The sequence below is a fragment of the Nomascus leucogenys genome, chromosome 22a (assembly GCF_006542625.1).
Source record: "Nomascus leucogenys isolate Asia chromosome 22a, Asia_NLE_v1, whole genome shotgun sequence".
Classification (NCBI taxonomy): Eukaryota; Metazoa; Chordata; class Mammalia; order Primates; family Hylobatidae; genus Nomascus; species Nomascus leucogenys.
The window spans coordinates 42310666-42382754 of NC_044402.1; the positions used below are offsets into that span (position 1 = coordinate 42310666).

General features: G+C 43.6%; 1 protein-coding gene across 1 annotated transcript; it reads right to left on the reverse strand.

Moving 5' to 3' along the window:
* Positions 1-45832: 45832 nt before the first annotated feature.
* On the reverse strand, positions 45833-49193 carry LOC100590600 (putative protein FAM47D). The gene has a single exon (XM_030803847.1). The coding sequence runs from the start codon at positions 48941-48943 to the stop codon at positions 47060-47062; it is 1884 nt and encodes a 627-aa protein (XP_030659707.1). The 5' UTR covers positions 48944-49193; the 3' UTR covers positions 45833-47059.
* Between the last annotated feature and the right edge of the window lie 22896 nt (positions 49194-72089).

The following is a 72089-nucleotide window of genomic DNA, read 5'->3' on the forward strand; positions in this document are numbered from 1 at the left end:
AATTAGCTTCATTGTTATGATTATCTCACAATGCTTTTGTAAAGCAAAACATCAACTTGTACATCTTAAATATATACAAGTTTTATTTATCTATTATACCTCAAAGCTGTAAAAAATGAGAAGAGTGTATCTGTAATCAGTATAAACTTCCAAGAAAACCTGCTGGGCCAGAGTAGTGAAATGGGAAGAAAGAAAAGAGAGAGGGGCCAGGTGTGGTGGCTCACCCCTGTAATCCCAGTACTTTGGGAGGCCGAGGGGGGCAGATCACTTCAGATCAGGAGTTTGAGACTTGCCTGGCCAGCATGCTAAAACTCCATCTCTACTAAAAATACAAAAATTATCTGGGAGTGGTGGCAGGTGCCTGTAATCTCAGCTACTCGGGAGACTGAGGCAGGAGAATCGCTTGAACTTGGGAGATGGAGGTTGCAGTGAGTCAGGATTTCACCAGTGCCCTCTAGCTTGGGTGAGAGGCGAGACTCCATCTCAAAAAAAGAAAAAGAAAAGAAAAGAGAGAGTGATATGGAGATGAATGTATAAGAGGGAAGGAGGATGTGGTGAAGTGAGTTGCTCAGATGGGTCCTTAGAGGAGCGAAGAGAGATCAAGACAAATGTGAGAAGTACTGAAGTCTGGGATATGATTAAGAGGAGAACACCATCATCACTGACCATCAGAGAAATGCAAATCAAAACCACAATGAGATACCATCTCACAGCAGTTAGAATGGCGATCATTAAAAAGTCAGGAAACAACAGGTGCTGGAGAGGATGTGGAGAAATAGGAACACTTTTACACTGTTGGTGGGACTGTAAACTAGTTCAACCATTGTGGAAGACAGTATGGCGATTCCTCAAGGATCTAGAACTAGAAATACCATTTGACTCAGTGATCCCATTACTGGGTATATACCCAAAGGATTATAAATCATGCTGCTATAAAGACATATGCACACGTATGTTTATTGCGGCACTATTCACAATAGCAAAGACTTGGAACCAACCCAAATGTCCATCAGTGATAGATGGATTAAGAAAATGTGGCACATATACACCATGGAATACTATGCAGCCATAAAAAAGGATGAGTTCATGTCCTCTGTAGGGACATGGATGAAGCTGGAAATCATCATTCTCAGCAAACTATCACAAGGACAGAAAACCAAACACTGCATGTTCTCACTCATAGGTGGGAATTGAACAAAGAGAACACTTGGACACAGGGCGGGAACACCACACACTGGGGCCTGTCATGGGGTGGGAGTGTGGGGGAGGGATAGCATTAGGAGAAATACCTAATGTAAATGATGAGTTAATGGGTGCAGTAAACCAACACGGCACATGTATACATATGTAACAAACCTGCACGTTGTGCACATGTACCCTAGAACTTAAAGTATAATAACAAATAATAATAGTAATAATTAAAATTTAAAAAAAGAGAACAGTATCTCCAGGCACTGAGACACAGATGCCCTACTCTCTTTCTCTTTATTCCCTCCACTGAGATGAAAACGTCTCGGATGTGGACCCTTTTCCAACAGGTAAAGGAGGTTGAGACTTGCCTGGCCAGCATGCTAAAACTCCATCTCTACTAAATGTGTCCTGGATCATAGGGTCCTTCTGCCTTCTGCGGGACATTCTGTGCCTTTCTTCTCAATGGGCTCCTTCGAAGGGTATTAGGGACGATACCCTGGTGGGAAACCGCTTCCTTTAGGGAAACAAATCGCTGTGGCTCCCGAGGTGTCACCGGAAAAAGCCGTTTCTGGAGAAGCTGGAGGAGCGTGGGCAACTCAGCCTGCCCAGAGCCTTCGTGGTCTCCCCGTTCCCGTGGCCATCTTATTGGTCGGCAGGGGGCGCCGCGCCACAAGCTTCCTGCAGGCCAAGAGTCCAAAACTTCTTTCTTGGTTTCCTTTGAGATAGGCTGCAAGTTTCTTGGCTGCTGACACGGGTAGATGATAATAGGTGAATAAACAAAATCCAGCCAGCATAAATACAGTCTAACTGTTGAAGAACAGATTTCTGAGTTTACCATAACTTTCATGCACTGCATCACTGTAACGTTGAACCTGCCACGTTCAGATGCACACTGCAGCACCTCGGGTAAGAAGGAAAGGAAGTGAATATGCACAGAAGACCTACTTGTGTTATGAGCTTTACAGTTTAGCTGCGCTGGAGAAGAGTTTCTTTCTTTCTTGGAATCCATTACATCACCGATCCCCTTCTTTTTTTTTTTTTTTGAGACGGAGTCTTGCTCTGTCGCCCAGGCTGGAGTGCAGTGGCGCGATCTCGGCTCACTGCAAGCTCCGCCTCCCGGGTTCACGCCATTCTCCTGCCTCAGCCTCTCCGAGTAGCTGGGACTACAGGCGTCTGCCACCACGCCCGGCTAATTTTTTGTATTTTTTAGTAGAGACGGGGTTTCACCGTGGTCTCGATCTCCTGACCTCGTAATCCGCCCGCCTCGGCCTCCCAAAGTGCTGGGATTACAAGCGTGAGCCACCGCGCCCGGCCCACCGATCCCCTTCTGAAGGAGGTTATTTTATCCACAAGAGGAAGCATCCAAAGGTGTTCATATTCTCTAGCCTGTGACTCCACCAAAATGGTGACAAGGTTTTGAAGCGAAGGACGGCACTTGACTCTAGGGCAGCCGCCCATTAACTGACTAGCCAGGTGCCCATGGAGCAGAGTTGCATGGGGATTTTACCCTTTTGGAATAATCCAGTGACAAAACTGGATACTGTTACTTTCATTCCTTCCCCCAATGCCAGGAGGTATAGCTGTTTTGCCTTTGTTTTTGACATTCAGCACTTAGCCTAATGCTCACTATAAAAGTGCCTTCAAGAAATCTTTAATGGGCCATTTTGGTAGGTCTGGTTCTTGCTGTGGATCTTTTCTAGATGCCCATTTTTAGATTAGAAAAGTTTCTTCCCTTCTGCTCCTGCTTATCTCTCTTGAATGGACTGGGAATTTCATTGAATGATGGGATTATACAGCATATTTCTTTAATCAGTTAATGGGGTGAATTAGATTAGTTGATTTTAGAATACTAAACCAACCTTGTATTCCTGGGATAAACCCATTTTGGTTATGTGATATAATCTTTTTTATATGTGACTAAATTTAATTTGCTAATATTTTGTTAAATTTTTTTTTGCATTTATGCTCACGAATGAGATTGGTCTGTAATTTTTTTGTACTGCCTTGTTTAATTTTGGCATCTAGGTTATATGTTAGCCTCCAGAAATGAATTGGGGAGTGGTCCTTGTTTATTTTGTAACTGGAAGTATATGTTATTTTAATGCTTGGTAGAACTCACATGTAAGGCTGTTTGGTCCTGATATTTTATTTTCTTTGAGACTGCCTTTTCTTTTTTTCTTTTCCTTTTTTTTTTTTTTGGAGATGGGTCTTCCTATGTTGCCCAGGCTAGGGTGCAGTGGCTATTCACAGGTGCAATCACAGAGCATACCTCAAACTACTGTTCTCAACTGATCCTTGAACACTTGGTCTCAGGTGCCTCAAACTCTTGGGATTGAACTCCTGATCTTGAATAATCCTGCTGCCTCAGCCTCCAGAGTAGCTGGGTCTACAGGTGCACACCACCAGGCTTAGCCTCAAACTATTTTAAACTTCTGTTTCAATTTCCTTAATGGTTAAAGAGATGCTAGCTTTTCCATTTCTTCTTGAGAAAGCTTTGGTAGATTGTTTTTTTCCCAGGTAGGAATTTATCCATTTCATCTAAAGTTTCCAAATATATTAGCACAAAGTTTTTCATAATCTGTTTAATATTTATAGCATTGATTTTATGTCCTATTTTTATTCTGACTTTTTTTTGTACCTTTTTTATTGATAAAACTTTTGAGGTGTGTCTCTCTTATTAGACAGAGATTTTTTCAGACATGCAGAAGCAAGTACTTATAAACTCATGTAGAAACTTTTTTAGAATGGGTCTGCCTCTTTTTTTTTTTTTTTTGAGATGGAGTGTCACTCTGTCACCCAGGCTGGAGTGCAGTGCCGCAACCTTGGCTCACTGCAACCTTTGCTTCCTGGGTTCAAGCAATTCTCCTTCCTCAGCCTCCTGAGTAGCTGGGATTACAGTCATGTGCTGCCACACCCAGCTAATTTTTGTATTTTTAGTAGAGATGGGGTTTCACCATGTTGGCCAAGCTGGTCTTGAATTCCTTACCTCAGGTGATCTGCCCTCCTCGGCCTCCCAAAGTGCTGGGATTACAGGCGTGAGCCACCGCGCCTGGCCAGGTCCACCTCTTGAGTCACACGGATCCATTTCCCCAGACAGATTCAAGAGACAACTCCTCCAGGCTTCCTACCAGTCTCTGTTCCTGAAGGGAAACTTAAGAGGAAGTTTTCATGGACAAACAAACTGTAGTCACTGTCAATGCTGCAGATCTTGGGGCTGCAACTAGCACCCATCCACTCCTTCCTTTACTATGTATTCTAACCTCCCTTTACCCTCAGGTCTTACTTGCTTATTCTTATTTACCCTGTCACCAATTCTGAGAGGTTAAGCCCTTGGTAATCATATTTTTCTCAGGCTGAGGTGGCTACACATACATTCACAGTTAAAATGGAGCATGGGAGTACCAGAAAGTGCCCAAGGAGATTACCTGGGTTCTACATAAATTCTTTTCTGCCTCTACTGGGTAAAAGCAGCCCTACCTCCCTCCTGCTAATCAGGGTTACTTAGCCTCAACAATACGGCAACTCCTCTTCACATCTGCTGGTCCCTAGACACAAGAAATCCAAAGTGTCCTGGGAAAAGCTGTAGCTTGCAGTTCAATGAGACCTTTCTGTGTAACTTGGCAAGGGTGCATCTTCTTTGGGGACCTGGACCTTTGACCCTGCAGAGCCCAGAGTTACAGAAATGAAAGCACAACATATCTGAGTGAGTCAATCCGAGAGATGGTAAGTGGAGCTACTCCTGCTTCTACTCCTTGGTTCCTGGATCCGTGTATTCTTCCTTTTGGGAACACAGTATGCTTTACAGGCCTCTGATTTAATAAATACACTGCATCCTGAGGAATGATATCCCATACTTTCATAATGTTACCTCTTAGCTGCTGCTTCAGCTGTATCTTTGGAAAGTCAGTTTCTCTTCTTTCCTCCCTCCCTCCTTTCTTTCTTCTACCCTCCTTTCTTCCTCTCTCTCTTTTCCCTTCCTTCCTTTCCCCATTTCTCTTTCTTTTTCTCTTTCTTCCTCCCTCCCTCCCTTCCTTTCTTTCCTTGAGCTGGAATGGCTTGCACCTTCCTTTTCCCACGTAAACACCAATGGACTCTTCCCATTAGTCCTCTAGTTTCTTCCAGAGGTAGGTGAAATTATTGAAGAGACTTCAGCAGAAATTAGGGAAGATCTTCTGAACTGTGATTAAATGGAGTGTGGTTATTTACCTAATTATCCTTGGTTATCACCTTCTGTGATCGTGATTTTACTTATTAAGCAGCAGAGCCATCTGGTGAAGATCTGCATTACTTTTTAATCTTATGTTTGCCTTTTGTCTTTCCCAGATTTGATAAATGGTTTGTCCTCATGATCCACTGATGCAGACTACATGGGAAGTCCCAATGTCCTGGTGCCCAAAGGCAAGATCATTTTCCCCCTGCAGTGTTTCTGTTTATCATGGTGATATGAGTGGGCTCTTATTGGGGGTGTCTAACGCTGCAATAAAGAAAGGGTTTTCTTGGCCTGGCGCAGTGGCTCATGCCTGTAATCCCAACACTTTTGGAGGCCGAGGCAGGCAGATCACGAGGTCAACAGATCAAGACCATCCTGGCCAACATGGTGAAACACTGTCGCTACTAAAAATACAAAAATTAGCTAGGCATGGTGGCATGCACCTGTTGTCCCAGCTACTTGGGAGGCTGAGGCAGAAGAATTGCTTGAACCCGGGAAGCAGAGGTTACAGTGAGCTGAGACCGCACCACTGCACTCCAGCCTGGTGACAGAGTGAGACTCCGTCTCAAAGAAGAAAAAAAAAAAAGAAAAGATTTTATCTTCTGAATTAAGCTGTATCCCTCTGAGCTAGTCAGGGAAATAGGCAATCTTTGTTTCTATGGCTCATAGATACTGGCATCACTGCTTATCACTTGTGATAAGTAAGCAACATCCTTCCTTCATAGATTTATAGCTCAGTGTTTGGCACATGCCCTACAATTATTATCATAGGCAAGGTGTGCAGAGGCACAGTTTTCTAGGATACAAGCACCTGTCTGTTTTGTTCACCTCTCCCTATATGGCACTTAGCATAGTGCTTGTCATATCAAAGGCACTCAGAAATGTTAATTAAATAAATATTAGTGATAGAAGAATGTCTTTCTATTGTCTTCACATATGAATAAAAAGTTGGCCGGGGCGGTGGCTCACGCCTGTAATCCCAGCACTTTGAGAGGGTGAGGTGAGTGGATCACTTTTGTTCAGGAATTTGGGACCAGTCTGGGCAACATGGTGAAACTCCATCTCTACAAAAAATACAAAAATTAGCCAGGCGTGGTGGCACATGCCTGTAGTCCCGACTACTCAGGAGGCTGAGGTGGGACATCACTTGAGCCTAGGAGGTGGAGGTTGCAGTGAGCCAAGGTTGGGCTGCTGCACTCCAGCCTGGGAGACAGCGCCAGACCCTGTCTCAAAAAAAAAAAAAAAAAAGTTAACTAGATAAAACATCCTTTGTTTCTGGATGTCCAAAGAGTTGTTTTTATTGTTTCACTGAAATGTCATGGATTAATATAGTCTGTATTCCTGTATTAGTAGCCTGCTACTACTGCATAAAAACATTCAGAATGCCTTCTCTTTTGTTGTATTTTAGACATTTTTCAAAAGCCTGGGTTTTTGTGTTGCTTTTGCTTATGCTGAGTCTCTGTGATCTCCACCTGTTTCTAAAACCAGCTCCCTATCTCTGCTGAAGAATGTTCCTTTTGTTCTTTGACTTTTGATTCTGTGTCTTGTGTTTTAATATTCAGTTTAGGAATCTCAGTATATTTTAGGTTGATTCCCTGGAATTCAAGTGAGATGCATTTTTTTTTCTTTTTTTGAGAGATTAACAATTTATTCTAATGTGTGGATGTTTAAGTTCCTGGCATTTGACTGAGCTTTGTAATGTGTACTTTCTACACTGTGGAAAGAAGGAGTTATAAACATACATATATAGCCAGGTGCAGTGGCTCACACCTCTAATCCCAGCACTTTGGGAGACCGAGGTGGGTGGATCATTTGAGGTCAAGGGTTTGAGACCAGCCTGGCCAACATGGTGAAACCCTGTCTGTACTAAAAATACAAAAATAAGCCAGGCATGGTGGCAGATGCCTGTAATCCCAGCTACTCGGGAGGCTGAGGCAGGAGAATCCCTTGAACCCAGGAGGTAGAGGTTGCAGTGACCTGAGACTGTGCCATTGCATTCCAGCCTGGGCAACAAGAGCAAAACTCCATCTCAAAAAGCAAAAATATATATATTCTCAAAAAGAAAATCTATCTATCTATATATACATATAGATAGATTTCAAAATAGGAATTTTTTACCTATCAAGATAGAAGATCCTGTTAATAAATTTGGAGAACAATTAGATATTCAACAAGTAGACATTGTGCATTTCTACTTAATGGACATCTGTATTGCCAGAATGCCATTGAACATGATCCTGGTTTTAAAGTAGTGGTTGTCCAAGAAAGGAGTATGAGGCTGAGAAAATTCTCTTAGAGTGACAGAATTGCTAGATTGAACAAGTTGATTTAGAATAGGTTGCTCTACATCTCTCTTATGGTTTTCAAGGATTCAGCAGGCCATTGTGGACAAGATCTACAAGAAAATGTATATGTTTCATTTTGAGTGAATACCCAAGGTTAAACCCAAAACTCTTAGGTTCAGGATTTCAAAGTATAGGCCATACTAAGAGAAAATATTTATGACACATATACACTTGATTAATGCAATATTTACATTTGTTTCTGTCAATAAGCTAGCAGGGAGCAAGCTAATGTGTAGGGTAATAGGGACAGACATACACCAGCTTAAGAGGAACAATCAGTGTCTTACTGTCAGGCTGCCACTGATGCTCAGCTAGTGCATCATTGACCCCCACCTACAAGATTTTCTTCCTCATTTCTGCATACGGAGGCTAAAGTTACCTCAAAAGCTGGTGATTATGGTCTGCAGAAAACTCAGCTTAGCATTCCCCTTTAGAGACACGGGGATACTGATGCTCAATGTTCAGTGACAGCATAGCTGCCTGGACTTTATGCCAAAACTCTCACTAGAGATTGAAGTTTATAGGAGCCTTAGCCTACATTCTCGTTAGTTCTTCCACAGACTTTCTCTCAAAAACAAGCAACACGTTTATATTACCCACTTTTCATATATAAGCATGTTTTTCACTTTTAAATAAATTCTCTCAAAAATAACATTTAAAACCACATTTTACATCAACATAGTTATGAAATTTCTTATATTTGTAATTTGACCAAGTGGAGTGAAAACCCTCTATCAAAACAAATGCACTTTAGTGGGGAACGAGGCATCCTTTATAAATACATAAACGAATCATACACAGCACAATATCTGTGCAATATTGGTTAGCTTCCCTCTAATTCATCTCCACATGTCTCAGAACTATAAGCAATCTCCCATCATAACTCAATCTTCCCCACAGCTGAGGCCCACAGCCTGAGCTGGCCAGATTCCTTTGAGGGAACTGAGTTTCCATCTCTCACTCCCTGTCATCAGCCTACTAGAAACCGAGGTGAAGGAGTGTGAATGACTTGGAGCAGTGCCTCACTGACAGGAGAAGAGCGCAAGGAATATTCCCTTCCAAGAGGGCCTGCAACATCTCTACACCAGAGGGCACCACTTCCCAAGTCAAGCTTTGCTGGCATTTTTGAAATCTGGAGGAAGGTGAAAAATGACTATTTTCATAAAGTAGGTAAAGGAAAATTCTGGAACAGTACATCCATTTTCTTATGCTCACCTGGAGAAGATTTGTAGGAGAACAAAATTATAAGTATCTGAAGTCAAGCAAGCACACCATGGGTCTGAGGTGGTTCTTGCTCCCTCCTGCACTTTGACTTCTTCATCTATAGAATGTCAATAGCCCTGTAGGCTGATGTAGATATCTTTCAGTGGGTTAGTAAATAAGGGTCTTTGGTTCGAATTGCATGTAGTGTCGTTTTGCCAGCAGTGACATATGTTTTTAACACTCTAAACTGAAACAAAGAACAAGAACTTCAACAAGAACAAGCTCCCACCCTGGTAGTCACAGGCACTCAAAACAGCTCTTTGGAAGAGGCCACTACCACCGAGGGCAAAATTCCAAACAGTTAATCAGCCCCCAGGCTGTTTTCTTGAGTAGGAAAAATAATTGAAATACTCAGCAATAAGAGAAAAGCCAAACAGGGATGGCACATCTTTAGGATGCAAAACTATGCTGCCATCATAAATGCACTCTAGGAGAATATGTATGGCAATGGGAAAGCATTCCCTTTATATTGCTAAGCAAAAAAAAAAAAAAAAAAAAAAAAAAAAAGAGAGAGAGAGAGAGAGCAGCCATAAAATAGTACCCACATTTTAGTTTTTAATATAATCAGCAAAAAACCTGGCTGGAAACTTGTAAATATGAAGAGTGTTTATCTTTGGTTGGTGAGATTATAGCTGACTAGTTTTTTTAAATTTTGTTTTTAGATTTATGACTTTTCCAAATTTCCTAACATTTCTGTGTTTGAAATGTGTTACTTCTCTAATCAGAAAAAAAATTTAAAGTGTTATTTAAAATATTGACTCCTCAAATCAGACATTCTGAGGTCCTCTCCAGCACTGCAAATCCCCTCTTCTTACTACAGTGGAGGTGGCACATTCACCTAGAATTTTGGGCTCCTCTTCTGAGTAGTAGGTGATACTAATAGAGGAATATTTGGAATTCCAGAATTTGCTCAGAGAACTCTTGGCTAATTTTTAGGGATGAATCCACTTCTTTCTCCCAGAGTATCCTCCTCAAGAAAAATGCTTCACCTGCTGGATAACTAGAATTTCCTCTTTGTTGTCTTTCAGAAGGCTGCTTGGTAACACACACTAGTCAGGAAACCACTACTTTTGAAACAACATTTTTCTCCAAGAATTATTATCATTGACTCTTCCCTTTGTCTTCTGTCATTCATTCTTAAGAAGGCAAAGCTAGGTTTTAGGAGGAAAGCTTGGGCATTGTCTGAAAACAGAGATATCATTAAAAGTCCTGTGGGACCTAAGCAAGGTGCCTGTCCCATCTGAGCCACTAGGAAGCAATACTGTGGCCTGTATTAGCTGCAGAAAGGCCCTGAAAAATAAGGCAGTCAATACCAGAAAAGGCAAAGGAATTTATTAAGCTGCCACTGCAAGCAAATGACAGAACAGAAACCCAATCCAGGGTGCTCTGCCTGACTAGTCCCATGACTGTATGGGAAATAGAGCCACATATACAAAATCACATGGTGTGATGGAGATAACACTATAGCTGTGAAAAAGCTAGCATGACATTAGCCTTTTTAGGTAACAAGGCTAAGCTTATTGCCAGACCTGATGCATTTTCACCCTTTGATGCATACAAAAAATATGAACTTCTTTTCTACAGGATTAGGGGATAGAGAGAGGTAACTACAGAGTATGCCCATTATTCTATGGAGAATATTTCCTCTTTACATTTGCTGTGTCCAGAGTCTTAGCTTTAATTTAATTAAGAGATCACCAGGAGAAAGATACACACATATTCATCCATGTCTCCCTAGCACCTGGATCTGCATTTGACATGAGGCGGGCTTCTGGGTTTATTATTCCCCATCTTCCTATCCAGCTAGAAAGTGGGTCTTACCTCTGTGTGTAAACCAAGATCCATCCCTCACAAACCACATGTACACACACACACACACACACACACACAAATGAACTGAGTGCCCACAGGAAAGATACTTATTGGTCAGTCATCCTTACCCAGGACACTGGACACTTGGATTTAAGTAAGTTCATGATGATGGAGAAAATGGAGAAAGTGAATTGAATTATTTGTAAGTCCATGCTTATGGAAAAATGAGGAAAGAAATCGAATTATTTAGTCTGAAGCTCCGAAAGTAAGGGAAGACTTTAAATCATACTTACCATGCTTACAATGGTGATTGTAAGGTACAATATAATGAAAAAGAATACATCTTTAAGACAGGGACAGATAGTGTTTGAACATGTTATTTAGGTCAAGAGATCTCCGTCTTCATTATAGACTAAAGGAGAAGAGATGAATGTAAACTAGGGAGGCTTAGACAAACCTAGGAAGTTTCCAGGGAATCTGCTGTCTCCAGACTTGACAAAGGGGCAAAAAACACCTCTGTCTTTACTCTTCTGATTCTTTGTATCCTTTGGAGGTGGAAGGTAGACTGTGTCACTGAAGATCTTTCATCTCTGAGTCACAGTAAACATCCCAGTAAAGCAGTCCAAAATGATATCCTGAGAAGTCTACTTGATGTCAAGGAAAATAATAATTAATGTATACAGCTATATCCTAGGCTTAATCTCAAACCTGTGTAGCGAAATGGGAGAGTTAAGAGAAGGGAGAAAAGGTGAAAATCATACTGTGTTAGCATCCGGCCACCAAATAGAGGCAAATAAAGGAGGTACTTGCTTTTTAATCCTGGTGCCAAGGTCTCTGGATAGAAAAGGCTGGTGTAAGTCAGGTGCTATGGGAGGAATTTGCCCCTGAGGGATGGACAGATCAGGCAGCAGATGTGTGCCGATGCTGGCGAAGCCTTTCTGCTTACAAGAGACAGTCAAAGAAACCTGAAGTAATGAAGAGAATGCAGAGGGTGGAGCCTCCAGCAAGCACGAGTTGAGTAGTAGTCTGTGGTTGTGAAGATGGGCATTTTTACAAAAGCAACCACATTTGAATTTGTATCTTTGATGAGAATTTTTGCACACGGAGTCTTGATGTCCTCAGAAAAGAAAATACAATAGTAGAGCGCCCCCTGCTGGCACGCTGTGAGCTAGACATCTCTACCTCTGAGCCTGATTGACCTGGCTCCCCTTCCTCGGTTTAGAAGGTGCCCAGAAACCTTAACTGAGCTGCTTCTGTTTCTTTCATGAGGCCGTGGGGGTTTTCATGGCTGTGCGGATCATCTGTGCCTGGAGTCAGCCTAGGTTCACCATGCTGCCTCTCCTCTGCATTTTTCCTCCCCTCCAACTTCGCCCTCAGTCTCTCTCCAATCTCAACTTTCCCACACTTTTCAAGAGGCAATTTATTTTCACCAAATTTCGGGGTTCTCAAAAGACAGTAAGATTAAGTTTGGCTTCATACCCTTCCTCCTTTTCATTCTGCAGATATCCCAGGGAATTGCAAAAGGGTCTGGCTCCCTGCTTGGACCTAGAGGCATGAGGAAAATACAAAGAGAAGAAAGAAAAAGTAGTATCTCAGCAAACTATCCTGCCTCACATATATTCTTTAATTTTCTTGCTGGAAAATCTCTGGGCCCTGTCTCTATGCTCTTTCCATCTCAGGGTCCAGAATAGGGAGAATACGAAATTATATCCATATGGGTGTAATATCAAATTTACCTTGAACCCCAGTGTTAGATCCTGACTTGCAAAGACAGTCTCTGAAAAGGTAAAGGGGTCTGTATGTTGGGCGCCTCAGTTGCTCTTTCCTGGCCTAACTTAAAGAAGGGCTTTGAAGTGTGTGCGGCGTGTGTGTGTGTGTGTGTGTGTGTGTGTGTCTGTGTGAGAGAGAGAGAGAGAGAGAACCTTAACTGGGAAAGGGGCTGGTTTGCTTGATGATTATCTCTTCCTCAATCTCAGTGGGGATGCGGAAGTTTCCACTGTTTGGTAGCATTCCTGAGAACCACCCTTTCTACTCATTGCCAAAAGTTAGAAGTTATTGTTGTACAGATTTTTGTTAGTTGGGAAACAAGATAATTCTATAAAAATGTGGAATATTTCTATGAGAATCATTTAAAAAACAAATGCCCTTAGACTGTGTCTTTTTGCTCTCACTACTATGTATGATCATGAATTCACAAACACTCCTGATTTTTCTGAAATAGTGGTCTACAAACTCTAACATAAACCAGGATCTCCTGGATTAGCATTCTCTAATAAGCTGAAAGTTTGTTAGGTAAAAGCACAAAAATATGTGAGGCCTACTACTAATAATACAAGCCAGAGTATCTCCAGATTATTGACCCTGGGATGTCCAAGTCAGTACGCATCGTTGAAGACAGAAACACACTTGTGCTACAATAAAATGTGAGCCATGTAATACAATAGATTAGGGGCCAGCCTGGCCAACATGGCGAAACCCCATCTCTACTAAAAATACAAAAAAGTAGCCGGGTGTGGTGGTGCATGCCTGTAATCCCAGCTACTCGGGAGGCTGAGGCAGAAGAATCGCTTAAACCTGGGAGGCCAAGGTTGCAGTGAGCCGAGATCGCACCACTGCACTCTAGCCTGGGTGACAGAGCGAGACTCCATCTCAAAAAAAAAAAAAAAATAGATTAGGGGATATGAAATATCTGAAAGGAAGAAAAGGAGCCAAGAAAAGGAAAGGAGGAAAGAAGAATACAAGGGGATACAAACGATAAGCCCATGAGAAGATGAAGTTTCCAGTGTGACAGATACTCTCTTCCTTCCCTAATGCCTGGAATCTGGCTGTGTGTGGAGGAAGATGAAAGACTGTCTAGTGAGTCCACTGAACTAGAAGCTCCCTGGGACCAGGTTATGTGTTTTGCATCTCCAGTACCTAGCGGTCTGCCTGGCACAGAGTCTATGCTCAGAAAGTGTTTCATTGATGAATGGTGAGACAGGTAATACATTAGCATGCTGAGTTTGCCAAAAGTCATTAAATGTATAAATTAGAATGTTCTACCAATTATATGTTATACTACCCTCTGTTCTGTATCTCAGTGATCATCTGTCTGAATCTCCCGCTTTGAACACTAGATGTCCTCTGGGACTGACACCATGACCAGACCCTAGAGATTCAAACCTCTCACCAGCGCTCTCCTGCTGAGGGCTGGGTCCTATTTCCCATACCCTTCAGAACTTCTGTCAGTGGACTGCTCACTGAAACATTACCCTGGCTCCCACACATGACTTACAGCGTTAGCCAGTGCTTGAAACCTACTCCCCCACTCGGTCAGTTCTTCTAGAATTCTGATATTAGCCACAATCAACTGGGCATTTTACTTTGGACTGCTGACCATCCACCTTGGGAATGAGCTCTTTAGCCAGTTCAGTCAATCCTGCCAAGAACTGGCTTCTTCCTTTACTCAGTGACCTATCTCGGGGTTTCCACGTGACCAAGAGTCATGGGCATGACAGAGGGAGCGTTGGAAGATGCATTTGTATCTTCAGTATCCTAATGAATCCTCTGGAAATTGGTGGTGTGATGGAATGTTTGATTCTAATTCATACTAATCTACGGCTACGATAGTTACAATGCCTTTACAAAAGGCAACTGAAAAGTCACTAGGACCTTCTAAGAGAGTTAAAATGGAGCCATTTCTCTCGCTTGGTTCGTGCTTCTTTTCCTCTCCTGAATAGTGAATTTCAAAGTTCTTTCATTCCTCTTTACTTTAGAAGACAAATTTGTAGGACCCCTAATCCCACAAGGTGCTGTAAAGAGGGAGAAAGGGGTCAAGTAAGTTTACTGATTAACATTAGTCAATAGTTACCACCTTATGAGGCTTTAAAAAGAATAACCAAAATAGTCACTGAAACCATTCTGAGGAGGTAAAAGTAAATAAAGCCGTCTCCCCTGTGACCTTCATTTCATTTCCATTTTGTTCTCCTGATAGTGATTTTTAAGGGTCTCTAATCCTCTTGCATCATGGAGGGCCAATACTACAGGAACACTGATACTGCTGGATGCTCTGTTGAGGAGAAAGAGTGATTCTTCTATAAGACCCATTCAAATACATTTAGGAAATCTGCTTCCCGTAGTTAGTTCTTAGATATTTACAATGCATCTTAGAACATGAAAAGCTCTGTAATAAATTCTATTTATGTTAACTTTTTTCTTTATTTACCAATGTTTAGGCCCTGGAAGACCTTTCCCTATAACTCCTGATAAACTTTGGGAAATGCTCTTGAAGTATTTCATGATCCCCTTTGGAGGCTGCAATTCTTTACCTCCTCATGTTTGCCGTTCAGTCCAGTGTAATCTTGGTGTCACACTGGGTAGTGAACCTGAACATTACACACACTTCTGAATGGAATTTATGATGCCAGTAGGTCACGAGAGCCATGACAGCTGAAAGCTTTCAAATGCCAGTTGAAAGCTGGTGCCATTTACTTTCACAGCACAAAGACCCACAAAGATAACAGGAAAATTTCTTTTCTTTTTTTTTTTTTGAGACAGGGCCTCACTCTGTCATCCAGACTGATGCAGTGGCACGGTCTTGGCTCACCGCAACCTCCACCTCTTGGGCCCTAGGGATCCTTTCACTTCAGCATCTCAAGTAGCTGGGACTACAGGTGTGCACCACCACACCTGCTAATTTTTGTATTTTTAGTGGAGATGGGGTTTCCCTATGTTGCCCAGGCTGGTCTTGAACTCCTGGACTCAAGTGATCCTCCCACCTCAGCCTCCCTAAGTGCTGGGATTATAAGCGTGAGCCACTGCGCCTGGCAAAAAATAACATGAAAAATTATTCTAGTTCTCTTTCACTCAGACAAGCATGAAAGCTGATTACTTCTCTTCTTCTGATAAAGGTCTCTATGCTTCCTCCAAGAGAGAGATTTCGGAACAATGGGAAGAGTCGGAATTGGGTCTTTCTGTCCTCTATCATGACCTGAGCCATCTGTTCACATCGAGAGCACACCTCTTGGGGTGCATGGGCACCGTGTGAAGACTGCCTAACCATGTGAGAGCTTGTTCTCCGGATGGGTTAAGTGAACCCTCTCAACCTCACAGACTGTGCACATGTCCCTAATTAGTAGCAAGGATTCCTTCTCCATTCTCCACCCTTGGAGAACCCTGAAACTGCCCCTACCCCACTCTAACTCCTCTTGTCTACAGCAATGGCTTTAATCTCCTGACAGCACCCATCATTACCTTCCCTGAATGTACATTCCAGTCACAGATATGGGATAGGGTGAGGCGTGTGGCTCTCATGCAAAAAGCCCACAGGTACAGACAAAGACAGACCTGCAGAAGTCTTTCTTCTGACACCTACATTCTCTCAGTCGTGTAACATATTAGGACCTTGCCAACAGTTCTCTGTCACCTGGTGAATGCCTACTCATATTTATGTTCCTTGCACATTTAAAACTTGTTATTTATAGTTTGGTTCCCCACACAGAACTGTAAGTCCCTTGAGGACAGGGACCACGTCTTATTTATCTTTGTATACTGACAGTGTGTTGTAGGTGATAATAAATAATTGTCAAATAAATGAATTACAGTGGACATCTATCGTAGGAAGGTCTACAAGGTAAAAAGAAGCATAAAGCAAAATTCCCTTTACCAGTTTGCTTTCGGTTTAGGTAGAGAGATATGATATGTTTATAGAGAGAGACAACTGAGTGTGCAAGGCTGTAAAAGCACAAAGTCAGCAGTGTAGAAACAGGTTCTGTGAGTTCAGAGAAGGACTAGATCACCCAGGGCTGAAATGTTTGGGCAAGTCTTCTGGGTGGTCATGAGTGGTTAGGTGAAATTTGGAGGTGGGGAGGACTTGCATAGGTGGGAAAGGGCACCCCAGGCAGTGGGAATGGCAAATGTGATTCAAAAGGAAAATTCAGACGATGGTAAATAGACAAATTTGGCTAGAGTGTTACATTTAACATTGATGTAATAATTTTATCAAATGTACTGTTTGTGTTCACATTTGTTAGTTGACCCACAATCTTTTTTGTAGTGTACTTTCTCTCCCCAGTGCAGGCTCCAGGCTAGTGTCAGGATGCAGTTAGCTGCCAAAACTCTTTAGCTACCTTTAACCTGAATCATTTCCACAGCCTTTCTGCGTCTTTTTGGTCTTCAACATTTTTAAAGAAATCACAAAAGAGAAGACCTTTTTACCCCACTTTTTTGAGAGATTTTATCTTTTAGAGTAGTTTTAGGTTCACAGCCCCCCAACAAGCACAGCCTCCCCCATTATCGACATCCCCAAACCAGGGTGATACAGTTGTTACAACTGAGAAGCCTACATTGAAACAGTATCATCACCCAAAGTCTGTGGTTTACATTAGGGCTCACTCTTGGTCATGTACATTCTGTAGGTTTTGGCAAATGTATAATGACATGCATCCACCATTATAATATCATGCAGAATAATTTCACTGCTCAAAAATGTTCTGTGTTTGCCTATTTGTCTCTCACTTCCCCCTTAACCCCTGGCAACTACTGATCTATTTACCATTTTCATAGTTTTGCCTTTTCCAGAATGTCATATAGTTGGAATCATACAGTACATACAGTATGTAGTAGTAGCTACATACAGTAGTAGCCTTTTCAGAATAGGCTCTTTCACTTAATAATATTCATTTAAGGTTCCTCTGTGTCTTATCATGACTTGAGAGCTCCTTTCGTTTTAGTGCTGAATAATATTCCATTATTTGGATGTACCAAAGTAATTTATCTATTCAGCTCCTGAGGGACACCTTGGTTGCTTCTAAACTTTGACAGTTATGCATAAAGCTGTCATGAACATCCATGTGCAGGTTTTTGTGTGGACGTAAGTTTTCAACTCATTTGTGTAAATACCAAGGAGACTGACAGCTGGATTATGTGTTAAGAGTGTGTTTAGTTATTTTATTTTTTATTTTTTTTGAGATGGAGTTTTGCTCTTGTTGCCCAGGCTGGGGTGTAATGGCACAACCTGAGCTCACTGCAACCTCTACCTCCTTTAAATATAAAAAATATTTTTTTGTATTTAGTAGAGACGGGGTTTCACCATGTTGATCGGGCTGGTCTTGAACTCCTGACCTCAGGTGATCCAGCTGCCTCAGCCTCCCAAAGTACTGGGATTACAGGCATGAGCCACCGCGCCTGGCCTGAGTGTGTTTAGTTTTATAAGACACCTCCTTTTTTAACATGCTTCATTTTGGGTTTGTCTGATGTTTCCTTGTGATTAAATTCAAGTTATGCATTCTATTTCAGAATACTGCATAGGTGATGTTGTGTCCTCAGGGCAACAAGCCTGGAGGCATGAAACATCCATGTGTCCTGCAATGGTGATGTCAATTGTGATCACCCAGGGAAGATGCTGTCAGTTATCTTCATTATATAATTGCTATTTTTTTCTCCATTTCTACTAATAAAGTTTGTGGGGGGGGATACATTAAGGTCTTGCAAACATCCTGTTTCTTTTCAAAATTTCCCCTAGATTGGCTGGGCGCAGTGGTTCATGCCTGTTATCCCCACACTTTGGGAGGCCGAGGTGGGCAGATCCCTTGAGGTCAGGAGTTTGAGACCAGCCTGGCCAACATAGTGAAACCCTGTCTCTACTAAAAAATGCAAAAATTACCCGGGTGAGGTGGTGCATGTCTGTAGTCCCAGCTACTCGGGAGGCTTGAGGCAGGACAATCTCTTGAACCTGGGAGGCGGAGGTTGCAGTGAGCCGAGATTGCACCACTGCACTCCAGCCTGAGTGACAGAGCAAGACACCATCTCAAAAAAAAAAAAAAAAAAAATTCCCCTAGATTTAGCATGCATTGATAATTCTTGCTTAATCCACTTTTTGCTATGGTAGTGACAAAATGATAACTTTTAAGTTTCTGCATGCCACATTTAACAGCTGGCTTTCAGCTTTCTACTGTAAGCAAAACGCTATCTTCTTCACATTGGTTTATTTCTGTTTATATTTATTGCCAGTGGGACTCACAAATTTTTATTTTTTCAATGGCTTATAGTTCATTATTGTAGTTAATATTTTGGTGCCCAAATAGTCCCAGTATTGGCTACTGAGATCCCTTTCAAGCTGCCTTCTGTGTCTCTGTGATATGCTATCCTTTCTGCTTTCTCAGGACTTCCATTATTTTTTTGGCATAGCAATATGTTCCAGCCTCATCTTGCACCTGCTCCACCTCAGTCATTTTCCTAAGGTGCCCTGATTTTTTAGTGGGGGATGGTGTTAGAGACCAAGATATTGGCAGGTGTGTTCTTTGCTGCTGAAGTGTCTTCATCTCGAGGCTTCTTTAGTGAACAGAGTTAAGAAATGTATGCCCGCATATATGCATATATCCACAAATGAATGTACACATACATAAATATGTATGCATATGTACATATACATAAATATGTATGCATATGTACATATACATATTTAAAAAATTATTAGTTTACAGAGATACGTTTAATTCAATCCATCCCCACAGGGTTCTTCGTTGCATTCCTCCCTTCCATAATTGCACGTCCTTTCTTCCATAGTGTGATGAACAACATTAACCCTTGTACTTATTTGCTCACTCTTATAATAAATCAAAAGTAGTTTGAGAATGCTTTGCTCATACCACTATAATAAACAAAATTGCTAAGAAATGGTTCAGCATATGAACTTTTTTTCCACTCCCACCCCACTCACCCTGGTTAAGACTGAAGGTTTATACCTAAATAATAAAATCAGGAGAATTAGTAAAAGTATTGTTTAGTAAGGCCGGGTGAGGTGGCTCGCGCCTGTAGTCTCAGCACTTTGGGAAGCTGAGGCAGGTGGATCACTTGAAGTCAGGAGTTTGAGACCAGCCTAGCTAACATAGAAAACCCTGTCTCTACTAAAAATACAAAAATTAGCTGGGCATGATGGCATGCACCTGTAGTCCCAGCTACTCAGGAGGCTGAGGCAGGAGAACAGCTTGAACCCAGGAGGCAGAGGTTGCAGTGAGCTGAGATCATGCCACTGCACTCTAGCCTGGGCGACAGAGGGAGATTGCATCTAAAAAAAAAAAAATACTGTTTGGTAAGTGTGTTATGCAATAACAGATAACCAAAATGATGTTATTAGCTTTAGGTTATGCAGTGGCACTGGGGCTGAAATTCATGCCTAAATTGTGGCCAATTTCCCTAAAGCCCATGCCTTTTTTCGTTATGTTATGTTCCACAAAGTCACAGTTGACAAGTTAAGTGGGCATAGAATCAGGAGCAGCAGGAAGTGGTTTAGAGACTGAGATGATAACGGACAGACAGACAGCCAGGCAGGTAGTTTTGGCCATCATGGAGAGAGCACTCTATTTTCTCCCCTTAGGCTGGCCATTGGGCATGATGGACAGATGACAAGGAGCATGCCCTGAGGAGCTGAAAGGTCAGCGAAAGTTCACTGCAAACCCAGGACCTCCCCCACAATAGCACTATTCCACCTACTCTTGCTCTCAATCCAATTTTAAATACTTTTCTTTGGAAGGGGACATTTTTTGGAACTTAAGCAGCAGCTCAGAAATGTGAAACAAATACCCCACTGTTTGCTGAGAACTTAAGTCAATAATGATTTTATTATTCAGGCAAATAAGAGCTGCAACTCCGGTCATCTGAGCTGGCTGACCAGCTTCCAGCTCTGAAATAGCAATTTCAATGGTCTGTTTTTCTGGGGACAGGGCAAACTGGGGAGATTTGAGGCTGCCCAGTGAGGCTCCTCCAGGAGCCTGACAGGGATTAAGGGTTCGAGAAAGAGCTCAGAAGAAAGGGCACCACAGGGGAGCACAGGCAAGACTGCTGCTGCTGTCTCTCGGTAGTTTCCTTCCTCTTCCCGGCCGCCCTCTCTCTACCACACAGAAGGTTAGTACCCAAAGACAACCTTCCAGGGCAAGAAAAGCTGCATTGTTTAAACACTCGTTCCTCTAGCTTTCATCCGTCTCCTTTCCACAAATTTCCGTGTTCAGTTTTTCCTCTGGAAGATTCAGGCACTGCTGTGGCTCCCAGGGTCGTCCATGTGGAGAGATGATTAATTGTACACAGTGTCCCAAGTCTCTCTCAGAACCACCACTTTGAACTTCTCCCTATCTGCTGCACCTTCCCCCAGTGTGACTCTCAGTGTGTCTGCAGTGACTCATAACCTTTGGCAGATGCCTCAAAGCAGGCTCTGCCCGCCTGGTATTCCTTAGCATGTCCCCCTCCTTCTGTGCTGCTCTCCAGTTCTACATAAAGATAGAATGAGGGAACTGTCAGTCTATCCTTCCCGCCCAATCAAAAACTTCAATCATTGTCACTCCTACTACTTCAGAATGTAAACTTAACTGTTTTTTTTTTTTGAAACAGAGTCTTGCTCTGTCACCCAGACTGGAGTGCAGTGACTCAATCTCGGCTCATCGCAGCCTCTACCTCCCAGGTTCAAGCGATTCTCCTGCCTCAGCCTCCCAAGTAGGTGGGATTACAGGCACACACCACCACACCCGATTAATTTTTGTATTTTTAGTAGAGATGAGGTTTCACTATGTTGGCCAGGCTGGTCTCGAACTCCTGACCTCACGTGATCCACCTGCCTTGGCCTCCCAAAGTGCTGGGATTACAGGCATGAGCCGCCGTGCCAGCCAAACTTAACTGTTAATTGTGACCTTTTCAGAAGCTATATTAAACTGGTAATAATAACAATATAATGATATCTGTGGAGGGCTTACTATGTGCTCTGAATATGGTGCCCATCTAACTTACTGTCTGAATTGTGATACTTTTGAGAGTCAGAAGGAATGCTACTAGTAATTAAGCCAGGACAGCAGCGTACATAGGGAAGGTCCTTGGCAAACTGGGACATATGGTTTCACAGCTGGGAACTTAAATGAATAATGATTTCATTATTCAGGCAAATAAGGCTGCAACTCTGGTCATTGTGCTGGCTGAACTGTTCTAGATGCCTTACCTGGATTATTTTATTTAGTTCCCACAATAACCCTTTGAGTAAGGTGCTTTAATTTACAGATAAAGAAACAAATTCCAGAAGATCAAAAATCAGTTATCTTTAAAATACTAAATCAGGACTTTTGTGTGTAAATCTGTACTCATCCAGAAAAATATCAGTCAGTATTACAGGAGTGATTAAAAAGTTGAACCAACTCCACACCCCTCTTTAAGTCCACCCCCAATATACATATGCTTTTCAGTTATTCTTTATTATTGTTGTGTGAGTTATCCAGCCTGTCTGTTTTACAGATCATGGAGCTGGGGTCAGGTGCAGTGGCTCACGCCTTTAATCCCCGCACTTTGGGAGGTCGAGGCAGGCGGATTGCCTGAGCTCAGGAGTTTGAGACCAGCCTGGGCAACACAGTAAAACTCTGTCTCTACTAAAATACAAAAAATCAGTTGGGCATGGCAACGTACGCCTGTAGCCCCAGCTACTCCAGAGGCTGAGGCAGGAGAATTACTTGAACCCGGGAGGCAGAGGTTGCGGCGAGCCGAGATCACGCCACTGCACTCAAGCCTGGGCAACAGAGCGAGACTCCATCTCAAAAAAAAAAAAAAAAAAAGAAAGAAATTACAGTTGTGATATACGTTGAATTACTTAAGAAATATTCTGAAAGACGAATGTCACATTTTAATATGTGTAATGAATCTAAATATAGTAGCTGTGATTTAATGCACAGGAAGTGAGCCCTCTCAGTAACAGGTCACAGGTCATTCCATACCAGTTATCTTTCCCCATGAACCAGACAACAGAGGTGATGTGCACATTCTCAGAACCCTGTTTCAGAACAAGTTTAAGGCAAAGGGGAATAGTGACTTAAGTCCCAGTTGTAGAGGTAGGTTCCGTTGCTGAAAAGACCTTCCTCTTCTGTTCATATTCTTAGTCGACTTCCTTGTTTTTTGGATGCATCCCTTTCCATTTTGGTACCTACTTCCCTTCCTTTCCACCATTCTTTTTTTTTTTTTTAAAGAGACAGTGTCTCACTCTGTCGCCCAGGCTGGAATGCAGTGGCATGATCTCAGCTCACCGCAACCTTCACCTCCTGGGTTCAAGCAATTCTCCTGCCTCAGCTTCCCGAGTAGCTGGGATTACAGCTGCCTGCCACCACACTGGGCTAATTTTTGTATTTTTAGTAGAGACGGGGTTTCACTGTGTTGGCCAGGCTGGTCTTAAACTCCTGACCTCGGGCGATCTGCCCACCTTGGCCTCCTAAAGTGCTGGGATTACAGGTGTGAGCCACTGTGCCTGGCCTCAACCATTCTTATAGGTAGGACATTCTCCTCTACCTTTGCCTGCGAGCTGGATCCCATCTTTGCCCAGTTCCTGAGACTGTGCTGTATCTCTGCCCTGTATTTCCAGTGTCTTTTTCTATACTGACTCCTTAGGATATGCACAATCTCATGTCAGCTTCTACCCAGCCTTCCCAAGCTACTTACCTGTTGGCTCCCTCTCTTCATTGCCAAGCTCCTTGTTGACTCTGTTCCTTTAGCTCTAATATTCTCTTCAACTGGAAAAAGGACGCTCTGAAACTACTCTAGCAAAGAATCCAGGGACCTCCTGATTTTCACATCTAATCATCTAACAAAATCTTTACTTCTTAAGCATTTTTAAAAAATTATAAGGTACATTATAACACACACACACACACAGTCACACACACACGTATCAGAGTGCCAAAATCATACATGTAGGCAAAGTTTAAAGAATATCTATGAGGCAGACAACTTTTTGACTTCTGCCAAGGTCAGAAACAGAACAATGGAAGTATTTCTGAACAATGGCAGTATTTCTGAACAATGGCAGTATTTATTTCTGTACAATGGCGGTATTTCTGAACAATGGCAGTATTTCTGAACAATGGAAGTATTTATTTCTGAAGCTCTCAACCATGTGCTCTTTCCTGACCACAGCACTTTCTTTCCCTCCAGAAAAAAAAATTATGCTTGAGATAACAATTTCCTTTCTTCTTTTTATAATTATATCACTTATGTATCCATCTCTAAACATTACAGTTTAATTTCACCTGTTCTTGAATGTTATATAAATAGAATCTCATTGTATATATATTTTTTGTGACTGAACTACCTTATGTTTATTCAATCCATTTATGTTGCTACGAGTGGATATATTTTGTTCAATTTTATTGCTCTAAAGGATTCTAAAGCATGGCTATGCTGCAATTTTTATCGTTTCTATCTTTTCATTCTCCAGTGTTCTGAATTCTTACATTTTTGAGGTATTTCTTGTAAACGTAATAGAGTTAGATTTTCCTCCATCAGTGCTGTGTTTTAACTGGACCATTTATTGCAATTATTCGACTCCATCTTCCTCAGTGTATATCTATCATCTATTTAGTCTTTTCTATTTGTCTCATTTGTTTGGTATTTCTTTTTCCTCTCCTGTTTTCCTTTCTTTTGGATTAGTTGTGTATTTGTATATAACTCCATAAAAGCCATTAAGGCTAATCACAGATGTTTAGTTCTCTTGTTCCAGGCACTTAGAAGGATCCCACTTCTTTGTCCCTTGTACTTAGATTTGACTATGTGACTTTCTCTGGTCAATGATGTGTGAGTAGAAGTCATGTAGGTTCCCTTCTTGCAGCAGGATCAAGAGCCGGCCTGCAGGTTACCATACTTTCTTCCCTTTGCCTCTGTTATTGCAGAATTGTGTGTCAGGCTGAAGCCTGGGTCAGCCTGTGTTCCTAAGTGACTATGGTAGGGAGAACCCCTTTGCTGGACCGTGATGGACATGTAGGAGAAATGAGTAATAAATCTTATGCCACTGACATTCTGAGGTTGTTTGTTACTGCAGCACAACTAAGCCTATTCTAACTGATTCACATTTCGCTTATTCTCTCTGCTAGTTTGGAATGTATACACGGTGTCTCTATTCCTTTAATTGTTTATCCTAGAAATTCTGACATGCATACTAAACATATAAAAATCTAAAGTTAATTAATATTTTAAGTCATCTCTTGTACTTGACTCGATTTTTTTTCTTTTTCTTTTTCTTTGTCTTTTTTTTTTTTGAGAGACAGGATCTTACTCTGTCACCTAGGCCAGAGTGCAATGAAGTGATCGTGGCTCACTGCAGCCTCTAACTCCAGGGCTCAAGTGATCCTCCTGCCTTGGCCTCCCAAGTGCTGGGACTACAGTATGAGCCACTGCACCTGGCCCACTTTACTCAATTTATAACATTCTCAAATTGTTACTGCTGCTGTATATTTAATTTTAATTTTATGTTTTTAATTCTATAAGACATTATTGCTTTGTGGAGTAAAAAAAATTATATTTGCTCACATATTTATTTGTTTATTTATTTATTTTTTTTAGATGGAGTTTCACTCTGTTGCTCACATATTTACTTGTTCTTTATTTTTATTTATTTTTTTAGATGGAGTTTCCCTCTGTTGCCCAGGCTGGAGTGCAGTGGCACAATCTCAGCTCACTGCAACCTCTGACTCCTAGGTTCAAGTGATTCTCCTGCCTCAGCCTCCCAAGTAGCTGAGATTACAGGTGTGCACCAGCACGCTTGGCTAATTTTTTGTATTTTTTAGTAAAGATGGGGTTTCACCGTGTTGGCCAGGCTGGTCTCAAACTCCTGACCTCAAGTGATTCACCCACCTCAGCCTCCCAAAGTGCTGGGATTACAGGCATGAGCCATTGCGCCCAGCTGCTCACATATTTATTTCTCATGCTTTGTTTTCTTGTTTTTGTTTTTGTTTCCTTAGAAGACAGGGTCTTGCTAATTTCCCCAGTTGGCTTTGAACTCCTGGGCTCAAGTAATCCTCCGATTTGGCCTCTTGAGAAGCTGGGATTGCAGACACATACCACCACACCCAGCTCTGTCATGCTTTCTGTGTTTCCTTCTTTCCTGAACTTCAGATTTCCATCGAGTAGCTTTTCTCTTCAGCCTGAAATACATCCTTTGAAATTTCCTTTAGTGAAGGTCTACTAGTTATAAACTCTATTAGGTTTTTTTTGGTCTGAAAAAGTTTTATTTTACCTTCATTTTAAAGTGACATTTTTGCAGGTTAGATAATTTTAAGTTGGCTGTACTTTTCTTTCAGTCGTTTATTTATTTATTTTTTGAGACAGAGTCTCGCTCTGTCTCCCAGGTGGGAGTGCAGTGGCGCAATTTCGGCTTACTGCAACCTCCGCCTCCCAGGTTCAAGCGATTCTCCTGTCTCAGCCTCCTGAGTAGCTAGGATTACAGGCTCACACCACCATGCCCAGCTAATTTTTTGTATTTTTAGTAGAGATGGGGTTTCACCATGGCCAGGCTGGTCTTGAACTTCTGACCTCAGGTGCTCCACCCACCTTGGCCTCCCAGAGTGCTGGGATTACAGGCATGAGCCACTGTGTCCAGCCACTTTTAGGCTTTTGACTGATTAGATGAGGCCCACCCTTCCCCCTTTAGACCTTCAACTGATTAGATGAAGCCCAGCCTTCCTCTTTAGACCTTCAACTTATTAGATGAAGCCCAGCCTTCCTCTTTAGACCTTCAACTTATTAATTAGATAAGACCTACTCTTACCCTTTAAACTTTCAACTGATTAGATGAGGCCCACTCTCCCCATTTACACCTTTGACTGATTAGATGAAGCCCAGCATTACCCTTTATACCTTCGACTGATTAGATGAGGCCCACCCTTCCCCTTTAGACCTTCAACTGATTAGATGAAGCCCAGCCTTCCCCTTTATAGCTTCAACTTATTAATTAGATAAGGCCCACCCTTTCCCTTTAGACTTTAGACTTTCAGCTGATTAGATGAGGCCCACTCTCCCTGTTTAGACCTTTGACTGATTAGATGAAGCCCAGCATTACCCTTTATACCTTCGACTGATTAGATGAGGCCCACCCTCCCCTTTAGACTGTCAACTGATTAGATGAAGCCCAGCCTCCCCTTTAGACCTTCATCTTATTAATTAGATGAGGTCCACCTTTCCCGCTTTAGACTTTCGACCGATTAGATGAGGCCCACTCTCCTCCTTTAGACCTTTGACTGATTAGATGAAGCCCACCATTCCCCTTTATACCTTCATTTGATTAGATGAAGCCCACCCTTCCCCTTTAGACCTTCAACTGATTAGATGAAGCCCACCCTTCCCCTTTAGACCTTCAACGGATTAGATGAAGCCCACCCTTCCCCTTTAGACCTTCCCTTCCCCTTTAGACCTTCAGCTTATTAATTAGATAAGGGCCGCCCTTACCCTTTAGACTTTCAACTGATTAGATGAGGCCCACCCTCTCCCTTTAGACCTTCAACTGATTAGATGAGGCCCACCCCCTTTAGACCTTTGACTGATTAGATAAAGCCCACCCACATTCTCCAGTCCCATCTCTTTTCCTGGAAATCAGTTGATTGTGAACCTGACATCTACAAAGCACCTTCGTAGCAGCCCCTGAGTCAGGGTTTGATTCCATAATTGGGGACTGTAGCCCAGTCACAGGGACACGTCATTGGTGCCGGGTATCTGAGACAGAGAGCAAGAGATGAAAGGGAAACAGAGAGACTGAACCGAAAAGAGGTAGACAGACAGGAAGACGGAGATAGAGAGAAACCCAAAGATGGGGGTGGAAGACGGTGAGAGGGGGAGGGAAGAGAGACAGAGAGAGAGACAGAGAAAAGAGGCAGAGAGACCGAGAGAGAGGCTCAACAGCAAGACTCCAGAGAGGGTGACTAAGGGTGAGGGATCTACGTGACCCGCATCCCAAGACCCCGTGGGTGCCCCTCTCCCACTCACCTCTCTCCAGCTCAAGGGCTGTGTCTTTCTCCCATGGGGAACTCCAGTTCCAGCCCAGGGCTGCCCCCAGTGCCCTCTTCCCTGCCACATAGTTAACATCCCCCCAGTTGCCACTTGCACACCCCCATCCTAGACCCGGCCATCTGTCATTCCCTTACCTTCCACCCCCACACCAGCCTCCTCCCTGGCCCCCACTTTCCACTGACCCCCAGGGGTCCCCCACATCGAGGTGCCAGGATGACAGCTTCAGGCTTCAACCTTCCCTTCTCTGAGTTCCGTTGGCCCCAGGGACTTAGCACCTGCTGTACCCTGCCCAGGTTTCATGCTCACAAGTTCTTCCAAAGGCCACCCTGTTCATCGTCAACTATGAGGCCGCATAGGTGGATCTGTCTCAGATCTTTACCCCAGGAAAAGCCCCTGGCCAGGCGCAGTGGCTCACGCCTGTCATCCCAGCACTTTGGGAGGCCGAGGCAAGTGGATCACCTCGAGGTCAGGAGTTCGAGACCAGCCTGGCCAACATGGTGAAACCCCATCTCTACTGAAAATACAAAATTTAGCCAGTGGTGGCTAAAGGGGGAACGGTGGGCCTCATCGAATCAGTCGAAGGTCTATAGGGGGAAGAGTGGGCCTCATCTAATCAGTCAAAGGTCTAAAGGGGGAAGGGTGGGCCTCATCTAATCAGTTGAAGGTATATGGGGGAAGGATGGGCCTCATCTAATCACTTGAAGGTATATAGGGGAAGGGTGGGCCTCATCTAACCAGTCAAAAGTCTAAAGAGGGAAGGGTGGGCCTCATCTAATCAGTCAAATTTGTGGTGGTGGGCACCTGTAATCCCAGCTACTTGGGAGGCTGAGGTAGGAGAATCACTTCAACCCGGGAGGCCGAGGTTGCAGTGAGCTGAGATCACACCACTGCACTCCAGCCTGGGCAACAGAGTGAGACTCCGTCTCGAGGGAGGAAAAGAAAATAAACACAGCCCACTGAGTCCCAGGCTGAGCTCGTGAAGATCTGACAGCCTGAATCCTCCTTTTTCTCAGATCATCTGGGAGGAATTCACCCCAGAGGAAGGGAAAGACTACCGCGAAGAGGTCTTGACCGTGAAGGAAATTACCTGAGACCCAGAGGGTGTAGGAATGGTGTGGACATCTCCGCCTCCGCGACACTGGGGAACTGTTTTCTTGTTGATGATGCCGTGAGCCTTTCTATCATTTTCTATGTTTTTATTTAAAAACATGATATTTGGGGCCAGGCACGGTGGCTCACGCCTGTAATCCCAGCACTTTGGGAGGCCAAGGCGGGCAGATCACCTGAGGTCAGGAGTTCACGACCAGCCTGCCCAACATGGTGAAACCCCATCTGGACTCAAAATGCAGAAATTTACCCAGGCGCGGTGGCGGACGCCCATCATCCCAGCTACTCGTGAGGCTGAGGCAGGAGAATTGCTTGAACCCGTGAGGCGGAGATTGCAGCGAGCCGAGATCGCGCCATTGCACACCAACCTAGGTGACAGAGCAAGATTGCATCTCAAAACAAATAATAATAATAAATAATAAAAACCTGATACTTGGCTGGGCGCCGTGGCTCATGCCTGTAATCCTAACACTTTGGAGGATTGCTTGAGACAGGAGTTCAAGACGAGCCTGGGCAACATAGCAAGACCACATCTCTACAAAAAATGCAAAAATTAGCTGGGCATGGTGGCTTGTGCCTGTAGTCCCAGCTATCTGGGAGTCTGAGGTGGGAGGATCACTTGAGTTCAAGCTGACAGTAAGCTACGATTGCACCCCTGCACTCCAGCCTGGTAACAAACTAAGACACCATCTCTCTGTCTCAAAAAAAAGTGATATTTCGCAAAGATGCTTAGACTCTAAGAAGCTTTTGCATCTTCCAACCCAACCACTGAGGCACTGTCTAGCCTCCTCCTTAAATAACTGACCTGGTGAGCTTGAGATTGCGCCATTGCAATCCAGCCTGGGCCACAAGAGCAAAACTCCATCTCATCTAAAAAAAGAAAAAAAAAAAATCATGGCTGGGCACGGTGGCTCATGCCTGTAATCCTAGCACTTTGGGAGGCCGAGGCAGGCATATCACAAGGTCAGGAGATTGAGAGCATCCTGACTAACATGGTGAAACCCCGTCTCTACTAAAAATACAAAAAATTAGCCAGGCGTGGTACCGGGCGCCTGTAGTCCCAGCTACTCAGGAGGCTGAGGCAGGAGAATGGCGTGAACCCGGGAGGCGGAGGTTGCAGTGAGCCTAGATCACACCACCGCACTCCAGCCTGGATGACATAGCGAGACTCCATCTCAAAAAAAAATTTTTTTAATTTATTATTGTACAGTGCCAGGCCTCCCTGGGTTAAAAATCCAGTTTTTAGTAGGTCTGGTTCCTTTTGGAGGACAAAGTGATGATATAGTTTGGTTGTCTGTCCCTTGCAAATCTCGGTTTGAAATTTGGTTCTCCGGGTTGGAGGTGGGACCTGGCAAGAGATGTTTGAATCAAGGGGGGCGGACTCCTTATAAATGGCTTGGTGCCTTTCTTGTAGTAATGAGTGAGTGCTTTCTCTATTTGTTCCTGAAAGAGCTGGTTATGAAAAAGAGGCTGGTGGCCGGGCGCGGTGGCTCACGCCTGTAATCCTAGCACTTTGGGAGGCCGAGGTTGGCAGATTGCCTGAGCTCATGAGTTCCAGACCAGCCTGGGCAACATGGTGAAACCCCGTTTCTACTAAAATACAAAAAATTAGCTGGGTGTGGTGGCAGGTGCACCTGTAGTCCCAGCTATTCAGGAGGCTGAGGCAGCAGGATTGCTTGAACCCGGGAGGCAGAGGTTGCAGTGAGCCAATATCATGCCGTTGCACTCCAGCCTGGACAACAGAGTTAGACTCTGTCTCCAAAAAAAAAAAAAAAAAAAAAAGGTAAAAAGAAAAAAAGGCTGGTACCTCCTTCCCTGCCTCTTGCTGCCTCTCCCACCATGTAACACCAGCTCCCCTTCCTCTCCCACCAGGAGTGGAAGTTGCTGAGGTTCTCACCAGCAGCCGATGCTGAAGGCATGAGTCCTGTACAGTCTGCAGAATCATCAGCCAAATCAACCTCTTTTTTTTTTTTAAGATGGAGTGTCACTTTGTCTCCAGGCTGGAGTGCAGTGGCGCAATCTCGGCTCACTGCAACCTCCGCCTCCCCGGTTCAAGCAATTCCCCTGCCTCAGCCTCCCAAGTGGCTGGGAATACAGGCACTAGCCACCATGCCCGGCTAATTTTGTGTTTTGTTTTGTATTTTTAGTAGAGACAGAGTTTCACCATGTTAGGCTGGTCTCGAACTCCTGACCTCGTGATCCACCCCCCTCGGCCTCTCAAAGTGCTGGGATGACAGGCGTAAGCCACCACGTCCAACCAAATAAACCTCTTTTAAAAATACATTACCCAGCCTGGGGAATTCCTTTGTAGCAACAGAAAACAGACTAAGACAAGGCAGAAATTCATTTCCCTCCATTTCCCACATCTAGAAAAGGCTGACTTTCTTCATTGGTGGTTGCTGTCACTCAGGCCTGCTCTTGCCTCCTCATATCTCACTGGACTGTGACTCTCCTGCCTCCCTTTTATAAGGACAATTATTATTATTATTAATTGTTATTATTATTATTTGAGATGGAGTCTCGCTCTGTCACTCAGGCTGGAGTGCAGTGGCACGATCTCAGCTCACTACAACCTCTGCCTCCCAGGTTCAGGCAATTCTCATGCCTCAGCCTCTCCAGTAGCTGGGATGACAGGCACCTGCCACCACACCTGGCTAATTTTTGTATTTTTAGTAGAGATGGGGTTTCACCATGTTGACCTGACCACAGGTGATCCACCTGCCTCAACCTCTCAAAGTGCTGGGATTATAGGCGTGAACCACCGCATCTGGCCCTTACAAGGACAATTATAATTACATGTCAGGCCCACGTGGACAGTCTGAATCATCTCTCCATGACAATATCCCTGGAATAAAAGTCCTCCTTCCATAGAGAGCATTCTGTAATGTGTCGACAGGATGCTCATCCAGGTAAGAACATGCTGGGGGCTGTTATTCTGTGTAACACATGAGATTAGGACGTGGACATCTTTGGGACCATTATTCTGTCTACCACATGGGATTAGGATGTGGACATCTTTGGGGCCATTATTTTGTCTACTACATGGCATTAGGACATGGACATCTTTGGGGTAATTATTCTGTCTCCCACATAGAGATGAGGACGTGGACCTCTTTGGGGCCATTATTCTGTCTGCCACATGGGATTAGGACGTGGCCATATTTACGGGACATTATTTTGCCTCCCACTATCAGTGAGTGATTCAATCGCCACAGATGTTTAAACATCAACTGAGATGGTGGCTGACAGGTGGTCTAGAGCCTATAGGGGACTTCAGGGCTTGGAGCCGAGAGAGAGCTGAGCTTGGGATGGATCTGACGATGAGATGGCAGCTCGATGAGATGGCAGCTCTTTTCCTTCCTCATGAGCATTCCACGTCCCTCCTGCAAACCCCAGCCAGCCCCTTGCTTCCGAGTTTCAGGGGAGATTTGACGATAGAGCAGAGGCAGCCTTCCAGAACCTTCTACTCCTGACCTTTTGATTCACAAGTCAAAGCTTGGGGAAGAGATGGGGCCAGGCTCTTGGCGGGGAGAAGCGTCTAACACAGCAAGGAAGAAAAACCGTGGAATCCCCGCAAGAAGTGAGAGGAGGAGACCCTCACAGCCCCAGGAAGCAGGTCCACCTCCCCAAGGGAGCACCACAGCCCTGGGTAGGAACCTGTGGGTTTCAGAGACCTCAGGCCCCATTTAGCTCAGAAGCAGAGGCCTCCGGTGTCAAAGAGACAGCAGAGGCTGGGTGCAGTGGCAATATCTACAATCCCAGCGCTTTGCCAGGCCAAGGCAGGTGGATCACTTGAGGTCAGGAGTTCAAAACCAGCCTGGCCAACATGGTGAAACCCTGTCTCTACTAAAAATACAAAAAAAAAAAAAAAAAAAAAGCTGGGCGTGGTGGCACACACCTGTAATCCGAGCTACTCAAGAGGCTGAGGCAGGAGAATCACTTGAACCCGGGAGGCGGAGGTTGCAGTGAGCCAAGATCATGCCATTGCACTCCAATCTGGGTCACAGAGAGGAGCTGTGGCCAGGCACAGTGGCTAATTCCTGTAATCCCAGCACTTTGCAAGGCCAAGGCAGGCACATCACTTGAGGTCAGAAGTTCAAAACCAGCCTGGCCAACATGGCAAAACCTTGTCTCTACTAAAAATACAAAAAAAAAAAAGCCAAGTGTTGTGGCAGGCACCTCTAATCCCAGCTACTTGGGAGGCTGACGCAGGAGAATTGCTTGAACCCAGGAGGTGGAGGTTGCAGTGAGCCGAGATGGCACCTTTGCACTGCAGCCTGGGTGACAGAGCAAGACTCTGTCTCAAAAAAAAAAAAAAAAAAAAAAAGCAGTGACTGGGCGCGGTGGCTCACGCCTGTCATCCTAACACTTTGGGAGGCCGAGGTGGGCGGATCACCTGAGGTCAGGAGTTCGAGACCAGCCTGGCTAACATGGTGAAACTCCGTCTCTACTAAACACATAAAATCTTAGCTGGGTGTGGTGGCGCCTGTAATTTCGGGTGCCCTACTCAGGAGGCTGAGGCGGGAGAATTGCTTGAACCTGGGAGGCAGAGGTTGCAGTGAGCCGAGATCATGCAATTGCACTCCAGCCTGGGTGATACGGCGAGACTGTCTCAAAATAAATAATAAAATACAACAAAATAAATAAAATAAAATAAATAAAATAAAATAAAATAAAATAAAAAACAGCTAGCAGAGACAGGGCCTAGGATGACTGAGGCCCCTGCGGCTGTGGAGATCAGCCCCTCCCCTTTGTTCTCTGGCACCTAAGGACCCTGTCCAAGGGATGGGTGGGCAGAGGCTGTCAATATTGGCTGAGAGGGAGCTTCTGCTCAACCCCACCGGCACCTGCCCAACCTCAGGGCGCCTGCCCAACCCCACCGCGCCTGCCCAACCCCACCGCGCCTGCCCAACCCCACCGCGCCTGCCCAACCCCACCGCGCCTGCCCAACCCCACCGCCCCCACCGCGCCTGCCCATCCCCACCGCGCCTGCCCAACCCCACCGCGCCTGCCCAACCGCACTGCCCAACCGCACTGCGCCTGACCAACCCCACTGCACCTGCCCAAACACACTGCACCTGCCCAACCCCACTCCACCAAAGGAAGAGCAATGGAGACATTCAATCCTTTGCACGCCTGAACTGGAGAAGACTGTTTATAAGATGCATTCAGGTGGGATTCACACTGTTGGGGGGGTCGCGGCTCACCTGTGTGAGATCAGGGTTGTGCAGGTGGAGAAAAGAGAGGGAGGGGAGAAAGATTCTATGATGAGGCCGGGTGCAGTGAAAATGGGTCTCAAAAGAAATTTAAAAAATAGATGATATATATAGAAGACAGATAGATGATTGATAGATGACAGATGAAAAATATATATGATAGATGAATAGATGTATAGGTAACAGAAGATAGCTAGATAGATGATTGACTGATAGATACTTGATAGATGATAGATGGAATTTTATTTTATTTTATTTTGTTTTAAGAGACAGAGTCTCATTCTGTCACCCAGGCTGGAGTGCAGTGGTGTGATCTCGCCTCACTGCAACCTCCGCCTCCCAGGTTCAAATGATTCTCCTGCCTCAGCCTCTTGAGTAGCTGAGATTACAGGTGTATGTCACCACACCCAGCCAATTTTTTATACTTTTGGTAGAGATGGGGTTTCACCCTGTTGGCCAGGCTGGTCTCGAACTCCCGACCTCAAGTGATCTGCCCGCCTCAGCCTCCCAAAATGCTGGGATTACAGGCATGAGCCACCTTGCCCAGCCATAATGGATGAATTTTAGATAGATGATAGATATGATAGATATAGATAGATAGATAGATAGATAGAAAGAAAATAGATAAAATAGATGATAGATAGATAGATGAATGGATAAATAGATGGATAGATAGGTGGATGAATGGATAGATGACAGATAGATAGACTATAGATCGATAATAGATGATAGATCGATGATAGATGGAATGATAGATAATAGATGATAGATGATAAATAGATGATTGATAGAAAATAGATGATAGATAGATGGATAGATAGATAGACAGATATATAGATAGATACATAGAGACATAGATAGACCAATAGATAGACAGATATATAGATACATAGATAGACCAATAGATAGATAGATAGATAGATAGATGATAGATAGAATAGATAGATGGATACGTAGACACATAGATAGATACATAGATAGATACACAGACAGATACATAGATAGATGATAGATAGATTAGATGTTAGATAGATAGATAGATAGAATAGATAGATGGATTGATAGATAGACACATAGACAGATACATAGATACATAAATAGATACATACCTAGATGATAGATGACAGATGATAGATTAGATGATAGATAGATGATGATAGATAGATAGATAGATAGATAGACAGATAGACAGACAGATAGATAGCTGGGATCTATCTGCTATTTCTCAGGCTCCCTCCTGGAAGTTGGAACTGATCTCACTTGTTCCAAGACCCTCACCTTAAATCACATTGTTGGACCGTGAAGCATCCAAAGCCCCCAGGCCAGCAAAGATACTACCAGGGGCCATTCCAGGACCTGAGGGATCACCACCCTCCAGCCAAGACCCAAGGCAAGACTCCCCTTTGGGTAAGGCTAGGTCTTCAGTGCACAGCGTCTAACAAGGGACAGGAGAAAGGTATCTCCTGGAGATGGGCTGGCCCGAAAAGAGCTGTGGAGACTCACATTCAGCCCTTGCCCATCCACACGGGAGGGAACACTGGCATCATGCGGCTCCCCAACACCTGGGCTGTCCTGAATGAGATCAACAGCACCACCACCTCCTACACCCACGCCTGCGTCTCTCATCCTGTTGAGTCATGCCGTGGGGAGCAAGTTCCCTAATTCTGTCTTCCTGTGTGAACACAAAACCAGCAGCCGACGCCCCAGACACAGAGGCGTTGAGGGCGTGGGGCCAACACGCTTGCCCCCCTAACGGTTTGCTGAATAATCACTAACAATGAACCAGATAGATTACTAAGAAACAAGACATGCATATTCTCTTTCTTTCTTTTTTTAAGACGGACTCTGGCTCTGTCGCCCAGGCTGGAGTGCAGTGGCGCGATCTCAGCCCACTGCAGGCTCTGCCTCCCGCATTCACGCTATACTCCTGCCTCAGCCTCCCGAGTAGCTGGGACTACACGTGCCCACCGCCACGCCCGGCTAATTTTTTTTGCATTTTTTAGTAGAGACGGGGTTTCACCATGTTAGCCAGAATGGTCTCGAACTCCTGACCTTATGACCCGCCTGCCTCGGCCTCCCAAAGTGCTGGGATGACAGGCGTAAGCCACCGCACCCAGCATTTTTTTTTTTTTTTTTTGAGACGGAGTCTTGCTCTTGTCACCCAGGCTGGAGTGCAGTGGTACGATCTCAGGTCACCACAACCTGCGCCTCCTGGGTTCAAGCGATTCTCCTGCCTCAGCCTCCCGAGTAGCTGGGATGACAGGCATGCACCAGCATGCCCGGCTAATTTTGTATTTTTAGTAGAGATGGGGTTTCTCCATGTCAGTCAGGCTGGTCTCGAACTCCTGACCTCAGGTGATCCGCCTGCCTCGGCCTCCCAAAGTCCTGGGGTTGCAGGCGTGAGCCACCGTGCCTGGCCAAGGCATGCAAATTTCTGTAACGTGTATGCACAGGAGCCTTCAGAACAAAGACCCACGCTCCCAGGGAGGTACAAGCTTGTACACCATCCTGTGGTTACAGAAAGAATGGGGCTGCCATCCTGGAAAAACAGGCTTTTGGAGTGGAAGAAGAGGAAGAAGAGAAATTGTATTGGGGCTTGGATCTTCTCTCCTGGAATGAGAAAAGAGGAATTCTATTGAGGGAAAGTAAGTGATTGCTAGGAAGATCCTTTGCCCAGGATGGAGTGCAGTGGCGCCTCTTGGCTCATGGCAGCCTCAACATCCCAGGCTTAAACAATCCTCCTACCTCGGCCTCCTTAGTAGCTTGGATGACAGGCATGCACCACCATGGCTGGCTAATTTTTTTCTTTTCTTTTTTTGTCTTTTTTTTTTTGTGAGACATAGTCTCACTTTGTCACTCAGGCTGGAGTGCAGTGGCACGATCTCGGCTCGCTGCAACCTCCGCTTCCCGGGTTCAAGCGATTGTCCTGTCTCAGCCATCCCAGTAGCTGAGACTACAGGCACCTGCCACCACACCCGGCTAATTTTTTTTCCTTTTTTTGAGACAGAGTTTCACTCTTGTTGCCCTGGTTGGAGTGCAATGGTGTGATCTTGGCTCACTGCAAACTCCACCTCCCGAGTTCAAGCAATTCTCCTGCCTCAGCCTCCCAAGTAGCTGGGATTACAGGCGCCCGCCACCATGCCGGGCTAACTTTGTATGTTTAGTAGAGACGGGGTTTCTCCACGTTGGTCAGGCTGGTCTCGAACTCCCAACCTCAGGTGATCCGCCCACGTCGGCCCCCCCAAGCTCTGGGATTACAGGTGTGAGCCACCGTGCCCAGCCTTAATTTTTGCATTTTTAGTAGAGATGGGGTTTCACCATGTTGGCCAGGATGGTCTCAATCTCTTGGCCTCGTGATCTGCTCGCCTCGGCCTCCCAAAGTGCTGGGATTACAGGTGTGAGCCACCACGCCAGGCCGAAGCTGAACTTTTCTCTCCACTGGTCAGTGGGACATAGCAGTAGTTAGCCAAAGTGTGGTTGCACTTCTCTACTTCCCCCCAGGCTGTTGGACTTTGCCCCACTCCCCCTGAGCCGCTGATAGCCCCTCCTGAGAGAAAGGATGGAAAAGACTTTGGAGAGGTTTGCAGATGTCTGGGAAGAAAATTGCAGAGCTTTCTTCGCCCCCTGGTGACGGAGATCCTTTAGTTCCTTATTTTATTTTATTTATTTATTGAGACTGAGTCTTGGACTGTCACCAAGGCTGGAGTACAGTGGCATGATCTCGGCTCACTGCAACCTCTGCCTCCCGGGTTCAAGTGATTCTCCTGCCTCAGCCTTCCAAGCAGCTGGAATTACAGACGCCCACCACCATGCTAAGCTTATTTTTATTTTATTTTATTTTTTTGAGATGGAGTTTCGCTCTGTCACCCAGGCTGGAGTTCAGTGGCGTGATCTTGGCTCACTGCAACCTCCGCCTCCTGGGTTCAAGCAATTCTCCTGCCAAAGTGCTGGGATTACAGGCATGAGCCACCGTGCCCAGCCTTTTTATTTTATTTTATTTCATTTTATTTTATTTTATTTATTTGAGATGGAGTCTCTCTCTGTCACCCAGGCTGGAGTGCAGTGGCGTGATCTTGGCTCACTGCCATCTCCGCCTCCTGGGTTCAAGCGATTCTCCTGCCTCAGCCTCCATAGTAGCTGGGATTACAGGTGCCTGCCACCGTGCCCAGCTAATTTTTGTATTTTTAGTAAAGACAGGGTTTCACCATGTTGGCTAGGCTGGTCTTGAACTCCTGGCCTCAGGTGATCCACCCTCCTCGACCTCCCAAAGTGCTGGGATTATAGATGTAAGCCACCATACCTGGCCTCCTTTTTAAATTTTTGAGACAGGATCTTGCTCCTTTGCCCAGGCTGGAGTGCAGAGGCACGATCATGGCTCACTGTAGCCTCAAACTCCCCGGCTTAGCAATCCTCCTCTCTCAGTCTCCTGAAATAGCTGGGACCACAGCTGAACATCACCACACCTGGCTAATTTTTAATTAAAAAAAATTTTTTTTTGAGACAGAGTCTCACTCTGTCACCGAGGTTGGAATGCAGTGGCAACATCTTGGCTGACTGCAACCTCTACCTCCTACATTCAAGCAGTTCCCCGAGTAACTGGCATTAGAAGCATGCACCACCACGCCCAGCTAATTTTTGTATTTTTAGTAGAGACAGGGTCTCCCTATGTTGCCCAGGCTGGTCTCGAACTTCCGGCCTCAAGCGATCCACCCTCTTCGGCCTCCCAAAGTGATGGGTTTACAGGCATGACCTACCACGCCTAGCCCAAGTTTTTTGTAGAGGTGGAATCTCACTATGTTGCCCAGACTGGTGTTGACTCCTAGGCTCCAGTGATCCTCCTGCCTCAGCCTCCCAAAGTTCTGGAATTACAGCCATTCTTTATGCCTTTACCCTTTTTTTTTTTTTTTTTTTTTTTTAGACAGTCTCACTCTGTTGCCCAGGCTGGAGTGTAGTGGCACACAATCTTGGCTCATTGCAACCTCCACCTCCCAGGTTCAAGCAATTCTCCTGCCTCAGCCTCCCAAGTAGCTGGGACTACAGGCACGTGCCACCACGCCCGGCTAATTTGTTTGTCTTTTTAGTAGAGACGGGGTTTCAGCGTGTTGGTCAGGCTGGTCTCGAAGTCCTGACCTCATCATCTGCCCGCTTTGGCCTCCCAAACTGCTGGGATTACAGGCATGAGCCACTGTGCCAGGCCGGAAGATTTCTTTCTGTCTTGCAATCCTTTGTTATACGTTGCCTGACATGTTCATCCCATTCAGGTTTCATGCCACTTCAGTAATAAAATAATTACCTTTTTGTTTGTTTGTTTGAGATGGAGTTTTTGCTCTTGCTGCCCAGGCTGGAGTGCAATGGCACAATCTTGGCTCATTGCAACCTCCGCCTCCCGGGTTCAAGTGATTCTCCTGCTTCAGCCTCCTGAGTAGCTGGGATTACAGGCATGCACCACCACAGCCAGGTAAGTTTGTATTTTTAGTAGAGACGGGGTTTCAGCATGTTGGTCAGGCTGGTCTCCAACCCTTGGCCTCGTGATCCAACTGCCTCAGCTTCCCAAAGTGCTGGGATGACAGGCGTGAGCCACTGGACCCAGCCAATAATTGCCTTTGTTTTCTATCTGTGTAGAGCGGTTTTCTGGACTGGGGGAAGGTTTATGTGTTGATGCTATGTGCCCCAAAAAGTTACACACACTGGCCTCTCCTTGAGCTCTTTGGGGTATTAGAGACAAGACAAGGAGATGGAATTTTTTTTGAGATGGAGTTTTGCTCTTATTGCCCAGGCTGGAGTGCAGTGGCGCGATCTCGGTTGACTGCAACCTCCACCTCCCGGGTTCAAGCGATTCTTCTGCCTCAGCCTCCCGAGTAACTGGGATTACAGGCACCCGCCACCATACACAGCTAATTTTGCATTTTTAGTAGAGACAGGGTTTACCATGTTGGTCAGGCTGGTCTCGAATTCCTGACCTTGTGTGATCCACCCACCTCAGCCTCCCAAGGTGCTGGGATTACAGGCGTGAGCCACCACCCCCAGGCGACTTTCCTCCATTTAAAGCCTTTACCATTGGTAAGCTGACCTCCCAGGTTGCTCCTTCCCCATGGGAGCTGTCTACCTTTGCTGCTTTCTGGTTTGGTCTATGAGTGGGTGGGGTGGGGGTGGTGGGTCCCAGAGAAGCCTGAGAGAGATCCAAGGTCTAGACTCAGGGTCTGGAAAATACCCAAAGGAGGAGGAAGAGAGGCCTTGACTCTCCCTCGGGGTGGAATGAAAAAGAGGCATAGGTGCTCACACCTGTCATCCCAGCACTTTGGGAGACCAAGGCGGGCACATCACGAGGTCAGGAGATCGAGACCATCCTGGCTAACACGGTGAAACTCCGTCTCTACTAAAAATATATAAAAAAGTAGCTGGGCCCGGTGGCGGGTGCCTGTAGTCCCAGCTACTCGGGAGGCTGAGGCAGGAGAATGGCGTGAACCCAGGAGGCAGAGCTTGCAGCGAGCCGAGATCGCGCCACTGCACTCCAGCCTGGGCGACAGAGCGAGACTCTCTCTCTCAAAAAAAAAAAAAAAAAAAAAGAGGCCTAGGTTTGTATGGTGCATGACAGTATGGTACATATAAGCAATTCTCATTCTGCATGGCAGCTACAGCCCATAGATTTCCTGCAAGCATTGGAAGAACAAATACAGAGCCATTACCTCCTAGGGGAAATACAAGGTTAGATCCCAAGAGTTTCTCGTCACAGTTGTAATCAACCAATCAACCAATCAATGCATGACCTTGTTTGACATGTCCTTCTGTTTAAAGTCCCCTTAATTGGTCGGCAGCGGTGGCTCATACCTCTAATCTCAGCACTGTGGGAGGCCAAGGTAGGTGGATCACGAGTTCAGGAGATCGAGACCATCCTGGCTAACATGGTGAAACCCTGTCTCTACTAAAAATATAAAAAAATTAGCTGGGTGCGATGGTGCATGCTTGTAATCCCAGCTACTGGGGAGGCTGAGGTAGGAGAATCACTTGAACCCAAGGTGGCGGAGGTTGCGGTGAGCTGAGATCACGCCATTGCACTCCAGCCTGAGCAACAAGAGTGAAACTCCATCTCAAAAAAAAAAACAAAAAAAAAAAACAAAAGAAACCAGACACCTTATTTGGTTGGGCATGGTGGCTCATGCCTATAATCCCAGCACTCTGGGAGGCCAAGGTGGGTGGATCACCCGAGGTCAGGAGTTGGAGTCCAGCCTGGCCAACATGGTGAAATCCCATCTCTACTAAAATACAAAAAATTAGCCAGGCGTGGTGGTGCGTGCCTGTAATCCCAGTTACTGGGGACATTGAGGCAATTGTAAGGAACACAAAAGAGATAATGAAAATGGTCCCAGCCCTCAAGCAATTTTTAAACTACTGAGGATGACACATGAAACCATTAAATAACTATTTAAGTGCTAACAACAGGTGCAGAGATTGAGTACCATAGAACTTCAGACTAGCGATAAATTAAAAAGCACTTGAATGGTCAGGAAATCGTCATGAAAGAGGATGTCAATTTTGCTGTCATGGATGTAAATTTTAAAACAATATCTAAGCAATGTATTTTATCACTATGAGCGTGATTGTGCTATATCGTGCAGAACATATATAAATGATTAAACCATGTCCTCAAATATTTTATAATTCAGGAGGAGAAGAGACAAGTTCACAGATAACTCTCATATAAGGCAGAATATTATATGCTACAAATGAAAAACATTAAAAGTATAACAACGTTCTAAGAAGATGGTTATGACAAATAAATGAGAAGTTGTGGAAAACGACATGGTATTTAAACATGGCATTTTGGATGATGTTCAAAAGAAAGGTTAGGAGACAGAGAAAAGTAGCTACTCCAGCATGAAGCAATAGAAATAAAAGCTCCGGAGACAAGGAACAGCACAGGCCTTATTTTGGATACAGTAAACCAGTAGTAAATAAATGTGAAAAATGAAATAAATTATCACACTGAGCATTGGCCTAAAATTCACGTTGAAGCACTATTCTTATTTCTCTGGGTATGAAGAGCCGTTGAAGGTTTAAACAGAGAATAACTTGATTAAAGCTGTGATTCAGAAAGACCAGTGGACCAAAAAAAATTGAATGGTGAAATGAAAATGGTGAATAACAGAAATAGGGAAATAAATTGCTTTGACCTCGTGTACTTTGATGCTGTTAGGTGCTTACAAATTAAGATTTGTTATTTCTTCTTCATCTTGAAACCTTTATCATTACATAGTGTTGTAACCGAGCGAGTTATAGAGAAACGCCACAGTCTGAGACTAATTCAGGAGTTCTTTACTGCCGGCAACCGAGAGACGGCTAGCACTCAAAATTCTCTTGGCCCCAAAGAAGGGGCTAGATTTCTTTTCTATACCTTGGTCTAAAAGGGGAGGGGGAGCCTAGCTGAAGCAATTTTTACAGTAGCAGAACAGGCAAAAAGTTACAAGAATTAATGGTTACAGAGATAGTTACAGAAAAATAAACAGTTTCAGGTGCAGGGGCTCAAACTATCACAAAGAGATAATGCATGGGCTTTGGGTACCATCCACCGAGCACGTCCCTAGGAGCTGCTGGTGTAGCTTGTCTCAGTATCTTATCAGTAAGTGCGTTCCTGGATGTGCTTGGAGTCAGCTTGCTCTAGTTAAGTCCTTGAGGAAGGGGGATGGGTAAGGGGCTGCAAGTGAAGGAGCCAAAATGGAGTCTGTGTGGCTCTCTCAGCTAAGGGAGGGTCAATCAGGTTAAAACAAGGTAGGGCATCACATTAGTCCCTCTCTATATTCTTGATACTTGTTCTTGCTCTGAAGTCTGCTCTGCTGAAATTAATACAGCTACTTGACTTTCCTTCTGATAGATGTTAGCATGATACATCTTGTTGCCTCACTTTACTTCTATCTTATATGTCTACATTTATATTTAAACTGAGTTTCCTGTAAAAAACATATAGTTGGGTTTTATATTTGATCCACTGTGACAATCTTTGTCTTTTCATTGGTGTATTTAAACAATTGACAATTAATGTGATTATTGATATAGTTAAATTAATATGTACCATGTTTTTTCTCCTCTTTATCCCTATTTTTTCTTCTATTCTTTTTTCTGCCTTTTGTCATCTTAATTCAGCTTTTTTTGTGATTCCATTTTATCTACTTTTTTTTTAGCATATCAATGATACTTATTTTACAACTTTTTAAAATGTGTTGCCCTAGAGTTTGCAATATACATTTGCACTTGTTCCAGATCCACCTTAAAATAACTTGATACTGCTTCCTAGGCAATGCAAGCACCTTATAATAACACATATTCCCAATTTTTCTCTCATCCCTTACATCATTGCTGTCATTCATTCACTTATATATAAAGCATAATCATATATTTTTTCTATGGTTATATCACTAAAAAATAAAATTAAGCATTTCAATTTTATCATCATTTATTCCTTCTCTAAAGATCTTTTTTTATGGAGATATGATCATCTGACTTGTATGATTTTCTTTCTCTTTGAATATATTCCTTTAACATTTGTTGCAAGGAAAATCTACTGGCAGCAAATTCCCTCAACTTATCTCGTCTGCAAAAGTCTTTATTTCTGTCTCATTTTGGAAGGATGATTTTGCAGAATGCAGAATTCTAGGCTGGTAGGGGTATTTTTTTTCTTCTCAACAATTTAAATTTTCACTCTCTTCTTGCATGCTTTCTGAGGATAAATAAGATATAATTCTTTTCTTTGTTATTTTATAGGTAAGGTGTTCTTTTATTTCTTCTGGCATATTTTTTCAAAGGGATTATTTTTTACCACCCCCCCACCCGCCCCCACACCAAGGTGCACACGGTAATTTTTTCCGATCTTCACTGTGAAAATATAGTTGGGCTCCTGGAGGTAAAACTCACAAAAGAGTGAACATGCTTCCTAAGACTGAGTTCCCCTGGAGTTTGTACGTCTACAGCTGTCATATTTAAAGTTGAGAAACCAAGTTCATGCTAAGATGAGGAGCAAAGTTAGAAAGTCCACTCTTACCGCTCCTATCAACATCATACTGGAAGTCCTAGTTAATGCAGTAGAACCAGAAATGGAAGTAAAGGTATACAGATTGAAAAGGAAAAGATAAAACTCTTTTTTTTTTTTTTAGTTGGGATGATTGCTTATATAGAAAATTTCAAAGAATCAACAAAATCTTCTGGATCAAATATGTGATTACAGAAAGTTTGCAGGTTACAAAGTTAGTATACAAAAGCAATTTTCCTTTTCTTTCTCTTTTTTTTTTTTTTTGAGACAGAGTCTCACTCTGTCACCAAGCTGGAGTGCAGTGGCACTATCTTGGCACACTGCAACCTCCACCTCCCAGGTTCAAGCGATTCTATGGCCTTAGCCTCCCGAGTAGCTGGGACTACTACAGGCACATGCCACCATGCCCAGCTAATTTTTGTAGTTTTAGTAGAGAAAGGGTTTCACCATGTTGGCCAGGATCGTCTTGATCTCCTGACCTCATAATCTGCCCGCCTCAGCCTCCCAAAGTGCTGGGATTACAGGCATGAGCCACCGTGCCTGGCCCATTTTCTTTTTTATATACTAGAAGTGAACAGTTGGAATTTGAAATTAGAAACACCATGCCATTTATATTGACACCAAAAACATGAAATACTTAGGTACAATCTAACAAAATATGTATAAGATTTACATAAAGGGAAACTAAAAAGTTAATGAATAATTAAAGATGTCAACTTTTTCAAAATTGTCCATAGATTCAATGCATTTCCAATCAAAATTCAAAATTGTTTTGTGGATTTCAGCAAACTGATTCTAAAGTTTATGTGGAAAGGCAAGAGACCCAAAATAGCCAACACAACGTTAAAGGAGACCAAAATCAGAGGATTAATACCACCTGACTTCAAGACTATATTGTTACAGTAATCAACATATCGTGGTATTGGTAAAGAAACAGAAAAATAGATCAATGGAACAGAATAGAAAGTCCAAAAATAAACCTACATGAATATAACCAATGTATATTTGACAAATGAGCAAGAAAATTCAGTGGAGAAAGAATGCTCTTTTCAACAAAATGTGTTAGAATAATTGCACGTTCATATGCAAAAAAACGAATGTAGACACAGACCTTGCACGTTTTACAAAGGATAGCATCAAATGCATTGTAGACCTAAATGTAAATGCTAAACTATGAAAGTCCCAGATGATAACATAAGAGAAAATATAGGTGGCCTTCGGTTTGGCCAAGACTATTTAGATACAGCGCCATTAGCATAATCTGTGGAAAAAAGTAGATACATTGGAATTCCTTAAAATTATAACGTTTTTCTGTGAAACATCCTGTTCAGAGAATGAAAATCAAGTCATACAGTGAGACAAAATATTTTCAAAACATATATAGAATAAAGAATTTGTATTCACAATACATAAAGAATTCTAGAAACTCAGCTATAAGAAAACAAACATCTCAATATTAAAAACAGATAAAATATCTAAACAGACACCTCATGAAAGAAGATCTGCAAATGGAAAATAAGCAAATGAAAACATGCTCAACAGTATATGTAATTAGGGAATTGTAAACTAAAACAACATTATGATGGTTCATAGTATGTGTCAACTTCATTGGATTGAAGGATGCCTAGATGGTTGCTGAAGCATTGTTTCTGGGTGTGTGCAAAGGGGTGTTTTCAGAGATTGACATGTGAGTCAGAGTACTGGAAAAGGAAACCCCACCTCAATGTGGATAAGCACTATCCAATTGGCTGCCAACAGAAATAGAACAAAGGGAGCAGAAGAACGGGGGTATTCAGCTTGCTGAGGTCTCTTGCTCTGACCATCCCTCCACTTGCCAGAAGTTAGCTTTCTCTCTTCATGCCCTTGGTAATCAGACTCCAGGTTCTTTGGCCTCTGAACTCCGGGACTTGCACGAACAGGCTCCTGGGTTCTCTTGGGCCTTTGGCCTCGGACTGAGGGCAGCACTGTCAGCTTCACTATCAGCTTTTCTCAGTCCCCAGCTGGCAGAAGTCCTATCGTGGGAATTCACCTTTGTAATCATGTGAGCCAATTCTCCCTGATAAATCCCTTTTACATATACATATATCCTATTGGCTCTGTCACTCTCAAGAACTTTGATTGATAGAAACAGTAAGAAACAACTATATAACAATTAAAACGGAAAATTCCAAAACACTGATAGCACCTAATGCTGGCAAGGAAGTTGAGTAACAAGAACTCTCATTCTTTGCTGGTGAAAATGCAAAATGGTACACCACTTTGGAAAACAGCTTGAAACTTTCTTACAAAACTAATGTTTATAGCAGCTTTACTCATAATTTCCACAACTTGGAAGTGACCATGACATCCTTGAATAGGTGAATGGATGAACAATGTATGGCACATCCATTCAGTGGGATATTATTCAGTGATAAAAACAGAAAGATATAGATGAACTAATTTCACTAGGTGGAAAAAGGCAATCTGAAAAGGCTGTGTACTATGTGATTCCAACTATTTGACATTCTGTAAAAGGCTGAACTATGGAGACAGTGAAAAGGTCAGTAACTTTCAGAGATTTAAGGGTTCTAAGGGAGGGAGGAGTAGACGGAGCACAAGGAATTATTAGGGCAGTGAAATTATTTCTCTGTTGATATTAACATATCAGTATTAAAATATATACACGTGCTATGTACCCACATAAATTAGGAATACAAAATTTAAACAAAAGTGTATATTTATTTTCACGTTTGGTTTTCAGAAATTTTAATAATGATGTGTTTAGGTGTGGTTTTCCTTATGTTTATAATTCTTGTGGTTTGTAGCATTTCCTGAATCTGTCACTGGTATTTTCCAGCTTCAAGAGTTTCTTAGTCATTAGTTTTTCAAATATTGTTGTTGTGCCATCTTTCTCTTCTATTCTTCTGTAACTCCAATTATACATTTTTATACTTTTCACCACGTCCCAGATGTCTCCTACACTTATTTCTCTGTTATCTATTCTGTTTTTCTCTCAATAGCTGGATATGGATATTTTCTTATGGCTTATCTTCTAGGCCATTAATTTTCTCTTTAGCTCTCTAAACCTGTTCTCTATAAAAAATCCAAAAATGGAATCCACAATGCTTCAACATTTATGGATTTATGGACTGAATGGAGTCTTAACAGAGTCATAAGTCCATCCCTTCCTGGCAAACAGCCTTTGGAGGATTTCAGGCATTTCATAGCCCTTTCTTAGAATGAAATCTTTGAAGGCAATTGGTCCATAAAGACCGTCAAGAATGTCAGGTTCATCAGGCTTTTTAATTAAGAGCTTGGGGTCAGTCAAAGGTTCATCACTTCTTCGCTTCTTCCACAATTTAGGATTGAGGTACCATGCTCCATACGTCATCTTCACAGGCTGAGTGATATAAACATTCGATGGCCTGTGGAATTTCCTGCCCCGGTGTTTATCTTGGGATAAGAATTTGTCCTTGTCTTTTTCACCCAGCTGCATGGTGTACTTCAGCTCTGAGGAACACTCCTTTATGTTCTTCAACTTTTGGTCGTCATGGGTTGCTCTGTACATGGTGGGAAATAGACACAGATTCCAAATGGTTTCTTCATCAACTCCGAAGTCTGCAGCCCATTTGAAAAACTCACGCAGTTTTTCTGATTTGTATCTAGGTTGAAGATAGTCAGAAACGCACCCTTTTGTGCTTGGTGTATCTTCCCCAAGCAGTTCTTTCTTGGGAGGCTCCGAGAACTGATGGGACTCTGGAGATTTGGGAGGCTCCTGGTGGAGACTGGACACTCGATGAGTCTTGGGAGGCTCCCAGTGGAGACTGGACCCTGGAGGAGTCTTGGGAGGCTCCAGGCTGAGATGGGACACGCCAGTCTCAGAAGGCTCTGAGTAGAGACTGGACGCCCGATGAGTCTTGGGGGGCTCCGGGCGGAGACTGGACACCAGAGTCTTGGGAGGCTCCAGGCGGAGACTTGACCCCAGATGAGTCTTGGGAGGCTCCGGGCAGAGACTGGACACCAGAGTCTTGGGAGGCGCTAGGCGGAGACTGAACCCCGGACGAGTCTTGGGAGGCTCAGGGCGCAGATGGGTCACTCCAGTCTCGGTAGGCTCCGGGCAGAGACTGGACCCTGGACGAGTCTTGGGAGGCTCCAGGCGGAGACTGGACCCTAGACGAGTCTTGAGAGGCTCCAGGCGGAGACTTGACCCTGGACGAGTCTTGGGAGGCTCCGGGCAGAGACTGGACACTGGACGAGTCTTGGGAGGCTCCAGGCGGAGACTGGACCCCGGAGGAGTCTTGGGAGGCTCCAGGCAGAGACTGGACCCCGGACGAGTCTTGGGAGGCTCCGGGTGGAGACTTGACCCCGGACAAGTCTTGGGAGGCTGCGGGTGGAGACTGGACACCGGAGTTGTGGGAAGCTCCAGGCTCAGATGGGACCCTCCAGTCTCGGGAGGCTGCAGGCAGAATTCCCCACGGGGATATTGACCAGGATCGGTGGGTACCTCCGTTGTCTTCTCCCGGGCCTCGCAACGAGCCCAAGCGTCCTCCAGCTTCCTCTCCAGATCCAGCTGTTTGAGAACCTGCAGTAGGAGATCTGGAGGCAGATCTTCTCCCAAATTGGGGTACATGGCCAAGGGATGCTTGGCCATGATCTCGGCTTCCACTTGCTCTACGTATGCCTTCCGTGCTAGCTGCGCTGGAGAGAGCTTGGAAAATAGGGCCGCTTTCTTGAGGAGCTTTTTCTGCCTGCTTTTGGGGTCAGCTTTGGACCCTCTGAGAAGTTTTTTTGGCATCAAAAACTCATCACGGCGACAAACGAGAGTGTCTTCGGGAGACAGACAGCCGTAGCGGAAGTCGTCCATGCCCTCCTTCACAAATACCCAGTTCTGGGTGTCCATGGATGGGAACTTCAGGCGCCCGTGCTTGCGCATCTGAAAGTCTTTGGAAGGCGGTTGGTTACAGTACCGGGACTTGGAGTCCATGCCCGGGGACCTCAGCCGGTCCTGCGGCCTCTGGTCCCCCATGGTGGCCCTCGCTGGGGTGCCGCATCTCCAGCTTCTGCGGTTCCTGATCCCTGCTGCTCTAGTCGCTAGGAGACCGCCAGCCAGGCACAGCCCAGGTTCCTTCCTGGAGGCGGAGCAGCGCTGACATCACAAGCGCAGCCCAGGTTCTAACAGGTGCCTAGTGGAATCTCATTGTGGGTTTCATGTGCATTTCCAAATGACTACTGCTATTGAACATCTCTATATTTGCTGATTTGCCATCCTTATCTCTCCTTGGTTGAAGTTTCTGTGGATCTTTTTCCCATTTTTAAATTGTGTTGCTGGATATATATTTAGTGATGAGAATCCTTGCTGTGTTCTAGATGTAAATAAATTATCAGATATATGATTTGCAAATTTTTCACTTGGCTTTTCCCTTTCATTTTCTTAACAGTGTCAAAGAGAAGTTTTTTAATTTGATGAAATCCAATTGATCAATTTGTTCTTTCATGGATTGTGCTTCTCTTGATGTATCTATGAAAACTTGGCCTATCCAAAGGTCAAGGTTTAATTTTTGTAAACAGCACAAGATACAGATCAAAGTTTTATTTAAAAATGTACCTATTGCTTACATATATCTGATAATTTTAGACCTATTTTTGTAAAGACTAAATTTTCTCCACTGAATGACATTCGGAAATTGGTAGACCATCAGTTGTGTATACTTTCTGAAGGTCAATTTCTGGACACTCTTTTCTCATCCATTGATTTTTCTCTCACACAAATTTCACCCTCTGTTGGTTACTTTAGCTTTATCGTAAATCTAGAAATTCGGCTGTATTAGTCCTTTAACAATGTTCTTTTACAAAGCTAGTTCTTCCTAGGTCCTTTGAATTTCCATAGAAATTTTAAAGTCAGTTTGTCAATGTCAAAAAAAGTCCTGTTGGGAATTTGATTAGGATTGTGTTGAATCTATAGATCAATTGGAGGATAATTGGCATGTTAACAATAGGAAATCTGACCACTGAGAAATGTACAGCTTTCTATTTCTGTGATTTTTCATTTTCTCAGGAATATTGTGTGTTTTTTGGTGTATGTGCCTTTCACATCTTTTTCTCTCCAGATTTTTCCTAAATATTGTTTTTCATACTATTATATGTAGAATTTTTTTAGTTGCAATTCCCAATTTTTTGTTATGTTCAGAAGCATTTTTGTATATTTCATTGAATTTTCTATATACATGATAGTGTCATCTGTGAATAAAGACAGTTTCCCTTCTTCCTTTCCAATCTGAATATCGTTATACCCCCACCAGTCCAGTTGCAATCCTTCATTTTCCTTTAAATAATATCAGTTAAATTTTTATCTCTCTTATGGTGCCTAAAACAGCACTATGAAAAGCATTTTTATAAAAAGTTTTAATTATAGACAAATTCAGCCTGCATTATTCCTTAAGCATATCATTTTCTCATCACATAATAATTTTTTCTGTACATTCTTACTTATTTTTTAAAAGAAGTTTTCTCACTTCCCTTGTTAGGTGCAGCTGAACAATGAGTGTTGGGCCATCATCAATTGCCTCTTATCCTCAGACAGTGATGTCTACCATTACCCTTGTTTTCTACCATTACAAGCAGGTATACCCTAGTTCCTCCTTTTTTAAATAATTTATTATTATTATATTATTTTATTTTATTTAAAAGAGGCCTGAGGGTTCATTCTGGGCTGGGCACCTGTAGTCCCAGCTACCAATAGTCTCAAGCCCAGAGCCACGGAGATGGTAAGGATTGAGGCCCCTGGAGCTGGCCTGGGGGGCCGTGAACCCAGCTTCTGTCCTTGCTGACTCTTCCCAGGCCTCTGTGTCCTTATCTGTAGCATGGGTGAATGATAGTACTGACTTCAAGGGCAGATCTGAGGCCTCATGAACTCACCTCCCAGCCACCAGCATCCCCAGGTGCACATAGATGAAGAGAATGAAGAGAATGAGCCTGCCACCACTCTCAGCTAATTTTTTGTATTTTTAGTAGAGAAGGGGTTTCACTGTGTTAGCCAGGATGGTCTCGATCTCCTGACCTCGTGATCCGCCCACCTCAGCCTCCCAAAGTGTTGGGATTACTGGCGTGAGTCACCGTGCCCGGCCCAGTGTTAAACTCTTTACACACATTAACTCAGAAGGCACAGTTTCGGCTGGGTGCGTTGGCTCAGGCCTGTAATCCCCGCACTTGGGGAGGCAGAGACGGGCAGATCACTTGAGTCCAGCCTGGCCAACATGGCAAAACCCCGTCTCTACTAAAAATACAAAAATCAGCTGGGCGTGGTGGCGTGCGTCTGTAATCTCAGCTGCTCGGGAGGCTGAGGCAGGAGAATTGCTTGAACCTGGGAGGCAGAGGTTGCAGTGAATGCCACTGCACTCCAGCCTGGGCGACAGAGTGACTCCATTCCAAAAACAAAACAAAACAAAACCAAACCAGCAAGGGGCAGTTTTGTTAAAGTAGCATAACACTTTTGAAGGGGCAAAACAAGCTGATAGTTAAGAGCCCGGTGTCTGTGGAATCAGATGGCCAAGAGTGAAGTCCCGTATCACTGTTTACTAGCAGTGTGATCCCAGGCAATTCACTGTACCACTATATGCCTCAGCGACCTCATCAGTAAAAAATGGTCATTATAGTGGCCCACCTCAAAAGGCTTTTATAAGGGATTAAATGAATAAAGGATTTAGCACAATGCCTAGTATGTAATAAACACTTGGTAAATATTGGCTGCTCTTACTGTTATTAATATGATCATTATTAGTAGTTATTTAACACTGTTGAGCCTGGTACAGTATAGATCCAGGTTTACTCAGCTGAATGTTTCAGCCGATGGGCATGCTCAGATTGAAGGAGTTGTGTCATTTTTAGTAGCGTATCATTTCCATTGATAAACAATGTTTAGCTGCCATGATGGTGCTTCTCATTCATAGATTTGGTATTTGGTCTGACTGGAAAGCTGTTTTCTAGCTGCTTCAGTTATCTAACCACCCCAAAACTCAATGACTTAAACCAACAGCATTTTATTTCCTACAAATCTCTGAGTAGACTGAGTGGTGCTTCTGCTTAATGTGGTTTCAGTTGGGGAAGTCCGAAATGATGTCACTTACGTGGGTGGCATAAGTCCTGGCTGTTGGCTAGGAGATCTGCCAGGACTATTGGCCAGGACTTCAGTTCTCCGTGAGGTGCCCTTTCCACTTGGCTAGGTCAGCCTTCTCACAGTATAGTGGCCACAGGGTAGTTGCACCTCTTTTCTGATGGCTACCTTCCTTCAGTCCTTTTTCACCTATGTATACAAAAAAGGAAGTAAGGAATTACATAGGAAAAAATTATGATCTTACTTTGGACAAATATTTGAACAAATGTTAGGTGTTTGAGACTTGTGATTAAAAAGACTTAAGTACTCTCTAGCAGACAGCTGAAGACTTGCCCCAGTGAGGAAGGAAACCACCATTATGTCTCTGAACATAACCACACCTTGGGTAGGACAACTCTGGCAGCCTCTTGGTGGCTTCCTGTTTGGGCAAGAGTAGGAGCTGTGGAATGCTGTACCTTAGGAGTTTATAACATAATTGATCTGTATGGGAGGGCATGCTCATTCGTGTCGCCCTGCTTCTACCCCTACACCTCCCCATGGTAGTATTAGGAGGTATTATCATACCATTATTGGCAGAAAGAACCCTGAAGTTTTATCCTCTACATCCTGGCTCTCTCACACCTGTAGCTGTGTTACATTGGGTGGACCACTCACCCATTCTGTTGAATTCTTTGGAAAATGGCATGAGAATGGGAGCTGCCTCGTAAGACTGGTGTGAGGGTTAGATGGATAGCCAGAAAACATTCTAGTCTAGTGCTTTGTAAAGTATTCAGTGATTTTATCATCATCATCATCTTTGCTGGATTTTTATGTAAAGGCTTATGATTCAGTGTTAACAGCTGCTACTCTGTGAGGTAGGTGAGATTATTCCTCTTAACAGATAAGAAAACTGAGAATTTGGTTGAGTTACTTATCCATTGTGGCACAGCTCATGAATGGTGGAATTCACAGTCAAATGTGGTTCCTTTTCCTTTTCCTTATGCTCTTTTTTTTTTTTTTTTTTTTGAGATGGAGTCTTGCTCTGTCGCCCAGGCTGGAGTGCAGTGGCACGATCTCAGCTCACTGCAAGCTCCGCCTCCTGGGTTCATGCCATACTCCTGCCTCAGCCTCCCGAGTAGCTGGGACTACAGGTGCCCGCCATCATGCCTGGCTAATTTTTTGTATTTTTAGTAGAGACGGGGTTTCACCGTGTTAGCCAGGATGGTCTCGATCTCCTGACCTCGTGATCCACCTGCCTCGGCCTCCCAAAGCACTGGGATTACAGGCGTGAGCCACCGTGCCCGGCCTGCTCTTTTCTTTTTATTCCACCGCATGGATCAACCTCATAAATATTCTTAACCTAGCGGATAGGAGATGGATGTCAGTTTGGGTGGTACTGTGACTGTTGTCCTCCTTGGGCATTTGTGTCTAAATGATGCAATGCCTCTCTGTTTAGACTGTAGGCCCCTCAGGGTACGACACAGGCCATCCTTTCAATAAACCAATGTCTCGCATGATCTAGGTGCTCAATTAATGTTGTTAATGTTAACGCTAATGGATTACGAGGCTTTTGTCTGATTTACTTTGTGATTCTTGATTATGTTTGGCTAATTTCAAAAGGGAGCCATAATGAATGGATACCTTGTTTTTTTAAAATCATTCAGAGTCTTCAGGCCATTGCAGCACAGAAGAGATTTAATTTCAGAGAATTGGCTTGCTGAAGCAATCTAAATTTCTTCCCTTGAAAGCAGAAAGTATGTGGGATGGCCTGGCATATTGGTTTTCATGTTGAATTGCACATGGAAGGTGGAGCTGTATGTCTATGCCTAAGCATCTACAGGCCTATGAATGTCTAGTTTTGCTTATAGCATATGGAGGCTGAAGAGATGTTATTGTTGATAAGGTTTGCTTGGCCAATTAGAACTTAAATGTGTGTCAGGGATGGGTGAGTAACAAATGAGGGGAGCCTATTGCAAATATAAAGAGACCTAAGAGACCTACCAACATAAGACAATATAGGATCATATTTGGATCTTTAGTTGAACAAATCAACTATAAAACTATCAACTATTATTGAGACAGGCAAAATTGAGTTGGACTGGATATTAGATAATATTAATAATTATTTTGTTGGATGTGATAATAGTGTCATGGTTTTGTTCAAAGGAAAAGGGCCTCATCTAACAGAAACAAGCATTCGTGGGTGAAATCACTTGATGTGTGAAGTCCGCTATCAAATAGTGCAACAAACAGTAAATAAAAAATCAGGAGAGGGATAGATGGAAAGATAAATGGCAGAATGTTGATACTTGTTGAAGTTCGTTGCTGGGGACTAGTCTCTCTATTTTTGTACATGTTTGAAAATTTCCATAGTAAAAGGTTTACAGGAGTGAGATGAAAGTGTCACATATGATCAAACATCTATAGGAAGAGTTGGAAGGCTGGATTCCAATTCTGAAATCACGGCAGAGTTCTTGTAAGATATATTTAGCTTCAAAAGACTGACTCATAAAATATGTTAGTGTTTGGGGGGCAGTGTGTTTCTTTTGAAATATTTAGCTTGCAAGAGGTATCTATGAAAGAGCTTTGAAGACGATATACTTCTATTTATGGGAAAAGCCAGGTTCTGAGAAATGATATCTGGACCTTTGGTGAAAACAGGATTAGCTAAGCCAATGGAATATAGAGAGAATCTTGGAAACTTAATGCTAGAAGGAGCAATATATGTTCAACCTTGAATAAAAGACATTTTCCAGAGCAAAAAGCATTCCATGTCATCTGCCCACTTTGTTCTATGTTTGTAAAAATCTCCTCAAGGACAACAACCAAGTCCCCAAAGCAAAGGAATGATACTAATCTTAGTCCTAAGCCAAACCATTGAACTTTCTCTCCAAACTATGATACACACTTGAATCAATCGTAAACCAAACCATTGAACTTTTTCTCTGAACTATGATATACACTTGAACCAAAGATTTTCAGTTTTTTTAAAATAAAAATCTCCCTGTCAACTGAAATAATTTGAACAGCAATATCTAATACTTGGAAAATAGAACAAAACCCAGAGATCAAACTATTCTCTAAATCAGAGATTGGCAATTTTTTTCTGGAAAGGATCAGATATTTTAGGGCTTGCTGGCTAGAAGGTCTCTGCTCTGCTATTGTAGCCTGAAAGCAGCCATAAATAGCACATAAATGAGTAGGCATGGGTGTGTCCTAATAAAACTTTATTTACAAACACAAGTGGTGGGCTGAATTTGGCCTAGGGAAGGTGGTTTGCTGACTCCTTCTCTAGCTCAGAGTTGATTTTATTCCATTAGAGCCCCTAGGTCTGTGGATTAGCTGAGCCAGCCAGATCAGTATCTTTCCTACTAGGTTTAGTTAGAAGAGCTGAGCTTTGTTGAAAAACTTCTTTTGAATAACCCTTGACAAGTTGCTCAAACTTCATGTCTCATTTTTCCCATTTGTGTATGAGATTGGCAAGGAACAAAAGAGTCAGAGTGGTGGAAGCGGATCCACCTTGCTTCCCATCCTGTCGTTGTAATGCATTCTACTTTAGTTGCTCTGTGTTTTCTATCTCCTGTGAGGCAAACAGATGAACATCAGCAATTCCCACAAATTGTCTGTTTAAAAGAAGAGTTTTAAATGGTTTCTTCATCACAAAATAAGCTCTTGTAAACAAATTTTGCAACAAAACCTAGCTAACAAAAGGGAAAGTAGTTTTGACCTTGAAAATACCAAATAGTTTAACCCTGATGGGAAAAAATAAGAGGTAAGGGCAGGTATTAGTTTCCATGCTTGGAAAGTCATTCATGCACATAACGTGTTTCTCTACATCTTCCAAGGTATCAGCCTTTCCAAAAGCGTTGGGGATAGCGTTATGGGGAAGCCTGGGGCTCAGCTCCTGACACACCCACAGCCTGGCAGGGAGGTGCCTGCAGTGTCTCAAGGGCCCAGGCAGAAGAGGGAACACAGATCTGGGCCAGTAAGAAGACAGGGCAGGACTGGGTGCGGTGGCTCACACCTGTAATCGCAGCACCTTGGGAGGCCAAGGTGGGCAGATCCCCTGGGGTCAAGAGTTTGAGACTAGCCTGGCCAACATGGTGAAACCCCGTCTCCACTAAAAATAAAAAAACTAGCCAAATGTGGTGGCATGCACTTGTAATCCCAGCTACTAGGGAGGCTGAGGTGGGAAGATTGCTTGAAACTGGGAGATGGAGGCTGCAGTGAGCCAAGATTGTGCCACTGCACTCCAGCCTGGGCAACAGAGCGAGACTCTGTCTCAAAAGAAAAAAAAAGACAGGGCAGGGGTAGGAGGGGAAGGCTTCTGAGGGGAGGTGGCATTTGAGTTGGGGCAGGCGGAGGAAGGAGATGGGAATTTGGGCGGTGTGTACAAAGGCAGAGTGTTGCATGATCCTGGTCTGCTGGGGACCCGGTGAGAAAGAAGGGTGGAGACTTGGGAACAAGGGCTGTGTGTGAGGGAGGGAGTGGGAGAGGCTGGGAGATAGGATTGGGGGCTGTCAGTGAAGAATCTGCTTTACCAGCCTAGGGTTCTATTCTTAACCTGGGAGGCAGTAGAGCATCCCTAAGCATTGTGGTCGGGTTTCTGTCTTAGGAATGCAACCCAAGCAGTGGTACAAACACTGCCGCTTACTTAGGACTAAGAGCATGTCAAGCTCTGCTGTGACACGTTATTGTTGTAACAAAAGCCCACTGGCCGGGTGTTTTTAATCCCGTTTTATTATTGCAAGTCTCACAGCGGGCACAGAAAGGCTAAGTAACTAACTTGCCCAAAGTAACACAGCTAGTAAGTGACAGGGGCGGAATTTAAACCAGGAGGTCAGGCTGCAGAATTTAACTTAACCACTATCCTTTGGAGGACTCGTCATTCACTGTTACATTCATTCATTCATTCATTCATTCAAACTGATATTTATTAAGGGCCTATTAAGTATCAGGCACTATGTTAGGCACTGTGGACACAAGTGAATAAAATGAACCCAGTTTTTGCTCATATGAAACTTTGAGCCCAGCAGCAGAAACAAGACAGTAAAGAGGTAAGCAGAAGGACGTATAGCAGGTGAGTGTGACTGAAGGTGCCAGCACAGTGTGGTTGCATGCATACAGGTGCTGCTAACATCAAGTGGCCAGAGAAGGCATCCCCGGAGCTCTGAGAGGTGCTTCTGAGTTGAGGTTTGAGTAACAAGCCTGAGACACTCGCATGAAGAGCCAGAGAAAGCCTCCTGCATATAGCTCTTCCTTCTCAAGGACTAGCAGGAAGGCCTGTGTGTCTGGAACCGTGAATAACAGACACAGGAGGTGAGAGGAGGAGGCGGGGGCTAGGCAGTGCATAGCCCTTAAGTCCATTGTAAGGTAAAGTGTTGGCCTTTTATCCATGGAGTCATGGGAGCCACTGGAGAATCTGTACCAGAGAGTGACTAGAGCTGCTCTGTGCTTTAAAGAAAGACTGGTGGAGGAAAAGCTGGGGTGGGATGCCCAGTGTGTTCCCGTGGTTCAGGCGAGGGGAGTGGGGTCTCAATCAAGGAGATGAGCCTGGGAGTGGGGAATAGGGTTGACAGATAGTTCCGGTGATGAGGGAAGGGTCAACTCAGAGACGGTCTCGTGGAGAACTTTTCTGACATCTCCATTCCCTTCCACCCAGACTGGGCTAGGCACTCCTTCTTTGTGTTTCCTGAGCCCTGTATTTTCCTGTGGCAGCATTTGCTAATTTACTAATAGCATTGACCATTAGAATGGGTCTTATCCTTCTTTGGGTCCCTGTGGTCTAACATAGTGAACGGCACTGGACAGTACATGAGAAGCAATGACAGAGATCCTGGTGGCATTGTTGAGGACACCAGAAAGCCCCCTTGTAGGGTTCTGGAGCACAGTTAGGACTGGAGAGGAGACGTGAAAGTCATTAGTGGTGAGTGGTAGCTGGAGCAGGATGAGAGGGAATGTTGGAGAAGAAGGTGAAGGGGTACTTCCTGAGCAGCAGAGGCTTCTAGAAATTAGCCATGGAGGTGAGAAACCAGGAGACCCTTGGAGCCAGGGTTCTGATTGGATAATCATTTATTTATGTCACTTGCCCCGGAAGGGTCAGATGAGATGAGGATTGAAGACAGGCCATGGAGTTTGGCAGTTAGGGGGTCTTCACTCACCTCAGTGAGTAGTTCAGCACAGCCAAGAAGTGGAAGCCAGATTGGAGTTAATTGGGAAGGTTTTGGAAGTTGAGGCAGTGTGGTCTGGAATCCAGTAGCTCAGTGGTCAAAGTGTCCCATGCCTGGTAGCCAAGGCGAAGAGTGCAGCAGGCTATGGCTAGGCACTGGGCACTTTGAGGAGTGGTCACTGTGTTTGGGGCTCACAGCCCAGCAGGAGAAAGCACAGCCTTTCAAGAAGCAGCTGGAGGGCTTCAAGGGGCTTTTCGTCAGGGATGGAAGATTCCAGCACAGATTTGCATGATTTATATGTACTCTGAAAACCTTAAAAAAAGAACTTGAATAACCCACCAATTCTCCTGGTTATATGCCCAACAAAACATCGACATACATTCTCAAAAAACATGTTCATAGTCGCATGATTCTCTCGTTTTTTTTGAGATGGAGTCTCGCTCTGTCGCCAGGCTGGAGTGCAGTGGCGTGATCTTGGCTTACTGCAACCTCCGCCTCCTGGGTTTAAGTGATTCTCCTGCCTCAGCCTCCTGAGTAGCTGGGACTACAGGCGCGTGCCACCAGGTCCAGCTAATTTTTGTACTTTTAGTACCGCTGAGGTTTCACCATGTTGGCCAGGATGGTCTTGATCTCCTCTTGACCTCATGATCTTCCTGCCTCAGCCTCCCAAAGTGCTGGGATTTCAGGCGTGAGCCACCATGCCTGGCCAGTTGCATGATTCTTAAGAGTCGGAAACTGCAATCTACTCAAATATTTATCATGACTACAAAGGATTAAAAATTCTGGTATGTTCACACAATGGAAAATCATGCAGCTGTAAGAATGAATGATCTATAGCTCAAATCAGTAATATGGATAATTTCACAAACATCTGAAAAGCCAGACACAAAAGGGTGCACACTACATGGTCCTATTTGTACAAATTATAAAACCATGCAAAGCGAATCTAGGCTGTTAGAAGGCAGGAGAGTTGTTACCCATTGCGGGAGGTGGTAAATGGAATGGAGCAAGAGGTGTTTTTGGAGATGCTGGTAAAGTTATCTTGCTTGGTCTGAGTGCATTGCTTGATTGTTTTAACTATTTTGAACAGTACAAAAATAGAGGACCCTATACCCCAACACTCCTCCCAAAGATTTTGACTGTCTTCTGTAACCATTTTTTTCTTTTGCATCTACCTCAAGTCTGACTAGAGAACTCATTGCATTTGTAAGTAATATTGTTCCATTCATTCATTCATTAATGCCATGTAGACTTTACCATCCTCATCTTCTCCAACTCCCTCCCTCAAGTGGGCGAGTTGGCAGGAGAATGGAGATGGGTGACATTAAAATGGAGCATATGAACTGCTTTGAGCTGCAGAGTTCTTTCCTATTAGGTAACCTGTTTCCCATTGACTGTCAACTTAAAAGTCAGAGTCGGCGGGGCATGGTGGCTCACGCCTGTAATTCCAGCACTTTGGGAGGCCAAGGCAGGTGGATCACCTGAGGTCAGGAGTTCATGACCAGCCTGGCCAACATGGTTAAACCCTGTCTCTACTAAAATTACAACAACAACAAAAAAAATTAGCCGGGCATGCTGGTGCACGCCTGTAATCCCAGCTACTCAGGAGGCTGAGGCAGGAGAGTCGCTTGAACCTGGGAGTGGAGGTTGCAATGAGCTGAGATCATGCCATTGCACTCTGCCTGGGCAACAAGAGCGAAACTCCATCTCAAAATAAAAGTAAATAAAAGAGTCATAAATAATGATGGGTTTTGGAAGCCATGATTAAAGCCACAAATCAAAGAGGAATTTCCGTGTCTGCATGGCATAGAAAGGATGGCTGCTCATGAATTAGGCTGGTCTTTCCAGCCAGCCCATTGCATAGTGCTGGTAATAACCATCAGTAGCCCTCAAAGACTTGCAGTATAAAACATTATGCATTGGATGGATCTGCTCATATGAGAACTAATAAATCAGTGTGGGTCTTGTTAGAGAATGACGTTTATATAGAGAAAGTTTGCTTGCACAACTTGCCATTTGAATTTAGTTAACGAGGACCTGAGGTGTGCGGGGGTCACTTCCCACCAAAAGCTGGTGAAGAATCAAGAGTGTTCTTTATTTGTTAGATGGATCAAACTTGTCTAGTCTCGCTATTAGAAATAGTCCCAATTCAGGAATCTGCATTAGTACTTACACGCCTGTTAGTGAAAAGAGCAAAACTACTTTAACACATTACGGGAGTGGTGTATTCTAGTTCCCCCCAAATCACGTAAGGCCTTGCAAAGATTTAGTTGTTAATTGAAGAGTGGCTAATGTGACCCTCTAAAAAATTAATTTTTATTTATATAAGTTCTACATGAATACATTCCACATTCTAAGTACAAATTTTGCAGATAAGGCTTAAACTCCTTGGCCACCATCAACCAATCTTCTAATATTTTGAGTCAAACGTGGACATAGTGGACCACGTCTATCATGTTCCCTGTTCAGTGTCCCCTAGTGGTATGTCAGAAACAGAATATTGGATTGTATGGATAATTGGTCTGGCTCAGGGTGGCATATATCACGTAGAGTTATACTGATAGGGTGACTTGTTGAATGGAGAATCATAAATATTGGGAATGGCTGGAGAGCAGACTCTGAGTGAAAATGCTTGCTGGGGTAGACATGCCATAACATTCTGCCTCCAGCTCCAGCTCTGCTTGTGTCTGGGCCAATAAATGGATCTCATTGGGTATGTTTTATTGTGTTTATTTTTTCCCCCTTTTCCACTTAAAGCTGATTATGTTGTGGTTACTCAGGGCTTGGTGGCTTTGTGTGAAATGGCTCAGTGTCCCTGAACCACTTGAAGGTGGCAGACAGTGTACCTTGCTGTGCTTGCCCCTTCATTTGGAATGTTCTTTTTCCCTTTCCCAGATTCTCACTCTCTTCCCATGTGGCGGATTTCTGTTCAACCTTCAAGGCCCAAGTCACATACCACCTGTGTTCTAGGGAAGCTGTCTCCCATCTCTTCACTCTCTTCCAAGTGGAGTTGTGTCCCTCCTGTTTGTCTGTGCTTATGTCCCATGGTGCTTGCCACCATGGCATTGTGGGTGGTGATGTACATGATGATCTTTTTTCCCGTGGGGGCTTACGGTGTCCAGGGACCACTACTCTGTTGAATTAGGTTTGCTGTTGTTGCCTGCTGTGAACCATGAGGGAGGAGGGGATGTTCAAGGTCAGTCTGCTGTCAGCAAGCTTTCTGTTTCTGTATTGATCTTCCAATCCTTTTTTTTTTTGCTGTAAAATGACCTGTAAAGTTTCTTTTCTATTTATTAGATTATATCAGCTATAGTCAAACCTGCAATGCACATTCACCTAATGTTATGCTTAACATATTAATTCATACGTGCCCTGCTTTAGGACAGATTGGTATCTGGTGAAAAACATTGACACACAGGTGAGGACTCAGGAGTCTGTGTTGTGTTTCACTACAGCATCCTCATCTGATTTCCTTTATGCCCCAAAATATGTTAAGTGATAGAGATACTGACAGGGTTTGATAACCCCTGAGTAACTAGTTAACATAGAGGAGGGTAAATCCTTTTTTCTCAATGTTGTGGTTTCCAGAAATATTTTTCTCTGGTGGGCCTTTTAGTCAGAGAAGGGTTCCTTTTTTTTTTTTTTTTTTTTTTTTTAAATGTAGTCACCTAACATTGGGGCAAGGGATAATAAACCCTGTTATTCTTTGCAAAGTGGTCAGGACCTTCCTGAAGAGGAACTGATCTTGTTTTAGGTTGTGTGAGCTCACAACCACCCCGGCCAACTTAGCAGTGGCTGTAAATGTAAATTCTAGAGAATTATTATTATTATTTTTGGGACAGGGTCTCACTCTGTCTCCCAGGCTGGAGAGCAGTGGCACAATCAGCTCACTGCAGCCTCGACCTCCCAGACTCAAGTGATCCTCCCACCTCAGCCTCCCTGATAGCTGAGGCTATCTGTAGAGGTGAGCTGTCTGTGTCTTAGCTATTGAAGTGGATGGTAGAGGTAAGCTGTCTATGTCCCAGCTTTTGAAGTGGTTTGGATGGTAGAGGTGAGCTGTCTATGTCTTAGCTATTAAAGTGGATTTTTAAACTGTACATCTCCCTGGAGGGCCAGGAGCAGCCACAGCTGCTGCCTGTGGTGTAACAGAACTGCAGGAGTGTTGGGCACACGGTTCAAGGTGGCTCGTGTGTGCAGAGCCAGGGGGTGGGGGCTGAGCATATGGGATGGTAGGAGAGGCCACTGACTCCTGTGAATCACCACGGTCCTTCTCCAAGCCCTTTTCCTACTGTGCATTGCTAGCTTTAAATATTAATCATTTTTGTTAAAGAGTCAGTAGTGTCCGGTGTCAACTTGTCAGTAAACCTAGAAATTAAGAAAGTGGCAGAAACATAGAAAGTAGCTGCTGCTTAAAAGCTTATTATAGTGTAGATGACAAATGAAGTCACAACATGATCAATACTGGTTTATTTCATATTTTACACTGGGCCAAGACAACAACTCGAAGTTATTATTAGAAACTGTTTTGTTGAGAAAGCTTTGTTTTTCTGCATCATGTGAAGCTTTCATAAATGGGAGTTAGTGGCTTTTTTGTTTTTCAAATGTAAAAAAAATACAGCGAAAAAAATTTGAACTAGGAATTATTTATGTGCTACTTCATATTTCATTTCTAGCTTGAATGCTTAAGATTCCTGATGTTTATGTGTGGTCTGGACTTGTTGGGTCCCAGAGTAATTGTTTGTAATATTGCCTTGTAGACCATAGCCCCTTGTTTCTATCAGCATTTGCCAGACAACATGCCAACTTAGCAATGGCTAGAAATGTGAATTTTTTTTTTGAGAGAGTCTTGTTCTGTTGCCCAGGGTGGAGTGCAGTGGCATGATCTTGGTTCAAGCAATTCTCCTGCCTCAGCCTCCTGAGTAGCTGGCATTACAAGCATGTACCACCATGCCTGGCTAATTTGTATTTTTAGTAGAGACAAGGTTTCACCATGTTGGCCAGGCGGGTCTCGAACTCCTGACCTCAAGTAATCCACCTGCCTCGGCCTACCAAAGTGCTGGGATTACAAGTGTGAGCCACTGCACCTGTCCTTAGAAATGTAAATTCTAGAAAATTATTATTTTTTTGAGACAGGGTCTTACCCTGTCTCCCAGGATGGAGTGCAGTGGCACAGTCACAGCTCACTGCAGCCTTGACCTTCCAGGCTCAGGTGATCCTCCAATCTTAGCCTCCCCGCTAGCTGAGACTACAAGTGCTCACCAACATGCCCTGCTAATTTTTTCTACTTTTTGTTGAGATGGGGCCTTCTTACATTGTCCAGGCTGGTCTCAAGCATCCTTCTAGCTTGGCCTTCTAAAGTGCTGAGATTATAGGCATGAGCCACCACACTGGCCTCTAGAACATTCTTTTTGAGAGAAAGGATCATTTTATGTGCTAATCCCATTGTTAAGGGACACAGCAAACTAGCTTGGTGGATCTTTACCATGCATGCATTCTTTCATTCAGCAACTTTTGTTGAATGCTTGAGGTGGCCTAGACATATCAATGAGTCCATCAAAGATTCTTACCCTAAGGGTAGGAGTGGGAGGAGTGGACACAGCTGACAAGCAGTAAACCCAGCAAGTAAATGTTTTGTGTGTTCAAAGGCAGGGGGTTCTCTGGAAAAACAGGATAGTAGATGAGGATAAGGGGGCTATAGATGGGGGACTTGGAATTTTAAAATAAGGTGGTCAGGGAAGACCTCATTGAGAGGATGATGAACGAGCAAAGATTTTTAAGAGGAGAAGGAATTCTTTGTAGAAGGATCAGCCAGTGAAAAGGCCCTCTGCCGAGGGACTGAGCGTCTGGGAAATAGCCACAAGGCCTGTGGCTGGAGGCAGAGAAGGAGAGAAGTGGGAGATGAGGCAAAGCAGTAAGGGTGGGCCAGATCTTTTCCACTGACCGGACAACCCGCAGGTAACACTGCCTGGCCTGTCTTTGTCTTTTACAGTGTTTCTTAACTGGGGTGATTTTGCCTTGCTTCCCCCCACCCCCAGGGGACATCTGACGATGGCTGGAGATGGTTTTGATCATCACAACCTGGGAACGGAGTGCTCTGGCACGTAGTGGGTAGAGGCCAGGCATGTTGCTAAACTTTCCACAGTACACAGCCCGCAGAACAAAGTATAATCTGGCCTGGAATGTCAATAGTGCTGAGGTTGAGGAATCCTGCTCTGTTATCTTTATATAGTTCATCAGTTGTTGATTGATTTAGTTTGTCTTTTAAGATTTAATAAAGAAAAAAACATAAAAACGTCATGGGAAAAGGTTATTCATCATGTTACCTGGTTAGAATGCCTTCACAATTGACATTGAAGCGAATGCTGGCTATTTTCATTCACTTTGAGGAAAGGAGAGCCAAATGTTTCTTCCATGTATATTTTAGGAAGCCCTGGTGCATTGAAGGATTAGTTAAAAAAAAATACAGCATTCACAGGTAAATAGTAATAATCTTACATGATAATCTTATTAATTTGGACTCAAGTAGGATTTCCTAATTTTGAGGAAGTCCGGACTGTTGATCCACACCAGGGAAAATGTTTGCATATGTGGGGAAATAAATGATTGTCAGTACTTGGAATGAGAAGTACTATTCTTTACATATGAATATGATGGTATTAGTAGGAATATTTTCCTAATCCAGTATTTTTTAGACATCAGTCATTTGTGTGCCACTTTTTTCTATTTTTATTTTAATAATACCACCTGGATTTTTCTTCATATCAAATAACTTATTTAAACACATTTTAGAAAACTTTCATCAGTTGCTGTAAATGAAACTTAACCAAAATATAAAACAGAAATAAAATAACATTAAATTCTATATATATAGACACAGTGCCTGCAAAAGATTCTGAGCTGAGACCTGCTTTGTATTAAAAGGAGGATTACCAGTCTTAGGGAAGTGTTCAAGACATGCCTGAACAAAAGGAATTTCCTTGATTTAATTGGAAAATGAAGAGAATAACTTTCCCACTGTGTGATTTAATGACATTCAGTGTGTCACACTTGAAGATATGCTGTCTCAAGCTGTCTGCACTCTGTGGCCAGGTGACCAGGCTATGCACTTGCAGCATGGCTGGCTGGGCTCAAAGCTGTGCCTGATAGTATAGAACCAACCAGTGAGAGAATGGAGGCAGGATCTCATTGGCTGTGATTGGCCACCAATGGCCTATTAATGCAGAACTCTCCCAGGGTGGTAGCAGCTAGACAGCCTGGTTCTTTGTTCTTTATAGGACTAAAATTGTAATTCCATTGCTTAAAACAGAAATCCCTGTTATTTAGACTTCTTATTATTTCTGATGAATTTTAAACATCTTTCCTCTCTCTGCCCTGACTTATATACTTAACATGAATTACCAAAATTTGTTCTACTAAATTCATTAATAAGATGATTGAATACTTTTGATTAATTCGTGTACATTATATTGGCTGTGCGAATTCATTAATTTTAGTTTAACAGTTACGTTTTTGACCTTTTTATAATTTGAGACTGAGATACCTCATTTTGTAAGCAGAAGCAAATTAGTTAATGTCTTTGGCTGCCTTCTAACTCACATTGTGGGTACACCTACAGGTGGTTTTAGGCTAGGTGCTGCATTTCAGGTTTGGTTTTGTGAAAGCTGGATTTTCTCATCTTTCTCAGGGGCTGATAGGCTTTCATGAATTGAATCCTGGTAATCAAAGTCTTGGGAGAGTGATATCTATAGAAACCAGTGTTTATTGTGTCTGTGCTATGTGCCAGGCATTATATGACATGGTCCCAGTGTTTAAAGGACCTCCAGGTCTAGCTCTAGAGATAGAAACAGTCTACTTAGAAGCCAGGTCTGGGCTGGGCGTGGTGGCTCATTCCTGTAATCCCAGCACTTTGGGAGGCCGAGGTGGGTGGATCACCTGAGGCTGGGAGTTCGAGAGCAACCTGACCAACATGGAGAAACCCCGTCTCTACTAAAAATACAAAATTAGCCGGGCATGGTGGTGCATACCTGTAATCTCAGCTACTCAGGAGGCTGAAGCAGGAGAATCTCTTGAACCCGCGAGGCGGAGGTTGCGGTGAGCTGAGATCACACCATTGCACTCCAGTCTGAGCAACAAGAGCAAAACTCCATCTCAAAAAAAAAAAAAAAAAAAAAGGGAGAAACCAGGTCTGGTGGTGTGTGGTGTGCCTGTAGTCCTAGCTACTTGGGAGGCTGAAGCAGGAGGATCTCAGGAGTTCAAATGTAGCCTGGGCAACATAGCAAGACCCTGTCTCTACAAAAATAAACAAAAAACAGAAAGAAAGAAACAGTCTACTTAGAGTTAATATCATACCACTTTATGTAAAATGTTGAAGCCTGACAACTGCATAGTTACATTTACTGCTCCAGCTTTATGTTATAGTTTAAAACATATAGAACCTCTATATATGTTGTAAATTCCACAGCACAAGGTTTTAATTTTTGCTTTAAACTATCATATGCATTTTTAAGTTAAGAAGAAGAATAGTTTTTAAATATTTACCATTTCTAATGCTCTTGATTCGTTTTGAAGATGCAAGTTTCCAAATGGTATCATTCCACTTCAGCCTACAGAACATCTTTTAATATTTCTTGTAGTCCATATTGGCTGGCTGTGTAAAAAGGTGTGTTAGAAACAAATTTTTAGCATTTTTTTTTTTAATCGGACAATGTCAGATTCCTGGAGGATATTTTCACTGGATGTCAAGTTCTAGATTGCTAGTTTTGTCTCTCAGTCCTTTAAAGATGTGGTTTCGTCTCTACTAAAAATACAAAAAAATTAGCCGGGCGTGGTTGCGGGCGCCTGTAGTCCCAGCTGCTCAGGAGGCTGAGGCAGGAGAATGGCGTGAACCCAGGAGGCAGAGCTTGCAGTGAGCCAAGATTGCGCCACTGCACTCCAGCCTGGGCGAAAGAGCGAGACTTCGTCTCAAAAAAAAAAAAAAAAAAACAAAAAAAAAAAGATGTAGTTTCACTGTCTTCTGCCTCTACTGTTTCTGGTCAAGAGTCAATGGTTATTCAGGCCATGACTCCATGTGTATGAAACTTGTTTTCTCTGCTGCTGTCTGGATGATCATGTTTGGTTACTAGCAGTTTGACTCTAATGTACCTAGATGTAATTTTCTATGCATTTATCCTCTTGGGATTCACTAAGATCCTTGATTCTGGAAATTTATGTCTTTCACCAAATTTGCAGAATTTTTGGTCATTATTTTGTCATCTTCGTTCTTAAGTCCACTCACTCAGTGAATTTTTAAATTTCAGATAATTGTTTTAGTTCTCAGATTTTTATCTGGTCCCTTTTTATATTAATGTTTCTTTGCTGAGGCTCCTTCTCATTCATGGCACATTTTCCTTTCCATCCATAAGCATTACTGTAATAGTTGCTTTAAAGTCCTTGTCTGTAATTCCAGCATTTGAGTCCTCTCAGAGTCACTCTGTTTTGATTTTTTTTTTTCTTTCAACTAGTTCAGGTTTTCTCATTTTCTTCATATGTTGAGTAATTTTGGAGTATAACCTGGATATTGTGAATGTTACATGTTGTAGAACCTCTGGATTCTGCTATATGCCTCCAAAGAGTATTGATTCTTTTTGTTTCTTTTATTTTACTAGGCACTTAAATTGACGGGGGTCAGACTGTTAACTCATCACCCCTAGAGTGGATAATATTCCAAATCTTGGTTCAATTATTTTAGCCTTAGCTGTACTGATTGGAATTTGTCACACAAATGCTTGGTTTAGGGCTCAAGCCAGGGTTTGGGCAGAGTTGAATACAGAGGCTTCCCCTGTTTGACTCTTTCCTTTCTGGGATTCCTCCTCTTTGACCTTCCCCACACTCTCTAGTGTCTGTGGTTGCCCTGAACTCTGGAGATACAAACATAAGCAATATTAGTAATAGAATTGGCTAATTATTTAATGATAGTAATAATTCTGACTCTGCCACTCTATGAGTAGCAATTTTCTTAACTTCTCTGAGCTGCTTTTTTGTTTTCTGATTTTTTTTTTAGACAGGGCCTCACTCTGTCGTCCAGGCTGGAATGCCATGTTGTGATCATAGTTCACTGCAGCCTCGACCTCCTGGGCTCAAATGATCCTCCCTCCTCAGCCTCCTGAGTTGTTGAGACCACGGGCACATACCATCACAACCACTAAGTTTTTATATTTTTCTTAGGGGCAAAGTCTCACTTTCTTCCCCAGGCTGATCCCCAACTTCTGGGCCCAAGTGATCCTCCCACCTCAGCCTCCCAGAGTGCTGGGATTACAGGCATGAGCCACTTTACCTGGTCTGTTTTTTATTTTTTTAATGGGATTAATATGGTTTTTTATCAAGATTTAACAAACTACTGCTACTACACAGAAAGCTCTTAGCACAGTTTCTGGTTTATAGAGGTAACAAAGAAGAGTAAATTATTATTCATTATTTTATGGCTTATACATAGCTTTTATTTCCTTGTTGATAATGTAGTTTTATATAGTTAATGTGGTAGGATCATTAATATTCTCCAGTAACATCTATTCTTTGGTGGAGCTAATTGCTAAGTTCGTTAGTTGTCTGACTAAACACAGTTTTTTGAAGAGTGTCTGGGTATTTTCTGTTATTTTAAAACACCATGTTCTTAACCCATAAAGTACACAGTGGTCCTCAGAAGATCTTTTGAAACCCCTGATCCTATATGAAAAGTATTGAATGTATATGACTGTAGATATCTTCAGGTTCCAAAACTGTCTGTTACCCCAAAGCTTGGGAACTACTGCTTTAAACTTAATGTTTTCAAGTTCATTCCAGCCTGGGCCTGCAGATGCTATAACTATCTGTGCGATCGAGGCTGCCTATTCCTTCTGGACTCTGAAGTGCATTGAGAATAGCTCGTATGCAGTGACTCTGGTCATTGGGCGTGGCAGTGACCCAGTGTGGACCTGTTCATTCAAGGCAGCTATTGTGCAGAGAAATGGCATATTTGATTATGTCATACTTACTTTTTCTGTAACTATAATTCTTTATTAAAATTCTCTGAATAGCTGTTATGCAGTGTAAATTTTTAATAAGCTCATATTATTAGCCTAAAAGAATTAGTTGAGGAAAAATGTGGTTCATGTTCAAAGAAAAGTAAGTACCTAGGCACAAACTTGTCATCTCTAGATTGAACTCTTTTCCATTACTGCCTGCATTGACTTTGGGTTTTCTACCTGCCTGCTAGGACTCCTCTACTTTTTCACATCAGTGCCATTATCAACTGTCTAGTTTTCAGTGTGAGGGGTAGGAGGGATGCATTTCCACCGCTAGAGCAGGTGCCAATTAATCTTTCTGGAACTAACTATTGAGGCTGTTATTTTGCCAAAATTAGCCTCAGGGAAGTCCTCAGCAGCCTGTTTCTTTACCTTTATTTTCCTGGGTTAGCAATGGAAAGGCTAGGTGGGGGAGTGGGAGAAGGGAAGGCTCTGCCAGGTGTGTTTCTGTTTACTGGGCACAAACTCTGCCAGGCTGTCTTTGAAATAGCAGGAGTCCTCTTGATAATTAGCTCTCAACTCCCGGTAGTTCCCTGCCTGCCTTACCCTTTCAGTGATGGCCTCTTTTCTAGCAGGAATGGGAGGAGAAGATGACTGCTTAATAGAAAAAGTTGGTCATATCAGGGATTCTTAAAAAAAGGTCATATTTCTTTTTTTTTTTCTTTTTGAGACGAAGTCTTGCTCTGTCGCCCAGGCTGGAGTACAGTGGCGCGATCTCGCCTCACTGCAACCTCCACCTCCCAGGTTCAAGCTATTCTCTGCCTCAGCCTCCTGAGTAGCTGGAATTGCAGGCATGCACCACCACGCCTGGGTAAATTTTGTATTTTGGTAGAGATGGGGTTTCACCATGTTGGCCAGGCTGGTCTTGAACTCCTGGTCTTAAGTGATCCACCCACCTCAGCCTTCCAAAGTGCTGGGATTGCAGGCGTGAGCCACTGCACGTGGCCAAGATGGCTACATTTCTAAAACTTCTAATTTTAATCAAAGAATGGATATTCATGGCTGACCGTGTGATCTGAGCCAAGGCCTTGCCTTGCTTGGCACATGGACCCTTTCCCTTCATCCATAGATCACACCCGTAAGGCCTCGTCTACATTTCCAGGTTCAGTGTCTTATGTGGAGTGAGAGGACTTATATGTCAGGCATTGCAAATGTAAGCCCTTGTCATTTTTTACAGTGTGTTTACAGTATTTTCCACTTGTTTTATCTACTCGTAATTTGACAGCTATATTTTAATAACTCATTTTTATTGAATCTTTCTGAAGAATTCAAACTAACGTTCAGAAATAACAGCACAGGACCTGACTGTTAGTAAGCAGGTAACTCCTGTTGGGAATAGCTGCGCATGAGCCTCCTTCTGGTTAGGGCAAACTGGGTGAGTGACCGAGGGAAAGCTGCCTAAATTCTTTAGGTATTGGTTTGCTCATCGGTAGAACAAGGATAAGAATCTTACTTGGTTGAGTTGGTGTGGGAATTGAATCATATGTGAAAGCTGCTTCCCTGTCCCTTGCCTATTATAAGAGCTCAAAAAATGTAGCCATTATTTTTATTATTATCATCATCCCAACAACTCCCCTTACCACTTTTATTCCTAGAGAGTAGCCTCTTTGCTATAAGTGTTCATGGCCCTGGGATTAGTCAGTGCGTTTTATAGAGTGGATGGAAAGATTAAGTTAATTCAGTGGTTGGTGTTTTGTTGGAGACCATACTTGGTAAAATGCATAGTCATAAAGTAAATTTACTCATTATGTGTTTAGTAATGTTCCAGGGGCCCATAGTAGGTGCTAATTAAACACATAATGAGTAAATTCATTCTAAGACTATGCATTTTACCAAGGCTGTGTGCTAGGCTTGGAGAATCCAACAGTAACTGGACATAGTTCTGCCCTCAGGAGCATTTATTGTGTAAGGACTTCTTGCAGATAAACAGTGAACTTCCTGTTGCAGGAGGCTGGCACATGTTGTCATCACCAGGGGTACTTGAGGTGTGAGGAGAGCGGGAAGGCAAGCCATTCTAAAGAGGCTGCACCCTAACTGAGACCTTAAGTCTAAATGGGAGAGAGTAGATAGGGAACAGCATCTTAAGTCTAAATGGGAGAGAGTAGATAGGGAACACATCTGAACGCTGTGGGGGATGTGAAACATGGGAGTAAGTAAAGGGAGGTGAACAATGTCAAGGTCGACCAGATCCTGCAGGTCTTCCCATGCATGGTCCCATTTACTCCAGCATCCTGATGGCACAAGGGAGGGGTCTCATCCCACCCTCAAGATGAGAACACGGAAGTGTGGACAGGTGACGTGACGAACTCTGGCCACACAGCAGTGAGTAGTAGTTGTGGGATTCATCCCATTCCAGGTGTGTTTGGCTCCAGAGCCCATGAATTCAGCTACCCACTGCACAGGAGGGAAAAGAGCAAGTTTAAAGAGGAAGAGGGGCTGGGCATGGTGGCTCATGCCTGTAATCCCAGCACCTTGGGAGGCCGGGGCAGGTGGATCACCTGAGGTCTGGAGTTCAAGACCAGCCTGGCCAACATGATGAAATCCTGTCTGTACTAAAAATACAAAAAATTATCTGGGTGTGATGGCGCATGCCTGTAATCCCAGCTACTCGAGGAGGCTCAGGCAGGAGAATCACTTGAACCCAGGAGGTGGAGGTTGCAGTGAGCTGAGATTGGGCCACTGCACTCCAGCCTGTGCAGCAAAGTGAGACTCCATCTCAGAAAAAAAAAAAGGGGGGAAGAGGAAGGATGATAATTGGCTCATTTTTGGCCAGAATGAGTTGGAGGAACTTGTTAGATACCTATGTGGAGAGGTGTGGTTGGGTGTTGTGGGGCCACAGATATGGATGGATGGGAATGTATGTCATGGCGTCTA

What these genes read in the sequence shown, in the direction of transcription:
- LOC100590600 (XM_030803847.1), bottom strand. Translation starts at nt 48,943, where the DNA reads ATGGGGGACCAGAGGCCGCAGGACCGGCTGAGGTCCCCGGGCATGGAC.